At 39.0% G+C, this 72,089-nt stretch overlaps 1 protein-coding gene across 3 annotated transcripts; it reads right to left on the reverse strand.

Moving 5' to 3' along the window:
* Window positions 1–1,577: 1,577 nt before the first annotated feature.
* On the reverse strand, window positions 1,578–23,228 carry LOC113588809 (protein phosphatase 1 regulatory subunit 12B). 3 transcript variants are annotated; one of them, XM_027028174.1, is made up of 8 exons: window positions 22,934–23,228; window positions 12,170–12,186; window positions 11,923–12,049; window positions 10,069–10,173; window positions 9,116–9,166; window positions 8,763–8,813; window positions 5,335–5,415; window positions 1,600–1,679 (listed from the first exon to the last, which is right to left on the reverse strand). In XM_027028174.1, exons 1-7 carry the CDS (start codon window positions 23,036–23,038, stop codon window positions 5,374–5,376), a joined length of 498 nt encoding a protein of 165 aa, XP_026883975.1. In that variant the 5' UTR covers window positions 23,039–23,228; the 3' UTR covers window positions 1,600–1,679; window positions 5,335–5,373. The 3 variants fall into 3 exon arrangements, with proteins under 3 accessions (XP_026883974.1, XP_026883975.1, XP_035378139.1); XM_027028173.2 differs by lacking the exon at window positions 5,335–5,415 and having other exon boundaries at window positions 1,578–1,679; XM_035522246.1 differs by lacking the exons at window positions 1,600–1,679; window positions 5,335–5,415 and adding an exon at window positions 2,556–3,417.
* Between the last annotated feature and the right edge of the window lie 48,861 nt (window positions 23,229–72,089).

The raw sequence follows: 72,089 nt of genomic DNA on the forward strand, positions 1-72,089 counted from the left end.
GGTGCCCTCATGCCTGTGGATCCTTCTGGCTCTATCCTTTTAGTTGTGCTGCCATAGCTAGATCTGCCAGAGTCTATCTTTCCACATTATAGTAACCTAATTTACACACCCTCGTACCTGGACATGCCTAATAATCTATTCTCTCTTTCTGCTGATATACACCTACCCCTGATGACATGATGTTACAGAGCCTCAGCACATTTCAGATACCATGGCTAATTCCACCACTCTCTGATGTCCCCTGCTGCAACCCACCACACTTCCACCCCAGGCAACTACTTCTCCATTGCCCTTGAAGGACGTTCTCTTGCGGAATGAGTTTCAAACATGTACACATCATTGGGACAAGACTAGGACTTCTAGAAAACTGGACTAGACATTAATTGCTTATTTTTTCATTTTATTATTATTAATTTATTTTTCTCATAAAATTGTTAATATTGTGGGGACCATTGTCGGCCAGAAGAGGATGGCCCCCCCCTTTGAATTTTGATTCCTCTCAACATTTCTTCCTCATGCTTGCACACTGGGGGCTTGGATTTGGACATTTGTAAAGCTGCTTTGTGACAACATCTGTTGTAAAAAGTGCTATATAAATACATTTGATTTGATTTTGATACCTTTTTACTGTTAGGCAGGCAATTGCTACTGTTGCCAAATGTGAATATTAAAACATATTTAACACCTTTTGCGTTTCTTTTCTTTGTTTCTTTCTTTTGTGTAAAAGAATGGTGATGTAATTCATGATTACACACAACCTTGAGTTTTCTATTGCTTATAACATGCTCCCTCTTGTTTTCTATTGCTTAAATCACAAATGATTCTAGAATTGAGCACGCATAAACTAAGCTTCAACTCTGCCTTCTCATTTAACTAATGTGCATATAAAACGGGACACTTCTCTCCAATCTTGATTACTAGGGGGGTCGCACAGGCCACAGGTTTGCTCAGGCTCATGAGCCTGTCATCATCGTAAACTAAGAAACCAACCCGGTTCCCTCTGCTGTGCTTGGTTTGCCACGTCTTTTAGAAGAGCTAAACATGCAGTGATTCTTTCAGGTATATAAAAAATGCAAAGGACATATAGTTTGAGGGGAAAAAACATGGATATATGCCCATTTATAATAGCCTAGATATATAGTCTTAAAATGAGCAAATTTTGGATTTGTTATACTTTTGTTACAACAGACATGCTCCTAGGTCAGGTTGTAAACGTTGATCGGAATTTCAAGTAACATTTTACAATAAACGTGAAATGTCAAATACCACTATTCAAGTTCAAATCCGTGCATACGAATCTTTTATAAATGAGGCCCTATATTGCTGTGAGCATATATTTTATTGACAGCTGAGAAAACCTTTGCTGAATATTACTACCAATTTATAGGACACACTTATAAACTGGAAGTTCATCTAAAGTTAGTCCCTTTAGCAATGTTATACCTGATTAGAAATCGTTTATCTGCTGTGCTAATGGTCATTATAATCCAAAGAGAGATACAGTGAATATCAGGAGGCAGTGGAGTTTTTAGGACCATTTCTCAGATCTGAGTATGAACTTAACTGAGTGTGTTTTTGCTATGCTCCTGAGCTCACTTGGAGAGTTTGCTGATGACTCGGATTAAAGCCCCATTCTCATCCTTTAGTCGCTGGTTATCCGACTTCAACTCTGTCAAAACCTGAGATATAGACAGACAGAAACATTGACAGCACAAGGAAAAATTTGATATTTTAAAAAATTGATTTTGTTTAGAAAATATTTTCAGTATGCTTTAAATATATCAAAACCAATAAAACCAAAACCTAAATCAAAGTGAGAATATGTTTGGTGTCATATTAAATTGTTTCAGGTATTCAAAATCAACACAAAATTTAACATAAATATTTTGGGATAAGAGTAATTCATTGTTGGTGTTTGGGTTTCTTATACAGCCTAGAACTGTGCATTTATTTTAACATTAGGAGTGAAGATACTTGCCATTTTTGACACAGGAGCGAGATGCGAGGGTGGCAATTCAAAGCATCAATGTTTATTTGTAAAATAAAGAGATCTCCTAAAAGGCATACAAAATGACAAAAAGGTGTTTGGGGCCATAAGCCAGCAGCCTTGCTTGTGAGCTGAGCAAGCTAGAGTACAACTATGGTGCCTGTGAGGTTTAAATGGGAAAAAGCAAAGTGAAAACAGGTGAGCAGAGTGTGTGATGGGGAGCGGGGGAGTGGCCAAGGGTCGATGATTGACATGGATTAAGGTGTGCGTGCGCATTCCTGGCTGGATAGTGGCTGAGCTGTGACAACATTATAAAGTTTACAGCAGGTTATTCATGCAAAAAATACAAAAAACATGAAGGCATAAAATAAATGATAAATTAATAAAAGATTGCTGTAGATTTACTAATAGTCACAATATTAATAGTTACAAACACTTGATGGGGGGCAGTGGTAGCTCAATGGAAGCTTGATTTGTAATCAGAAGGTTGCCAGTTCAAGTCCCACCACTGCCAGGTTGCCACTATTAGGCCCCTGAGCAAGGCTCTTTAACCCTCAGTTGCTCAAGTTGTACTCAGTCAGAATTGTAAGTTGGGATAAAATAGGTTAGCTTAATGCTGGAAATTAAATGAAACATGTGATCATGCAGATGACTGTTGAGGCGCAGAAGATATCACCTGGGTGACATTTGTTTAACAGAGCAGTGATTAAAACATATATTGTAAACAGTAAAGTTTAAACAAGAGAAACCATTCACTCATGACTTTAAATGAGCACATTTAGAATGAACAAACATGTTAAATAATGGCTGTTTGTGCCTTTTAAAATTAACTAGACAGGCCCACCATTCTCTCTCTTTCCTTTTCTCACGCACAGACAAAGCGTTTATATTTTTCTATCACTACCCAGCATCAGGCATCCACCACATAATATATAGGAGTGAACAAATTAACTATTTCAGTAAGTTTACAGACAGCATGAACTGGAAGTCAGAAAGTATTTTGCTTCCCTAATTATATTTTTCTGAGTGAAACACAATATTCCAATAGTAGTGGTATCTGAGTGGTATCATTGGGATTTGTTTGGATCATGCAAACAAGATTTATTTCGTTAAACTTGTTTTTCCTGCCTGTTTACCCTTGGTGATGTAGTCAAAATTCAAAAGATGTTTTAGGAGCAGGAGAAAATATTTTAAATAGTAATCATAATAGCCAATGTCAGAGTCTCATAACCATTGAAGCAATAAAGCTATAAATAACTTCAAAGGAATTGGCTCTAGGAAGAATTGACTGAGAGCTTGCCATTTTCCAGGCCCATGGGAGGGAGGAGGGTGGGGGAGAAAGAAAGAGAATGTGTCAAGGAATGCAGGACAGAGTTGAGAAACAAAGAAATAAAAACACCTGCCTCGGAAATGTGTAGGAAGATAGAGGCCTGAAGGATAAAAGGAAAGAGAGGAAGAGATGAGGATAAGAGATGTCTCAGGGAGAGTAGCTGTCTGGGTGAGACAAGTGAAGGCATGGAGCATAGTCCTGTTTTCTGCTAGGAGGTGCTCAATGACCCTGTGGAGAGCACATAGCCTAACCAGGGTAGGGAGCTTCTAAGGAGAGAAAGGCCAAGAAAAGACGGTTTGTGGAGGTGAACAAAGATATATATATATATATATATATATATATATATATATATATATATATATATAGAGAGAGAGAGAGAGAGAGAGAGAGAGAGAGAAAGAGAGAGAGAGAGAGAGAGAGAGAGAGAGAAAGAGAGAGAGAGAGCAAGCACATGAGAGTATGGATAACAATGTGCATAAAAGATGAAAAAAGAAAAAGACTTAGCAAATAAATGTCTAAGTGTTGTAAAAGTCAAAGGTGGAAGATAATAAGCATAAGAGAGAGTAGAAGGAATGGGGAGAAGGACAAAACAGAATGCAGGGCAAATGCAGCAAAATTTACAAATCATGCAACAGTGCTCCTTTAAAACCAGGATGAAAGAAAATGGATAAGTGGAAAAAGGACAATGTCTCATTAATTTGTGGTTATGCTTATGCTTGGTCTCAATTTTAGACCTTGAAACAGGAATACCTACAAATACTTGTATAAGTCATGCACAAACTGTACAGTAGGCATGGTTTTTCATTGCTCAAGTTGTCTAAAACCAAATAAAGCTATTCTTCAGCACCAGCCTATATGTAGTAATGAGATCTTTGAGAGATCTGTGGCATGGGTACAATACTGTGGGCTAACAACATTTCAACGAAAAACTACTCTAATTACTCTAACACTCTGTTCTTTTGCCTGGTGTGATTCACTGCTTAGGCTTCCTCATTGCTTGAAGCAATTATTCATTGTGATTAATGGTTCAAATTTAAGCTACGCAAACATGTGTCATGCTGCAGTGAATTAGAGTAGCACATTGAGCACCAAATATATTGGTCACAATGTAAATTAGGGAGAATTGGCAAAAGTAATGGCCATGGAGTAATTTTCGTTACAGTTCAAAACAGTTTTATCTGTTTTACCATATTTTTTCAGACTTTTCAGGTTAACCTATGAACATGTTTATTTTTCATTCTTCAGACTTTCATCCTTCTAACTCAGGAGTCACATTTAATTTTAAATTAACACCTTATTAATTTCTAATTTTACTTTTTTATAAAATGCACAGATTGGGTGTATTTTGGTCCTGTATCAATTTCACATTCTTAACCCCTTTCTCCATATTCCACCTCTGAAATTTTAAAAGACCAAAGAGGCAGCATTTTGTTTGTTTATGCACAAAATATCTGGAATACACTACCAAAACATCCATCAAGATACTTTTAACACTGTCTTTAAAAACAACTTAAACTATTTTTCTTTGCTTTAGTGTTTAACTAGTAGTTTTTGTATTATTTCCCTTATTATTTTTAGTTGTATTTGTATTATATGTATTTATTTGCTTTCACATTTTAGCTATTATTTATATAATTGTATTTGTTTTAATATTTTTGTTTTATTTCTTGATTACACTTCTTTCTGTTTTATTTTGTATTTATTTTGTATGTTAAGCTGTAAGTTTGAGCCATCATGCCAACTAGCATCCATCAAATAACATGTCAATTGCATAAGGCTAACTGGTGACTATTAAATTACTGCTATTTAAATACTACTGAAATGTCTAGCACGAGCGCAAGCAAAAAAAAACAAAACAACAACAACAACAACAACAAAAAATACACCCACATCATTTGAATACTACTGTGTCTAAAAAGGAAAAAAATGTGATCTGGATGACAGGTGTATATTCATGCCTTTTTGTGGAAGATGAATGTTTGTGAGCAGGCAACCACTAGTGGTTCTGACCACTCACCATTTTTCCCCTTTCCCCCTACTCCAACTGAGGATCAACTCAGGGCTGGTAGCCACAACGAAATCTCACTGTGGCTGGCTTCTATGGGCAGTGGGGACAATATGTACCAGTCAAATAAGTTCCTTCTACTTCCTTGAATGAGATTAATCTACTTAGCAACCTACTACAAATCAATATTTTAGAGAGTTTAGGATATTAAAATGTTGCTTTTGGTGCCAATTTATGAAAAGAAAGTTGAACTTTTTATGGGGGAAAAGGGGCTGGTTAACACATACTGTGCTACATTTAAAAAGGGGGCTGGTTTTTCTTTACTGAGGAAAGTGTGTTCTGAATCTGTATACCATGACTCTAAGATATCTGACATGGTGTTCAAATGTCTTCAGTCATTATGCTGTGAATTAAGATGAATTCAAAGTGGGATCTTTTTCTATTTTAGCAGACCTTTTTATGCCCTGGTTTTTCTCTTGGACTATCCACTGGTTGGTTAAAGTTTACTTACTTTTGGCTTAGATTCTATTATTGTCTGAACCTAGTTCCTTCTTTGGTGTTAACTGTAATTAGTGCTGCAGGTGTAGTTTCGCCTTGGCCATAGGTGTGAATTGGGGTGCAGACAGAGCACTTACTGAACTGTTAAATTAGGACAATTCCTGATCAACACCCGTAGAAGGCATTCGCTGGGCTTTTCTTCTACAGTACATTGATACTGGGCCTCTCGAACTCATCCAAGTATCTTTTTTTTTTTTTTTTACACTTTCTCAAACTTTCATTACATACATTCACAAACCTAAACATCTTTCCAATCTGAAATGTGTCTAGCAATTTCTGTCTACATATCCCACAGATCACCTAGAGACTATCATCATCGTATACACCGCAATCTCAGCAGCCTCATTTACTCCCAACATTCGGCACAATCACAGACCTTGGTGGCAGGAGGGCTCTGGAATGAGTGATCTGCTATTCAGAAGGCTGACTTCATCTCAGTCCTAGCATCCCTCAATCACTACAATTCCTGGCTCTAACAGAGACCTGGATCACCCCTTAGAATTCTACAACTCTGGCTGCTCTGTCCTCAGCCTTTTCATTCACACATTCTCTGAGGCATCTCAGCAGGGGTGGTGGCACAGGTGTACTCTTGTCTCAAAAGTGGTGTTTCACCCCACTTTCCTTCCCTGTTCTTTCAATTTCTTATTTTGAATTTCATGCTATTAGAGTGTCTTTCCACAACAAACTTCACATCATTGTCATCTACCACCTTCCAGGTTTCCTAGATAACTTCATCGACAGGCTTGATGCCCCCGAGTCAATTCCCCATCGAAGGAAACCCACCCATTCTCCTTGGTGACTTCAACCTTGCATCAGACAAGCTGCATTCCTCCTGCATTCTTCCACTGTTTACATCATTTGACCTTGTCCTTAACCAGTCTCCTCTGACTCACAGAGTGGGCAATGTTCTGGACCTGATTTTCACCTGGACCATCACAACATCAGACATCACCCCCCTCCACCTCTCAGTCCATCATTTTTTGTCCTTCTCTCTCTCTCTCTCTCTCTCTCCCCCTCTCTTCTCTTTCCATCTATACCTCCCCAACAATCTATACCTCCCCATCTATACCTCCTCCTCCCTTGACAATCTGTACCTCCTCTTCCCCAATTTCTAGTATTTTAACTTTGGATACAGTTACTAATGCTTTCCTTTCTACACCTTCCTCATCAATTAGTCTTCTGATGCCTCTCTCCTTTAGACCTGCAAGATCTTCTCCACCTGCCCCCTGGCTAACAGAAGCACTAAGGACTGCAGAGAGGCACTGTAGGAAAACTCACCTAGATTCAGACCTCAGCTCATACCAGTCTCTCCTTTCCAAGTTCTCACTGGAAGTAACATCTGCAAAGTCATACTACTACAGATAAAAAATTGAATCATCAGCATCCACATAGATCCTCACAAGCTCTTCAGGATTTCTTTCTCATCTCTTACTCCTGAGTATTTCATCACCTTCTTTGAGGAGAAGGTTGCAGCAATCTGCCAGTCCTTTTCCTCTGTTCCCACTCTTCCAACCAGTGTTCATTCCCCTACATCCAGCTCTCTGGCTTCGTCTTCTCCTATCTCATCAGACAAAATTCAACTCCTGATTTCCAGCAATCTGACTACATGTTTACTGGATCCCATTCCTTCCACTCTGTTCAAGACACTCTCAAGAGATCTGCTTCCTTTCATCTGTCATCATCAACAACTGCTTATCTTCTGGACATGTACCAACTGCAATCAAAATCACCAATAAGGTACCAATCCTAAAGAAGGCCACACTTGACAGCTCCAACATAACCAAATACAGACCAGTATCACTTCTCTCTTCTCAACTGTTCTAGTATGAGAAGTTTATAACCAATTAACTAATTTCCTCACCCAGAACCAGCTACATGATCCCAATCAGTCTGGCTACAAACCAGCCCATTCAACAGACACAGCCCTCATAGCAGTGAGGGAGAAACTTCAAGCTGCCAAAACTGCCATGCTGTCATTTGTCTTGATTATTCTTGACCTTTCAGAAGCCGTTGGCACAGTAAACCACAACATGTTTTTCTTTGTTCTCTCCAGTCTTGGTGTTACTGCTTCTGCATGGAAATGGTTTTAGTCCTATCTGGAGGGACGGTCCTATCAGGTAACATTGAGAGAATCCAAATCCAATCCATGTAGACTCTTCACCATCTATTTGTGGAATATTTAAATGATCACTGATCCTGCACCTATGTTGAGTAACTGAAATTCTAGTACTCATTGTAGGATATTATTTATTTAACCTATTGTTGTCTTTTATAGAGCTTATGTGTTTTACATTTCTAGGCATCAGCATTTATCCCTGTATTTCAACAGCATTCTAGTTCAATAGTATCTTGAACTCTTAACCTCCTGTACTGCCTTACTGTACTAATAGTTTCTATGAGTAAATGACAAAGCACTTTTGTAAGTCAATCTGGATAAGAGCCAAAAGCCGTAAATGTAAATGAAAATCTAAATGTTTTTCGGTGTGAAATCTTTGTCAATTACATCTGAACTATTCAATTAATTTTTTAACAAAAAACTGTGCTGTGTTCCAGACTTGGAACCTGGACCTGGAATTCAGTACAGGGCCTGGTGTAAAAGGTACTAAGTCACTGTTAACTGTGGGAGTTGAGGGTTGCTTTGGAGCTTTGATGTATTCTATAAAAGCTTTGGTGAAATGGAACCACTTTAATGACTTGTATAGTTCAGCTAAAAGCACCCAGCCAGCATACAAATACTGTAAACAGCAACTGCTAACTAAAACGCAAACATTTAAAAATGCAAACATTCTGTCTCATTATAGTTTAGCATCTAGAACACATACATTAGAAACACACAAAACATGAAAATTGTAGGAGTTGTAGGAGTATGGTCATTGTCTTACTTTAAGCTCTTCTTCCATGTCAGAGACCCTCTTCTCCAGTGCCTGCTTCTCCTACACAAGAAAAAGAAAATTGTATGTATGTAATCATTAAAGTATGTATGTATGTAGTTATCAAATTTCAATGTTACAATGTTTTCATCATTTACTTTTTTAGTTGTACTGTCATTTATGCATCCATAAAGAGATGACAGTGGTAATCATAAGCATCATATTAATGAAAGCATTTTCACAAGCATAAACAATGAAATCAAACATGTTGACAATAAATCTGAGAAGGCTAACAAAAAGATATTGTCAGGTGAGACATTTTAACTTGATTAGCTACATACAGAGTTAATATAGACAGTAAATACCCTTTTCTCTGATTCAAGTACACTGGGCCTTTCAGATATTCTGTCCTGTTTCTGAAACACAGAATGTAAAGGTGACACTACAAAACAGTAGAAATATTCAAACATTATAGTAATAAACCTCTTTTAACAAAATAGGTCACACTAATGAATCTCTGTCATGGAATCTGTACAGACATAGGGCTAAAACAAATAGCAGAAATTATAGTGGAAAAGAATCCATGAGATAGTGATTTATGTTTTATGAAGTGATGTAGAATTTATGAAAGTCAACGTAATTTGTTAAATAATAGTGATACAATACATTTCAAACTAAAATGACTAGACTTTTCACAAAATTACCATTAGTACAGAAGCAGAAACAGCAAAATGTTTCAAAATCCTTCTTTAAATAGTTAATACAAAATCAATGACTCCAGTGTCAACTATATTAACTTGAGTAAAAAAAAATTAGAGCTTTTGATTTTTACTGTAATGCTTTTCATTTGTACTGTAATGGAGCCTTAACTAACTAAATAAAAAACACCACCATATACCTGTACTAATTTGTTATTTCAAAAATCAACATACAAACACACTTATAACATTATAACACCTGTAAACTATAAACCAATTACAAAACCATCAACCCCAAACCTGTTGGTTAACCACGTTTTTGATTTCCTACGTTATAAAATGCACAAAAACACCCTTACACACGCACGCACACACACACACACACACACACACACACACACACACACACACACACACACACACACACACATACACACACACACACACACACACACACACACACACACACACACACACACACACACACACACCCTGTTGTCTTGAAAGAAACATGGGTCTCTGTCTAAATTAGTGACTAGAGGCCATATTTATTTGAGGATAGTGGACAAAATCTTTATAGCTAGACCAAATTTCTCCTGTCTGGATGAAGGTGCTCTAACCTGTGTCACACTGTCCAGCTGCAAGCGAATTTTCGTTAGCTCTTGCTTGCTGTCTTCCAGACGAGCTTTGAGTTTCTCATTCTCTGCTAGCGCATCCTCATACAACTGGTAAAATGAAGCAAACAAGCAAGTCAGTCCATATATATATATATATGTATTTATTTATTTATTTATTTTTTAAATGGAGGCACTTATATTTTGCAAGTTGTTTGAGGCCAACATCATGCTGTCTACTAATTTTACACTTATTGAACCCAGATTAGGACTAGAAACCCGGAATAAGATTTCATTGCTAATTTGTTCTCATTACTTTTTTTTTTCAGTGGTAGTTGGGCAGTGGTAGCTCAGTGGTTAAGCTACTTGACTTGTAATTGGAAGGTTGCTGGCTCAAGTGGATATACATGTCAGGTAAATGTTCTTTATTATTTAAATTCTTGCTATTGTATTGTGTGGTGTAGACCAGTGGAGGGTTGACACCCCGCCCCTTATGTTTTGGCTTCTCTCAGTGTTTCTTTTTAATGCTCTTAGGGAGTATTTCCTTCACACTTTGGCTTCCTTGTCGCTTTTGGCTGGGTCACTGGGGCTTGGATTCAGAAATCTGCAACGTTGCTTTGTGACAGCAGCTGTTGTAAAAAGCTCTAGATAAATTTGATTTGACTGTTGTTCGCTTAACTATGCCTGAGGAACGTTGACTCTCCTGAGCAATGTCAGGGTTTCCTTCTACAGTGTTCACTATACTTTTGATGAGTGCCTTCAGCATTTCCCACTGATGATACCAAGATGGCTTTTGTCCTCTCCCTGTTTACTAGCCTAGTGCATTCCTGCACCACCACTATGTGGAGCACGTATGCTACTCATGCAGACATATCCACCTTTGAAACCCAGTTCAGGGAGGTTTTTGATCATACCCTCTCCTGTTAGGACCCACATGAGGTTCTGTTAGGTTCTGGCACAATTATGCACACCACACTCCCCATACTAATGCAAAATGGTCTCCTTCACAGAGACTATTTCTCTTTTGTTCTTGATTTCCCTGACAATCCTCTAGTTTTATGCAACCCTTGGCATAAACATTTACACATGACCCTGCTCTGTTTGGTCAAGAGGAGAACTGAATACAGTGGGGTTCATATGCTACAGTTTCTGCTTATGCCTGCCTTGTCGCACCACAGAAACCTTACAGACATAATTTGTTTTGTTACAGTAAATACAGTTCCATGTTTCACAGAATTGTGAATTATAATAGTTTAACAATAACACTCTAAATGGTTTGGGTAACTTTATCCCACTACAAATATTTGGTTATTTGAATGACAAGCCATTGCTTATACTGATACTGACACTTCATACTGATGAAGTGTTTCTGACTATTGCTGCTGAACATGTTAATTTCTTCATGCCTACAGTTTATCCACATCCAGATGGACACTTTTGCAAAAAGATAATGCACTGTGTCAAAAAGAAAATATCATCCTTGTATGGTTCCAGAAACTTTTTTTTTCATTTCTTCAGTCCTGAACAGTACTTGGATCTCAACGTTATCTAATATCTTTGAGATGAGGTGGAAAAGATTGTTTGAAGAAGTTATGCAATAATAGTTAGTTCTGCACAATGCATAAGGCGTTTTGTAGAGTCCATACTCAGGCAAATTCATGCTGCTTTGAATGCCAAAGGAGGTGCAACATGCCTAAATGTGGCAGCTCAGTATAGTTTCCCCTAATGCATTATGCTCCCATTATAGTAATAATGTCATATATAAAATTTGGAATTCTAAAATCATAAATGCATTATGAACCTTTCCTTTAGGATTATTTAGAATTCATCAAATACTGCATCAGTCAAATGCTCAACTACCTTCTTGTAGTTCCTACTGGTAGAGTTATCGTCCGTCTTATTTAGAGAAGCTAAGCGGTTCTCTCTACGCGTGTAGGAGCTGGTTCGGTTCAGTCTATCTGGACACTCCACACCACTGGAATCTGACCTGCCACAAATAAAGGCACACATTTTGTAAAGTTATATTTGTCTTGGATATTTTCTATGGCCTTCTTGTGGATAAGAGCAAAAGAAGAGGGAACATTGTAAAACAAAGTTCAGTACTCACCTAGATATTCTGTCATGCTGTAAAAGAAAGCAAGTTAAATGTTATTTTATGATAGTACAATACTTTATCATCTTAATTTTTATATATATATATATATATATATATATATATATATATATATATATATATATATATATATATATATATATATATTGAGACACCTGCATAGGAAAACATGTAACATGTAACAGCTGTTTCTCTGTTGTGCTCCTTTATCCAGATACTCAGTCTTTAACAAGACAACCAGCATGCAAGGAACCAGATACTATCTTAAGCATTACACTAGAACAAGGCATGGATAATGAAAACAACTAGACATCCTGAAAATGGTATCACAATCCGTGTCACATTTTGCCCCTCCTAGCATCCATATTGTCATGGTCACCCTATCTCATGTATTTCTTTTGCTTCCATGTTTCATACATCTCCGCCCATAATTTGTAGCACCTGTATCTTGTTAATTCTTATTAGTATGTATATTTAAACCCTGTCTTGTTCCCTGTTTGTTTGCTGGTCATTATCCTAGCCTCTGTTCGTATTCCAAGTGCACACAATAAAATAACCAGTCTCAGCCACTTCCAAGATGGGTGATCACCACAGTAGACAGTGAAAGCACACCATCACTCTGGAAAAAACCTTGCCACCAGGCACTCAGCACCTAAAACACAACAAACAAATAAACAAAAACACAAATAGAAAATAAGAAACCCTTTTTCCATGAGTCCTGTCTCATTTAATGCTAAAAGGATTACCCCAGTCCTCCAATGATTAAAAAACATGGGCTCCAATCAGGAGCATAAAAACCCACCTGTCCTGGAGTTCAGGTGAGCTATGCCAAGAAAGTTTCCGAGAATGTTATTGGCAGTTGACTCCCATTTAACACTGTTCTTTATGAAGATAGTTGTACTACTGCAGTTGCTAGTGTCTCTCAGAATCTTTATAATGATGTTTCAGTGTGATAAATTGTAAATGTGATATGTGATGACAATAATGCCCTTGGGAATCCAGCCCAACTTTATGAGTGGAAGAAAGAGAAAGAAAGATAGTGAAAGGATGGTTGTCTGAAGACGCAGACAAAATATGTAAGACTAAGACTGGTTGGTAAGAAGGGAGAAATAGGCAGAAATTTGGGTGGAAAAGATGGAATGTTATTTGGATTGTATGTCCACCTGGAGATTCCTGGAGATTAGAATACATTCCTAGAGATTAGTGTATGATCTATGCCACTGAGTGAGAGATTAAGAGCAGTAAGAGAAGATACATCCTGTTTAGACACATCCACACTGAACTGTATTATGTAGTACAGGAAAAATGTCATACTGTCCTGTCTGAGTGACCTTACATTACCAAAAAAGGACACAGAATGACCACAATGATTTACGATTCTCAAAGTCTTGTTTAAAAAAAGATCTGAAATTGTGGTCAGAAAAGGAAGTTCAGCAGGTCCATGTCTCAAGCTCTTCATCGTAATAAAGACATTAGTGCCATGGACATAAACACTGCAACAAACTGAGTGAGTGCGTGACAGAGTGCATAAGTTAATGAGTGAATAAATTAGTCATGCTTGGCCATTTCTTGCACATATGTAGGACTAACGGAGTAAGTCAGTTGTTTTACATCTTTTTAAACTGCTGATTTTATTTCTTAGCTCAGTATTACAGAGTATAAGGGAACATACACTAGGAAGCAGGAGAGCAGAGCACACTTGTTGACTCTAAAGAGGTGCAGTCTTGAGAATGTTTACACAGCACTGGTGCAGAGTCCTATCCTTATGTGGTCATACACCATGCTGCTGCTGCTGCTTGCTACTCTGAAAATCCTGCTGTACTTTGAATACAGCACAGCTGAACTATGTACCACAGTGCATAGTCTCATAGACTACTGAGAAAAATGCTTAGGTTCCTAGACGTCTACTATCTTGCAAACTAATCTGCTATGTTCAATGTCAAAATATTACTTTGAAATTGATACTAATAGTCACAATTAACAATGAAGTCCTTTTGATATCTTGTTTATGTACTACTTAATTCCGTCACTGAACTGTGTTAAGACCTACCGCTAAGGATCAAGTCTGGAATCCATCCTCCTCATTGTTGGAACAGAGAAAGAAGTTATAGTGTCCGGTGTTAGTGTCTAGTGTTAGAGACTACACACACAGAATACAGTCTTGTATTCCATCTATGCTGTTTTTGGATTGTGTATCTATATACACATGCCCATGGGTTGTTATTCAACAGCTATGTTGCACATTGTGTTTTTAGTGGTTTTTTATTGTGTGCCATAATAATTGTGATTTTAAGACACCATGTCAAGTTAAAAAATGTTTTGCTATGCAGCACAGCTCATCAGAACAGACTTGGGGTAGTATTTCTGGAATCAGATCAGACTGGGAGTGAAGCATATGCTCAAGTGTTGTGTTTACACCCATTATCTAGCTATTATAAAGTATAATGACTCATTTTCCTGTAGCTCACCTGGTAGATCAGGTTCTAACATTATCAAGGTGATGGATTCAATACTTATTAAGCAGACACAGTCGCACTGATAATTAATCTTCAACATTCTCAAGTTCTCTTGTGTCACTCCTCTACTGTATTTGCTGGCTTCCTACTGCTTGAATCAGATATTAAACCATGACCAGCTTACCTACAAAGCTGAAAAAGGAGCTGCTCCTTCCTGCTTGACAGCAAGGGTCAAAATCCTATCTGTCCCTCAGGCTTCAAGTGCAGCCCAGCTTGACCTTTAAGACAAGCATCAATATTTTTCTCTATCCTGGTTTCCAGTTGGTTGAATAAATTCCCATTGACTGTATGAACAGCAGAGGCCCTTGCTGTCTACAAATGCTGAAGACTTGTAGAAATACTTTATATTTGACCTACAATTGTCTTGTTTTTGCAATTTTTGTAGTAATTTCACTCTAATTGTGTTGTTTTTTTTATAGCATTGAATTAAAGTTTATTGTATCTCTGATTTTTTTATCTCCCTAAAAACCTTACGTAAATATATTTTCTGGCAATCTCTCACATTAAGGGGATTTTTGGACTAGTTCAGAAAACATTTCTAAGTTTCTGAGTAGACAAATAAACATCTACAAACGTCCCTTTGGATAAGAGCATTGGCTTAATGGCATTAAAGTAAATGTAAAATATATAAATAGTTTCTGCTAAATGTTGAAAATGAAACTAAAATGCACATGCAATACATCTTCACCCCTCTGTGCAGCAGAGATACAGTGAGAAAATATTCCCTTACTGTCCTGGCAATACAAAGACACTTGAAGTGTTCTACATATGAACCAACAAACCACTGAGGTTTGTTACACTATTAAACCATTTCATCAACCATTGAATCCACTTCAACATGAATGCAATTTTCAGACAATTACCCATAATCCATTGGAACATTATTTTCCTTTTAACAATAAGGTTGGCAAAAGAAAATGTGCATCAACCATTCCTGAAACAGTATGGAAGCTTTAACATACAATAACAACTTATGTTTCATGATGCTTTGAAGGATCATTGGTCCTCTGTGACTGACATGGACCCAGCTGACATGAATCCAAATGTTCCATCTGTGCTGCTAAGACCACAACACGACTGTGAATGTCCCTCTCCTTAGGTACTGCAGACATGTTATCAAAGGCAGCACTGAGATTTTGAGATCCATCTTGTGTGACATGATAGCTTCTGCTATGGCTCTTAGCTGATCACTGTGTTACAATTAGTGATATTATATGACACTGGCCCTGTTTGCGGAATTATAGCACAAGGAATCCAATTGAGTTCCCTCCCTGTAGTGTTCTGCAAGTACACCATATATCCACAGCAAATACTTTGTCCATAATGTGTTGATCATGGTATCTTTTCTGAAGATTTTGTCTCCTCCAAGCAGTCTCAGTTAGGCTGGATTTGATTGAATCAAGTTGTGTGCAAACATGCCTTTGAACAACCATCCTGCATAAGAGGGAGACTGTAATGCTGTAGTGAAATGTGGGGTTGTTTGATACTACAGTAAAAACAAGGAAAGATTGTCCACAATATCCACACCAGTGTCTGCAAACTTTTTCAAGGCTTCTTTCAAAGTACACACCCCATGCTTTGCATTTGTAGAAGGATGATTTGGAGCATTGGGCTACTATAGGAAGAAAACTTGTGATGTTATTTTAGATATATGAATACCTCCTTCCACTTAGATAATCCCCAACCAGCATGAACTGGCTGGTTATATGCAAAATCAAAACCACTTCCTGCACACTCCTGGGAACTCCGGGGGATGCAGAGGTGTTTGTTGCTGCATCTTTTTCTCAACTTGGCACACATAATATTCTTCGCACACCTCTTCAACTTCACATCTAGCTTTGGTCACCAAACATATTTTGAAGCCAAAGCCATCAGTCTCACTATGTCTGGTTGCCCTGTATGCATTTCATTAAGCACTGGCTGTCTTAATTTAGTTGTACAATTACTCGTGTACCTCATAATACACAGTTAATTTCAGTTGATAGTCCACCCTTCCATAATGTACCTATGCACTTTAGAAAGTTCACAGTTCATTTGTGTAGCTTTTATTGTGTAGCTTTCTGTTTGGAACTGAGTGAAGCCTCCTTCCAGTATGTGGCCTACAGTGCAGGGACTGTTTCTGTCACTACTGAAGTCCCAATATCAATTGTTTCAGATAAGGCAAAACAGGAAAATCCATCTGCAAAAAATACTGCCAATGCCTCTGTGAATCTGTGAATGCTTCCATTTAGCTTGATTTAACATACATGACACATATACTGCAGGGCATTCATCATCTCTTGGCATGTTGTGTTGTATCACAGTCCAGTTCCATAATCTGATGCTTCACATGCAAATGTGATAGCCTAGGCTCATAGTGTGTCAACACTTTGTTCCCAGTCAAATGCTCTTTCCATTGAAAGCATGCTGCTGCTCTTTATCCCTTTGTCAATTCATCCAATCCATAATACACTGCCTGGCCAAAAAAAAAAAAAAAGGTCACCAACTGGATTTAACTAAGCAATTAAGATCCTCCCATTGGATATTTACTGCATGGGTGATTATGCTTCAGCTGGCAACAAGTTATTTAACCCGAACTGATGCAGTGAGTAGCTTCTCATTTGTTAAAGAATCATGTTGAAAGACACAGCCTGTGGTCGTGGAAAAGATGTTAATCCGTTTCAGAATGGTCAAATTATTGGCATGCATCAAGCAGAGAAAACATCTAAAAAGATTCCTGAAACTACTAAAATCGGGTTAAGAACTGTCCAACACATTATTAAAAAGTGGAAAAACAGTGGGGAAACATCATCTTCGAGGAAGGAATGTGGTCAGAAAAAAAATTGAATAATCTTGATCAGCAATTACTTAAACGTGTGATGAAATCAAATCGTGGAAAAACAACAGTAGAACTCAGAGATATGTTTAATAGTAAAAGTAAGAGCATTTCCACATGCACAATGCAAAGGGAACTCAAGGCATTGGGACTAAACAGCAGTGTAGCCTTAAGAAAACCACTTGTCAGTGAGGCTAACTGGCAAAAACGGCTTCAATTCGCTAGGGAGCATAAAGATTGGACTCTGGAGCAATGGAAGAAGGTCGTGTGGTCTGATGAGTCCAGATTTACCCTGTTCCAGAGTGATAGGTGCATCAGGCATATTCCAAGATGACAATACCAGGATTCATCAGGCTCAAATTGTGAAAGAGTGGTTCAGGGAGCATGAGACATCATTTTCACACATGGATTGGCCACCACAGAGTTCATACCTGAACCCCAATGAGAATCTTTGGGATGTGCTGGAGAAGACTTTGCGCAGTGGTTCAAATCTCCCATCATCAACACAAGATCTTGGGGAAAAATTAATGCAACTCTGGACAGAAATAAATGTTGTGACACTTTCAGAAGCTTGTGGAAATGATGCCACAGTAAATGTGTGCTGTAATCAAAGCTAAAGGTGGTCCAACGAAATATGTGTGTGTGACCTTTTTGTGTGATCTTTTTTTTTGGCCAGGCAGTGTAGTTCATAAGTCCAATGATGGCCTGTATGAAGGCCTGTATCTCTTTCACACTGGTCAGTGGTGGTGCCTCTTGCCGAATTCACACTTCTCTTTCTTTACACATTGTGCATTCTCCAAGTTCTACACTAACTTGGCCTGACACCAGTAGGTCATTCAGATAGAAAACAATACTAAGATCCTTCAGTATATTTTCTATAATCCTCTGGAATATTGACAGTGCAGAAATGCTATCAAAAGTAAGTCTATTGTAGACAAATGGGCCTCAGTGTGCGTTTATGATAGCATACTTATTTGTCTCAGTATCTAACAGTACTTGTTGATATGCTAAATCTAATTCAGTTTTAGAAAATACGTTTTCTCAATGAAGAATTGCTAAAAGCTCTTCAGTCATGAGTAGAGGATGTGTTTCTACATCTCTCTCCCAATTTACAGTAATCTTATAATCCCCACAAACAGTATATGCCAAGACTTGTACAACTTGACTTCTTGGACTGTTGGAGTCCCCCATTTTCTATGTGTTACTGGTGAGATGATGCTTTTTATGGCCTCTGCAGTTCCTTGTCTACTTGGTTTTTCATTGCAAAGAGCAGGGGGCCATTCTCAAAAAATCTAGGATGTGTATCTGGCTTTATTAGGATGTTGGCTTTTTTAAAGTACCTAATTCATGGTTTCATATATCTACTTCCTCAGTCACTACACTGTAACCTTTGAATATCTCTAGTGCTTGATCAAACACTTTTGCAAACATTAACCTGTTCTCTGACAGTAACTTGCTTGCTCTTGTATTCCACATGTATTCCTTGTACTCCATTGATGAAATGGTGCATTGTCAAGGCTGACACCCAACTGGTAATGAACACCATACCATTTCAGTGTGGCTGCAAACTGTGTCACTGTTTCCCTTTGCCTCTGCATTCAGTGATTAAAGCAAAACCATTCCAAAATGATCAGCAGTTTAGGCTCATACTGTCTCTTCAAAATGTTTGTCACTATTTGTCTGAATACCTTGTCTGCTTGCTTAGCTGGCAGTACATGGTTTCTCAATAACCTATATGATATGGCAGCAATATCACTTAGCACCGTGTTTTCAAAGAAAAGTTCCACATGTTCCACATATGCAGTCACATATGCACTCCATGACTTAATGTTGGCTTTGAATTTGGCTATTTTGCCGAAAAATTCCATTCCACCTTCATCACCACTTTTATGTCTTACATAAACTTGACCAGACATGCAATCACTACTGAATGTGACCACTTCATGAAGTGCATCTTACTCATACAACTCACACACATGCCCTCTATACATGCATGTACTATATTACAGAAACAGTGCAATGTTAAACACAACATATTATTCAGTACATTACATCTTCCATGCGTCAAGGCACAGGTATTTTAGGTAAAGAAAGAAAAGATCTTGAGACCAATGTTTTCCATTCTTTTTCCAAAAACAAGATCCAACTGACTCTGTGACTCTGCGAGATTGCTTATTATCCAGGATGCATGTTATTCTTGCTTTCTACTGTAGTAAAGCAAGTTTAAACGTAATTAACTTAAAGCATCTGAATTATTCAAACTATAAAATGTTCTAACCATTTTTGCAGTATTTTCTTATGAACTAGCAGACCTATTAATCAGCAGGTCAGTTTACTCAAAAAATGACTTTAGGTTAGCAAGGCAATCTGTATGAGGATATAAGTAACTGGTTTGGCAGTGCAACCATGTTTACATTCTGTTTGATTACTGTTCCTTCAGGGAGTTTTGAGGGAAAGACTGAAAGAAGAAGAAATAAAATCACAGAAGCCAAACTTTAGGCACATTAAACAATAAAAGGCATAGCATATGTAGTGCAGATGGTGCATTTCCCATATAAGAATACCACTGCATCAGACTCATCCAAATGGTCCCCACAGCAGATACTCTCTATTGTGTGAGCAACACAGCCAACTATATAAACAGGTCTATAACTCTGCAGGTATGTGGAGTATCTCTGGACTTCTCCTGTAAAGTTTGGATTCAAATGGGGGGGAGCTTGAAATGGAAAACAGCCACAAAGAAACATTCACTAATGTATCTGTATACACGTACCAAATGCCCTCAGTTTCAGGACGCTAGCACAATGGAATCTGTTTATAATGAGCTTGGACTTCTACAAACAGATATGCTTTGAGTAACATGCTGGCCTAAATTAGAAAAAACAGTGGACCCTTCCTTACAAAAGTAAGCAGCATGCTTCAGTGACAAGGAGGTCTGCATGCATATATTTGTGATAGTTTAGCTGAACTGCCACATGTTGGGTTCACTATTATTGAAGATGTAACATTTAAATAATCAGGCATCTACTCCAGAATTAATGTACACTCTATTTTTCATGAATTCTCCCATTCCGCCTCCCTACATTCCCCACTAAAAGCTCACTCATTGCCCTGCCAGCTTGCAAAGTGGAAATAGTGAGTCTGTTTACCCAAACATAGTATTACAATACAAAGTTCCATAAAAGCCATTTTTACTTTCCAGTAACGTCTATCTCTCTGACGCCATCTTTAACTGACCCTCCCCAGGCCTTACCCAAGTCTCATGCTTCTAATCATGCAAATTCAATAAAGTATAAGAAAATAATATTATTTCTTATGCTCTCTATTTAGAATTACTTTCTCTCTGATTAACATAAGATGTATTACCCAGCCTTAATAATTTGTGGCCCATTTGCTGTTATAAAACAGCTGCTTCAAAAAAAAAAAGAAAAAAGTGTGGTGGTGTCCTAAAAATATAACTCATTCTTATCCCCTTTCCCTCCTTTTTCTCAGAAGGAAAACCAGCCATCATCTTCGGCATGGAAACTTGAAGTTCAAGTGTATGATTTGGGTTTGATGAAAAATCTAAACAACAACAACAACAACAACAACAACAACAACAACAACAACAATAATAATAATAATAATAATAAGTTTAATTTATATAGCACCTTTCATAGACTCAAGGTCACTTTATAATTACAAAGATAGAGAGAAAAACTAAGTAAATGTTTAAACATTAATTCCCTGATTGACATATATTGCTTATGTCCAGCTGCTGTGGATTTGAAAATAATATTTTGTGAACATGCTATCATTATATCTCACATACTAAAAAAAAAAATAGTTGCCTCATCTAACCAGTGTTATGTGAACTGGTCATAGATTGATCATGATTCAAATCTCAATAGTTCTACTATAATCATCTTAAGCCTTGGCAGTCCAGATCCCTTTTTAGAATAAGTCGGTCGCACACATCATGCATTGCGTCACTAGAATCAGCACAGCTGGAGAACAGCACCTGCTGATTTACAAGCTTCTTTTTACTCGAGTAATTATGTCATCTTACATCCACACTGCCTTTAATGGTCACTTGCTCCCACTGAGCTAGCGTTTGTTCTGAGGTCTAGAAAGAGGACACATAAATAATTTCAGTCATAATTGACTTAACATATAATCAAACATCTATTAAAGGGTGAAGCCCTTCAATGCAAAGCAGCAATCTAGTATTACATAATACTATATATAAATTACTGATAGATGATCTACTCTCACTCCCCTCAAACAATGATCAATATGTTTTTGTAAAATCACATCTAGTCTGCTTGGTTATACTTTAAAGCTCGAATTAAGTTGTTGTTTAGGGATTCTATAAACAACTGAAATACACTTTTTAATTAATCCATCAAAACATTACTCCAAAGTAAGACTTTGGCTAATTATACTTTCATCCAGATAAAGGAATTGCTTTAATATGATAAGGGAAAACATGATTTATCAAAAGTAACTATAAGCTACATTTAAGTGCAGAAAAGCAAAAAAAAAAACAAAAAAAAACTTCTGTAGCTAGCCTGCTGTTTAATGTTTTGCATGTAATTTCTGTAATGTGAAAAGATGGAAGCTTTAAAAAAATATTTGATACTTCAACCTTATTGTGCTGCTTTAACAGTGAGGTATGAGCTTTATTCCTTTCAGAAATCACAACTGCAATACCCTTTACAATTACACATTTTTGCTAACCATAGGATTTTAAAAAGGATATGCAACACTTACAGTATGAAGCTAAGAGATTTTCACATCTCATTGGGATTCCAAATAAGGCCCAACAATGTCAACACACTATTGTAAACATGTTCTGAGGGATGAAGCATTCTATTTACACGACCAAAAACCCCACAAAAAGACAAAAATAGATTCCAACTGTTTTAAATATTTATCATCCCAAGCATCTTTATACCCCTTATTATTTTTTTAGACAATAACGGTAATTTTTTAAAACAAACTGTACTGTATTTCTGCCATTCAATATGCATATTATGTTTGGTGGGATTATTCTACTCAAATATTATATTTTCATAATCTTCCCACAGGTAAATAACTCTGTATCTAAGTCTCATGGCACTAATTAATACAACTACATAAAATAAACAAACCTTAAATCCTTGTACTCTGTCATGGCAACAGACACTGATCAATGATGCTTAAGTCACATAATTTCATGATACGACAAAACATGATCTAAAACAGGATCTAATTCTTGAACTAGTCTGTGTTTCATTGCAGGTTTTACTCACTGTACTTTATAGGACGCCTACGTTTTAAAATACAGTATTTCTTCCTGCCAGTCACAACAACTTCCTTACTCTTCTCAAATACCATAACATGATGACCTCCAATTTTCTGTTGAAGCTTAAAAAAAAAAACCTAAAACACACAGCTGGTTCTTACTCTGAAGCTTTTGGTGCTGGGGGACGGGGAGGAGGGTGGCGAGTCCAACACAGACTTCCTGGTGCGAGAGGACAGGTCCTTGTTACGCGAGTAGAGGGACGACATATCTCCGAAAAACAACGACGATTGGTGAGCGTAGCAACACTCAGAGAACAGCTGCTGAACTGGCCATGACAAATAACAGAGGATGCAGTCAATAGGAGTGTATATATGTCAGAGAGAAAAACAGAGAGAGAATTCAAGAAGAGTGCAGTGGAGTTGTTGTCTCTGTGTTCCCTGTGCTGGAACTGTCCACTGTTCCAAGCTTCCCTCTTTCTCAGAGCGCAGTGATCATTAGAGAAAAACGGGGGGTGGGGGGTGGGGGCACAGAGCCGCTGTTCTCCTCCATGCAATATCTCCACTCCCCCAATCTCTGTTTCTGTGTGTGTGTCTCTCTCTCTCTCTCTCTCTCTCTCTCTCTCTCTCTCTCTCACACACACACGCACACACACGCACACACAGGGAAAATGGTGTGTGACCATTAATAAACTCTGTTCTTTTTCCCTTTCTCTCACTTGTATATGTGTACATAAATACAAAAAGGACAAGCATATATCTATAAGCATCACAGAAGATTAAGCTCCTCCTTTTATTCTCAGAACCTGAAATAACAAAGTGGCGCAAAAGAAAAACCTAAAACTACAAAAGGTCTGTCAAGCCCTATGCACTCTCACACACAGAATAATTTCAGAAATTATCTGTTTAAAAGAATTTTGTATGTTTGCAGTGTAGTTGCTCCAGCTGTTTTACAAAAATTGGTATGGCTTTTTTTCCTTCTCATTTAATTGTTTTCAAATATCAAATCTGAGCTGAAGTTGAGCTCTAAATAAAGAAACTATGCTTGGGCAATTCTATGTGTATGTTTTCTGGTGTCATATAAGGAGTGTTGACTGACTTTATAATCTGCACTACACGCATGCTTCAGCAGCAACAACAAACTTCACTAGCAGTTAAACATGCACATACCATTATGAATACTTTCAGTAAAAAAAATATTTTTCTTATTTTCTTATTTTCATTATTATTTTTTACATCGTTTGCAAAGTTGTAAACACAAGAACATTTTTTTTGTTTGTTTGTTTGTTTATTTTTAGCTAACAACTCAATAGTTGAATTCATCATATAGAATACTGCTGCTACTGACCTGCAGGCCAGGCCTGTGGAGGCCTTGGGAGGCCCATTTAACAAAGAAGATATCTGTTGATTCAGGAAGCAGGCTGCCTCTAGAGCTTAGATTCAGCAGAGCTTATCTGGTCCTCCTCTTTATGATTTTCCACATGGGACTTTAACAAAAGGAATGTGTGTTTTTCCCCATTATATATATATATATATATATATATATATATATATATATATATATATATATATATATATATATATATATATATATATTAAGATTTGTTTACTTGTTTTATAAGCATTATTGATTGGTCTTTATCATTCAAGGATGAGTGGGGGGGACGGGTGGAAAGAAGAGAAAGAGAGAGGAGAAGGGAGATAGAGTCTGGAGCGAGCTATTACATGAACGTTGCAGAAGTATGGTATATGGAGTTGTGAAGTTGGAGATGGTCAGAGATTGTCAGAAAGAGTCTTGTCCACCCACTGCTAAGGACACCGGAGAGCCAAAGAAAACTCCGGCGCAGAGTATTAGCTTCAACGAGTGTCTCAGGCTGAGTGCTAGCATATGAGCTAATCAACGCTCATATAGGTTTCTGCACAGGCTAGTTAGCTAGCTAGTGTTGTTTAAGATAGATACCGTAATAGTTATCTGGATCGTGTGAATGGCGTCGAAAGGAAAAGGTGCAACGAGAAGCAATTATCTGGACCGAGGTCTAAGATACCAGAGACACTCACCTTTCCTCCGTACACACTGAAAGGGTTCCTCCGCGCACCCTTGAACTGGATCCCTCACTCCTCTGCACACAGGACTGATTTTGGGAGATGCATGCTGAGGGTTTTTAGGCTAGGGCTGTGTTTTTTGTTTCCTTTTTTTCCTTGAGTACACAGAAAGGCCTTTACACTAAATAATATTGTGTTTGTTTAATCAGTAGTTTCATTGCTGAAAAAAATACTAATCCCTATTTCTTTTGAATTCATTGTGTGGGACAGTTTTCTGGATGTCTGTTTAATGTTTTCAGGGAAGAGTTTACTAAAGCTTGGAGTGTGAGGGGAAACGAGATAATTAAATAGTAGGCCTAACCACTAGTGGACTATAGTAGAATATAGTATACTATATAGTATAGTAGAAGTATAAGAGTAGACAGGAGAGCCTAAAAGTCATAGTCATCATAAATAGTTTGCACAGATGAAAATGAACTCACCTTACCTACAAGGAAGTAGTTAAGAGTTAAAGGGTGCTACATTTGGTTATAGTAAATTACTGATGATTTCACAATCATAGAAATTATATCAAATATCTGTTGCAGCATGCTATGCAGTGCTAAAGGGAAAGTGATATCAAAACAGTAAAGTCTTAATCCCATAGCTAGAGCAAAATATTTGATCTTAAAATTAAGCTCAATAGTTTTGTGTGTGTGTGTGTGTGTGTACAGTAATTCAACATCATCAAAGTCAGAATAGGAAAGAAGGAAAATATTTCTCACAGAATGCTAGCTATGAGAAAATCTTTCTCTGCTGCCTAGGGTCAAGAGAAGGCCATTTCCACTGTAAATGCACAGACAAGCATATGCACGCACACACACATGCTTTTCCCCCATCCTCTTTAGCCCCAAATCAGAAGCACACAATTATAAGTAACATGAAAAGCTCTACACAAGAAATATGGTTACACTAGTCACCATTTTGAGACATACACATTTAGAGTACTCATTGGGCCATTAATATTTGAATATTTTAATATCTATGGTCAGTGAAACATGAACATTGGGGATAGCCAAATGGAAAAAGGAAGCTGAACTCTGACATCAAGGCACACATACATGTGCCAAGACAAGAGTCTATGCAACTTTCGCTCTGCACCGCTAATCTAAACAAAGATAAAGTCAAAGATTCACACAATAATTACAGTAACAGTAAAAAATATATTCTTTCATTTGATTAATTCAAGTCACTAAAAGGGACTAAAACTCTGAGAATACCAATAGCACATTTGTCAGTGGACAGACCTGTCCCTGCTCTCTTCTGCTTTACCTCTGCTATCACAACCCAGTATCACTCCTATTTGTGACAGAGTAATGTAAATGGTATAAACATTTAAATACTTTGTTACATAGTGACATATCTTCATAATATAACAAAGTCATGTGACTACAGATTAATGCAGCTATATCACAAATAGCAGGGAGACTGGGTTAATATAAAATATGTAGGAGGGGTTAAAGCCTATATACAGTTGTGTTTAAAATAATAGCAGTGTGTTTAAAAACATGAGTAAAGCTTAGAATCCTTATAATATATTTTTATTTCCATGCATTAGGAACACTGCACATTATATTCTAAATCAAAACATGAAGAAAAATATAATTTTTTTAATTACTTTACAGAAAATGAAGAAAAAATGAGTATTGGGCTGTTAAAAAAAATAGCAGTGTCTGCATTTTTCTTCACAAACTCAAATGTTTACTGTATAAACTGAAAAAGCTTTAGGATTTAGCATTGCTGTGAATCACTAATATTTAGTTGTATAACCAGTGTTTCTGAGAACTGCTTCACATCTGTGTTGCATGGAATCGACCAACTTCTGGCACCTGTGAACAGGTATTCCAGCCCAGGATGATTTGACAACTTTCCACAATTCCTCTGCATTTTTTGGTTTTGCCTCAGAAACAGCATTTTTGATGTCCCCCCACAAGTTTTCTATCGGATTAAGGTCCAGGGATTGGGCTGGCCACTCCATAACTTTAATTTCGTTGGTCTGGAACCAAGATGCTGCTCACTTATTGTTGTGTTTGGGGTCGTTGTCTTGTTGAAACACCCATTTCAAGAGCATTTCCTCTTCAGCATAAGGCAACATGGCCTCTTCAAGTATTTTGATATATGCAAACTGATCCATGATCCCTGGTATGTGATAAATAGGCCTGACACGATAGTAAGAGAAACATCCCCATATCATGAGGCCTGCGCCACCATGCTTCACTGTCTTCAGAGTGTACTGTGGCTTGAATTCAGTGTTTGGGGGCCGTCTGACAAACTGTGATTGATCTGGTTAGTCATGTTGGACTGCTATTATTTACAATTAATTACAATTGGCCATGTGAACAGTCTGACATTTCTTATATGGCATACACAGAATAAAGCCTAAGTTCAAGTGGGTTTTGAATACTGGTGATGTTTTTATATATTTCTTTTAAAATTCTCTCTGTTGTTTAATACTTTGTCACTCTAACAGGACCAAAACAATAACAGGACCTATAAAAATATAGAAAAGGGGCAGTACTCTCATTGCTCTAGTGTCCATAGAAATTAACATAGACTGGTATAGAAAAATTCTGCACTGAAGTTTACTCCTATTATAAGTTGTCTTGATCTGGAATCTCTAACTGTGGGGATGCAGTTGTGGAACAGAGAGAATATGTTCTTTGCACCCTCATTCTGTATGAGCTCATATAGCTCCCACACAGTCTAAACCTACAATGCAGGTATTTCTGCTTCTGTGCTTGGGGATTCCTATCATAAACCTTTCCCTCTCCTCTGCTAGAAACATAATGAATCTTGAATCTGTTCCCTACATGTATATAATTTTGTGAATATAATCCACGCACTTTTGCCATTAAAGGGCTATCTACTGAAATCAAGTAATTAGCATGAATAACAGAACATCTCACAAACAAAGACTAATATAATGATCAGTAACTATGAAGCATTTAATCTCTAAAGGTTTAATAAATTCTCACTGACATTCTCACTGAGAAACACATTCTCCTATCTAGTTCTAAAGAGAGATGTTCTGTTTATTTGTGAAGAGCATAGGTTGATCACATACTTGGTCAAAGTCAATTTGGAAGAGTTTTAAAGCCAGTCAGTTATTATAGCAGTAGGTAAGACAGTGAAAAAGAGGAGGGCAAAGGAGCCAGGCAGTTTTTCCCTACATGGTATGGAATGTGAAGATACAGTTGCACATGTGATCTGAAGCAAAGGGCTTTGAGGAATACAACTGGAACTTTGCCTGGGTGCCTTTGTGTGTGTGTGTTTTAGAATGCATCCAGAACATTTTCTACAGTCAGGCCGTCAGTGTGACTGATTCAGTAAAGGGTTTTCTCTCTTGTTGGAATTTCCTTATTAAGTCATTATTCTCAAGTGGAGACAAAAGCTTTGGTTGATGCTTTTCTTTCAAATAAGTAAACATTATCTCCACCTAGTGGTGTCAGAAGAAGTTAAACAACAGGGTGAATGTATCCACCCTGAATTAAGATCCAGTGCTGTTAATCTAAATATCATATTATATTTAGGGTAGTGTTCCATAGTGCTGATACCAAAGGAAGGAAAGTGTTACATAATTATACTTTATCTTTACTCCAATTCTTCAAAAATACTGAAATGAAGTACAATCAATCCATTGTGCCAAACCATTATAGCTGTTTTACAGTTTCTATGATGCCTTCTTCTGCATTTCCTACTTTAGCCACAATTGAAAAAAAAGGCTAGAAAAAAAAAGCTTCACCAAAAGCTTATTCTCTCTTTTGTACAGAAAATGTCTAAAGAAACTTGAAATGTGAAAGGTAAAATTTTCACAAGCTGTTTCCTTGAATAAGAATGTTTGAGTATTTGTTATCCTAATGTATCCACTTTTTTTTCCCATGTCGGATCATACTGAAACTGAACAAATATTTCAGTGAAGGTTCCTATATTTTTTTCTCTAATTTTGATATGCATAATTGCAAAGATATACCAAGCAAAATCACACTATACGAGATGTCAATAAAATCTTGGCCAAATGTTGTGCCTGTGTGATATGATGTAAACTCACATATGGTCCATGCCAGGTTATATGTAAAAAAGTACTGTACAATGCATGAAAATTGCAACATTCTGCTAGGGGGCTCCTTTTTTGCAGCATTCACAATATAAGATCTTGGTTGAAACTGATATTGTCATAAGACATTTTTGGTCATAAAGGAACTAAATCTGCCTCCCGTTGAGAACATTGCATTAAGTGTTCTAAGACCATAGATTTTAATTCACAACCACAGAATTATTTCATAATTGCAGTTTCTGCTTGCCTGTAAAATAATTAATACATATGCTAAAAATAACCAACAAGTTCTTTAATTCACTGTAGCTTTTCAGTGATTTTTCCTCCTGTAACCAAGCTTGATAATGGATATAATACTGCAAAGCCTTTAAAAACAATTTTAAAAATATCAGTATGAGCATCAATTACTCATAGTATTTATAATTGTTTAGTATACTTTTACTGTAATGACTTTCTGTGAGGTGTTTTAGAGGCATTACATACTTCAGAGCACTTCAATTGTGAACAATGCTAACTTGATAAATTCCCTTTATAATGGTGCTTAAAAACAATTTGAATCACTTGTTTGCTGAATAACTAACTTACTTTTCAATGAACACACAGAGTCCACAGTTTGGTGATTTTCCAGCACTAACATACATGCTAACTTAGAAAAAAACTAAGTGGAACTGGTATGTTTGAATAGAAAAACTTCAAACTGTGCTGGACTCTGGTCCCCAAGCCCTGTGCTATAAAGGCACTATGATATGGTGTTACAATGATGAATGGTCTTTCTATGACAGTACTCCAACACTCTTATCAACAAAAATGTTTCTGCTTACCCCAAGACTGTCATCACTTGTCCACTGATTATTCTGTATTATCACTTGAGATGATGCGAAATTAGAGTATTTATTTTCATCTTTCCATGTGATACCTGATCACCACACAGCAGTAGTATGCTCTTTAAACCCCTTTTCACCTGAACTTTCAAGCCAGAATTTAATTACTTACTTTATAGCAGAACATTACCTGATGATGATGTAAAATCCATTAAACATGGAGTAAACTCACAGGCTGATGGAGAAATGACAGAAAATGTTAATCTATCATCCCCATCTTCAACTTTTATTGTCCAATTACCTTCCTAGAGAAAAGATGATCATATTTTTTCAAGTCAGTTTCAAGGTCTCCTAAGATAACGAATTAATTGTTCCTCTTCAGCTCTGTTTCAGCACTGATACTCTGTTGGCTTTCTGTTCATGAAACAATCAAGTTCAAAGTGGCCGCTATACTCCTACTGCCACCATAACCTGATTATTAAGTGGAATTAACACTGAGAGAGTTTATTTTTTTAATTTAAGTTTTATATAAAAATATTAGTCTGGGAATGATTCTTATCCAGCACTTCAGATCATTTAAGTACAAATCAGTTGAAAATTCACAGACTCCACAGACATTACATTACAAAACAACTATTGCATGTCTGATAATATGACAGATAGCAACAGTTGCCAAGGTAGAATTGTCAAAGTCAGATTTATATAGTGCTTTTCACAACAGCCATTGCCACAAAGCAGCTTTACACATGTCCAAGTCCAAGGCTAAGCCCCCAGTGAGTAAGCCAAGGGCAACATTGCCAAGCAAAAACTACCTAGAACATGAGGAAGAAACCTTGAGAGGAACCAAGACTCAAAGGGGGCCCATCTTCCTCTGGCCGACAATGGACACTACAATAGTAAAAATATAAAGAATAAAGATTGTGACTTTTTAATGTTGTGGCTAAGCAAAGGGTCAACTACATGTTACATTATAATGAATTTAAGTAATAATGATAATAAAAATAAATAAACTCACAAAATATTATATTAGGTTTCCAAGTAAAGTAGGACTGAGAGATCTCCATAATTTTAGGGGCCCTTAGGCTTGCCAAAGATTTTACTAGCAATGCATTAGTTTTACCTTTGCTGAATCATAAAGCCATAAAGAGAAATTGCTGCCTGTGTATCATTGTTGTGCATGTTATTTTCATCCTGTACTGGCCCTACTTTGCCAAAGTTCAAACTTGGAATGATAACTCAGAACTATACCAAGTACTGGGGTACCCTTGGCCAAATCCTTAAATTTAGCTATGATTAGGTCAAGGGTCAGTTTAGAACAATTTCTGTGAAGTATCCATGCTTATTAAAAGTTTAGTATATTTCATTATCTCATAGTATAATAAGATGTTGAAATTCAGGCTTTTTTGTTGGTATTTGATTCCACAGCTGATAATATCTGCCATTTGCCTTTTTTAAAGAAATGTACATGTTCGGTTAAACTGCAAATTGCCTCAAAATAAAAGCTGGTGGAGCTTAAATGTTCCAAATGGCAAGTTTGTATGTAAAGGTGAATTTATTTATATAGCACTTTTTACTACATACATCACAAAGTAGCCTAACAAATGTTTGTTTCCAGATCACTAATAAGCAAGCCAGTACTGATATTGGCAAGGAAAAACTCCCTGGGCTGAAAGAAGAAAGAAACCTGGGAGGACCAAGACTCAAGAGAGAACCCATCCCCCTTGGGCAGTCCAACCTATAGAGAGTCCATGCTTTATTACATTATATAAAATGCAAGGAGCCAGTTCAGTATAGGTTTCAGCTTCTCTTGTTTCTGGATGCATTGGAGTAGATGGAGTTGGTGGATGAATGTGTTAGCATTCGTTTATCTATTTGCAGAATTAGGACATTTTGTGACATCAACTCAGATTAGTTGTCACCGATACCAGGTCTAATCTAATATTGGTATCATCTCAGCATTAACATGCATAAGCATGCATACAAAACAGAAAAATGTAGTTAGGCATGTACAAGAACTGAACAGTCAATAAAAAATAGACATGTGCCAGTGATCAGCATGCAACTCAGAAAGCCCTATTGGTAATAGCATAACTAAAAGGGAGGGCCAAAAGATAACCATAATCATCTCCCAGGACTCTCCCAGACATTGCATTTCACATTTACACATTTCTCATTTAAATCCTGATCATGCATCTCTTTACATTTTGTGTCATCATTTGCATCTGCATCTGTTTTTTTTATTTACCCTTATCTATGTGTTTTCACATTGTGGTTCAGCCTTTGTATTTTAGTTTATGTACACTGTTAATTTCAGGACATTTTGGACTGTACTGGGGCAGACAAAGTCAGACACACAGATAAAAGGTTTGGGATTTATTTTGATCCAAAGTCGTAGTCAGAGAATAAGCCAGGCACAGAGCCAGAAAAACAAGTTCAGGGATAAAACATAATCATAAAGAGAATACAGTCCAAGTCAAAAACCAAAAAGCAATCCAAAAAACAGGCAGACTAATCCAAAGGAGCAAACACAATACAAGATCTGGTACACAAATGGTCAAAACATGAAAACTGCTCGGTATGCACTGTGAAACTGGAGGTAATACTTTGCAATGGGAAGAAGGAGCAGGCAGATTTAAATACACTGGGGATATAAGAACAGGTGACATTAATAATCCAGTGACGATGATGTGATGAGCTGTCTGTGATTGCCTGGGTTGTTAACTGGGTGACAAACAGCATGTTTGGAACTGTATTGAGCTTGAGACATTGTTCGCATGACATGGACCGAGGTCCTTCATCAGCTGTGCAAGTGCTTCTAAATGAGTAGTAGGAGAAATCAGTTTATATAAGGCAAAGTAATGTTTAAATCATAACATTCATTCAATGGCATGCTAAAGTTCCAAGTGTATAGATCAGTTCTTTTTTTGAGTTTCCTAATTTCACTGTTGCCATAGCAACAACTGGAAATGCATATATGTGATTATTGCAATATCCATTAGTATTACAGTGACTTGTCATTCGAAACAACAAATCCTTAACTCTGAGGGTCCAAAGGTGTTCAACCAACCGATCACCAAGCCTCTCTTAATTTCTCCAATATAAAGCTGACTGCATATCTTGCAATTAATACAGAAGATAACTCCTGTAGACCCACACAGAGTGAGAGATAAATGGTGTGTGAATGAGAGAAAGAATGAACAGTATAGACTTACCTTGTTCTTTATTAACTGGTAGTTTAACACTTCCAACTTTGAGGATCAATATGGGATTTGCCCTGATTTTTGTCATGTGAATTCATGTACTTATGTCTCATTTTTTTAAATCCTCACATGGCACTACAGTGCTGTACATTTTTCATTTTAATATTTTGGTGCATCACAAAGAGCTGTTGTTTTATGTGGTCTTCATTCAAGATTTCAAAAGTGCTGTAGTTCTTGAAAACACCCAATCTCACATGCAGTGATTTTCCACTTTTTTCTTTGTTTACCCATGAAGATGTCAACTTCAAGATTCTAGCCGTGAAGCAAAATGCAAAGTGTACAGGGGCCATTTTGTTTTCAAAGTGCACACATCAACCACAAACTAACCACAAATGCACGTGAATCAGACTACCTCAGGGGATAGGCTGGGTTCGGTTCATTTTTGGGTTCATTTAGAGTAGTCTGAATTCATTTGGCATGTTTCCTTATTTGAAATGCTAAAACAGCCCAAGTATGGAAATGCCCCAATGGTTCAATAACTGCAAATATTAATGATTTGGGAATATAATCCCGGCCAAGAGAAATCTTATTTGTAAGAAGCACAGGTTCTTTGCTAACATTCTTTAAGTAAATGAATAGAGACTGGATCAAATACACATCAGGAGGATTTTGAACAATTTATTGTAGCCCAAGACAAATTGGGGAAATTGATTCTATTTTTAATTTAAATAAATAGGCAGCTGTCAAAATGCTTTTACAGATTAACAGAATTAAAAAATAGAATTTGTTTTCTTAATATTTTCAATCTTGTCATTAAATTGTTAATAAAGGCATTACTGCTTCATGCCACTGGGTTAAAAGATACAATCTGTCACTGAGAGGCTGAAGTTCCTTGGGCTGGCCCTCATACAACTCCTTCTGAACCTCTTACCTAGTTCTGGTGCTAATATGGAGGATCTGGACATAAACATGTAGAGCTACTGAAGAACTGCAAAAAAGCTATCAGCCTCTGGCACAGGTTTAAACAGTGTGCACTGCAATACACATAAAAATGTATATTGTTGATATTGGTTCTTAAGATAAGTGGTAGGCTGCTAATACTATGCTAAGTTAATGATGATCACAGTTATAACACTAACGGATGTTAAATAAAATAATTGCTCTGCTCCTGTATTATTTTACACAACCTAGTTGTCACTACATTGTATTAAAATCCTAGTAAATTTCCAGGTTTACTAAGTATCCTGTGTTTTGACTGACATGCCATGTTTATGACCACTTGTACATTGTAAAAAAAATTATTGGAAGCTATAACAAAATAATAATGCTATCAGTCCAATTCCTCCTTGTATTTGTTTTTTTTGGGTTTTTTTTGCAAATGAATTACTCTCAAAATACAAGAATACTCTTAGATGCTACATTTTCCCCTTTCTATTTACAATCAAGCAGATTGTTTACTCATTGTAATTCCACCATCTGGCAGGAAGAGACACTACTTTGTTTCTAATTAATCACCCTCAACTATCCAGACTATCTGTGGGCCCATATCTCACCTATGTACAACACCTTCAGTTAGAACTGTATAAAGAGTTAGGCCAACTGAGAGTAATCAGTGACTACTACAGTATGTATGTATGCAAAGTTTCCATGTTAACTGTCATAGTGAGAATCTGTGATCAAACAGTTGGTGAGCCAGCCTGGAACAAGAATATGTTACCTTGAACCAAGTAGTAAAGTAAAATGAAAGGGTGAGTAAATTTGAGTTATATCCATAATTCATCATTAGGCTAGATAGTCACTTCACTTAAGTTTATGTAATACAACCTTGGAGCTTTTTGATTAATATTGCAGTTTGTAATCAGGATTTACATGGTAAAGACTGACATATTTCTGGTCAAACAAATTAACACACAGGTTGCCAGTTTCACTTGGAATGTGGTGATGGTTGATTTCTTCTTAGGATTTGCTCCACAGCAAAACTAGCAGTTTGCAGTTTGCTGCAAACTAGCAGTTTGCTGTGTGGACTGTGGTAATGTTTGGTAATTTGTAAAGGTTTGCCATTTTGCTGTGATTGGTGGGCTGTTAAATGAATAACAGTATAGTAAAGGTCTATTTTGGTCAAGCAGGTTATCTAAATAAGAGTGTACTTCCAAAGTTGTAATGTGGTAAAGACATGGATTAGAGTTTTTCAGGTCTTGTAATGCAGGTAAAGACAAAGGATGCTTTTGTCAAAGGATGCTTTCCAAATGATTATTTCAGAGACTTCTGTAGAGCAGGCAATTGAGTTCCTGCAGGTAAGGTAGTACCTGTGGGAGTAGGTGTTTATAGTATTGCAAAGCTATACTACTGCAACTTGCTACTTACTTGCTCTTCCTCTAAGAGCCATCAGAAATCTACAACTTTTCCGGAATGCAACAGCATGACTAGTTTTCAGTTTTCCAAAGTTCACACAACTCCACTTCTGTGTACCCTTCACCAGCTTCCAGTAGCTGCCCGCATCAGATTTAAAACCTTGATGCTTGCTTACAATGCCAAAAATGGACTGGCTCCTCCATACATGATGTCAATGGTCAAAGCCTAATCCATACCTCAAGTACTTTGAACCTTAAGTATGGCTCGGCGTGAAACAAGGAAGACACGTATCGAGACTCTTCTCTGTCCTGGCTCTCAGATGGTGGCACAAACTTCTGCTGGCTGTCCAGACAGCAGAGTCCCTTAAAGCCTTTATATGCAAATTGAAGACTCAACTATTTGTGGAATATTAACATGACCACTGATCCTGAACCTATGTTCATTAACTGAAATTCTAATACTTATTGTTGCCAGTTATAAAGCTTATGTGATTTGCACTTTTAGACATCAGCATTGATCATTGTATTTCAACAGCATTCTACTTCAATGGTATTTTGAACTCTAACCTACTGTACTGGCTAGGGTACATTCCGTGAGTAAATGATAAAGCACTTTTGTAAGTTGCTGTGGATGAAGAGAGTCTGCCAAATGCCGTAAATGTAAATATTTGGGCACAGCCACTGTACTCAGAGGCTGTCATGGATAAAAAGCCAAGATTGCTGTTAGTAACTTAATGTTATATTGTGTTTAGCAGTAGAAGTACCCAGCTGTTGGGGGAAAGCGTAGGCTAGTGATAAGTGAAAGAGAGTGGTAGCAACAGGTAAGGCCAACTGGAAAAGTCCTTTGGCAGGGCATTGCAGCACCAAATAATGGCATTAAGAAATGTCCAGTGGCAGGGTCATTTTTCAATGAGGCAAAGCCTAAGCACTCAGTGGTGCAGAGGGAACTGTCAGTTCATCCAAATAATGTATTACCACTTATTATCTTTCTATAAATAATCAAAATTTTAACTGTTGTAGCACTACCTGCAACATAAGTGGTATCTATTGCGTTAAGAAATACGCTATAAAAACACTACATATATGCAACTACACTATACAAAACATTACATACATACAATTATGGGTGATCTGCATTATCATTTCAACCTATATAGTATAAATTATATTGTTAAACTTTGCATTATAATGATGAGCTTTTGATTTCCTGTTAAAATAGAATAATTGTAGTATAACCAATTACTGTTTAGTGATTTTGACAGGAAAACAACAAAATTAAAGAATGAAGGTGGTACATGTAGTCTTACATCTAGACTAGTTATAATCCTGCATCCTACTCCTTGCCCTGCAGCACTCAGGTGGTCACAGTGAATACCTCCATTTCTCCTAATGGCAAGGTGTACAATTTTCTACAGTAAACCAATACAAATAAATGACACCAAGGATATTCAAAATATACATGAATAACGACAACTGTCTTTTCTCTGTACTATTATATTCTGTCTACAAATGATGTCTCTCATGAAAACGTTAGGTTGCAGTTTAAATTTCTATAAAGAAATTACCAAAAACCTGTAGCAACCTTTTGTCATGTCCTTCATACATAACTAAGTAATTGTAAAGATGCAAATGAAGATTACAAGGAAACACAGAGATTATAGTTATGAAGCTACTTGGGCTTTGCTAAGATATTGCTAATAAAAAAATGTAACAAGGTATATGATGTAATAAGCTTGTAAACACCAGGGCATCTGTATAAGCCATTAACATAGGTGTGAGAAAGACAATCAATTTGACATGTTTGGATGGAGCATGCATCACAGCCAAAGTACGTTTTGTTTGAGAAGTAGTTCTGGATTAGTAGAATGTATTACTATAAAAGACAGAGGGGACTATTATGGGTATACACATGTTGGCATATCAGCAAATCATGTTCTCACTGCAGATTATGGAATATTAATCCATATGCTAAGAAATGATCACTTCTGGTTGCAGATCCTAGTACTGCTCTATCTACCACATCTATACAAGACAGCATACATGCTGTATTCTCTGTCTTAGCTGATGGTTTCTTGTGTGTTCTGGATGCACAAGATAGCTAGTCCTTTGTTTGTTTCTAATATAGTGCATAAGCAGTACTTTAACACGAACAATTACACTGGCTCTTGCTCCACTTTAAAAGTTGCCCATGCCTACCAGTAAACATGTTTTTTTTTTTCTCTAGCACAGGAACCATAATACAAAATGTGAGAATGGTGCAGATCTTTCACAAGGCTGTACCAAAATCATTAGCAATCATTACCAAGGACATACCAAAAATCTGGATCTGTATCCTCCAGTAGATAATAGATGGACAGATAGATGACACTCAGATGGACAGATGAATGCGAAAAGAATGCTGCCAATCACTTGCTGAGACAGACCCAGCAACAAAATATGACAGAAAACAACTCCAAAATGTAGCTTCTAAAGTTGGAAAATTGTTTTGCATGGACTCTGGTGATAAATTGGGAAGATATTTTGGAAAGGCCCAGTGGAGACAATCATTCAAAAGTTTGTTCATGGGTGTTGGTCATGATGAATACAGGTGTATCCAATATTGGACTAGACATGGTGGCACCTGAAGCTGAACATTAAAATTTCTGATTATACTTTGAAATTATTTTTACTCGCAAAAACAGTGTAGCTAGCAATAAGAAGCCTGCCCAGCCTCTTTCACTAATTGGTATCTACAGGCCACCAGAACCTTATTCAGGATTTATTACTGGTTTTGCAGATTTCCTCTCTAATCTAGTCACTCTAGTAAAAATAATTATTATTGTTGGTGATTTCAACATTCACTTTAATTTGCACCCAAGACCCTCTGAGATCAGCCTTTAGTTCTATTCTAAGAGAATAACCCTATCCTTATCTAGCCAGTCACTACCAGTTTGTTAATATAAATGGAGACTTTTCAGCATACAAGGTTAGTTATGGTGTCCAACAAGGATCTGTTCTTTTTCTGTATATATTCTACCTCTAGGTGACATTATACATAATCTCTGTGCTAGTTTCCACTGCTATGCTGATGATATTCACCTATATGTCTCAGCCAAATGTTGTGGTGACCACTGTTAAACTGCTCAGAAACATAACCCAAGTTGATGAGACTTCTCAAAGAATTAATACCAACATGTGGTTTAAATATAAAGACTATGGAGGACCAACAGGATGCAGGTGATAGCAATAACTAAGTAGAGTGTGCAACCAAAAGAAACCAAAATAAGGAAGCACAAGGAAACAAAACCAGGAAGTAAATAAACATAGAAGAGTTGTCCTGGAAACTGCGATGCCAGGGAGGAGGAACCTGACACTTTAACTTTAAAATCTTTGTTTAATTTATCATAATCTCTATTTTATTTTCTTATTATGTTATATTAAATTGTAATATTTGACTTTCAGTTTTAATAAATTTTGAAATGTTTTTACTTTATTTCTGGACAAGCACTCTTGGCTTAAATTTTATATTACACATCACTATACATTTATCCTTGTACACATCAAATGCTCTGAGCTCTCAGTAGTAAAATAAGGTTATGCACAGGAGTCAGTACTTTTTCCAATATTATTCTCATTATATATGTTTGACACAATTATTTACAAGCTTGGTATTCGCTTCCATTGTTATGTAAATAATACTCAATTACATAAATCTGCTAATTCTGATGATACACTTATACTGAACAAAATTGCAGACTGCATAAAGCAAATGAAAAACTGGATGGCATGTAAATGAAAACCTGGATGGTGACTTGTCTTTTCAGCAACATCCAAAACTGTTGTAAAAAACTTTCTACCATTTTTACTTTTTACTCTGATCTCATTTGACACTCAGAATGTAATGTTACTAAAATTGCCCTTTCCATTTATGCAATATTGTGCAGACACATACTTTTTAGGACTAGAAATTTTGGCCATATTTGGTCCCGTTCATTTAGGTCTCTATTGGCTTCCGGTTAAATTTCAGATTGACTGAATTTTTCCTGTGGACATATAAAGCATTAAATGGTCTGGCCCCACAGTATCTGTGTGAAGTCACTGTATACTATAACTGTACTTGCCTTCCACATTCACAAAACGTAGAGTTTCTGTCTCCTATAAAGTGTCAGTTATGGAACAGCCTTCCAGCCTTAGTCCAAGACTCAGACACACTCCCAGTTTTTAAAACTAGGCTAAAGACTTACTTACTTAAACTTTTGGTTAGCTTCCAATATATAAAAGGTGCAGAACCTGGGGGGGCCCTGGTCTCAGAGTTGCCTAGTAATCCTAGATGTGGATGCTGTCATCCAGCCTCTTCAAGCTTTCACTCAGGTTTGTGACAGTGATATGGGTAGAATGTAATATGGTCACCCTCTGGTACTCCCTTTTAGTTAAGATGCTACAAATAAACCTTCCAGAACTAAAAGCTAATCATTGGCACATCTATGGTGTTCATGTTTTGTTCTTCTTTAAAAATCTAACCTACATCTTTCTGTTTTACTTTCATGCTACTGTGGAGCTGATGTGAACCTTAGCCTAGACCTGCTTATTGTTGACAAGGCATCTAAGGAAATGTCCACCTGTAGATGAACCAGTGCTGCCACAAACAGCTTGCTCCACCCTAGACCCATTGGAGTAACATAGGTTCCCACATCCACACCGAAATAGCTACATGGACTAAACATAAAATATTATAAATGTATACCTCATAATAATGATTTATTTAATCCCTCTCAGCTGAACAAACACACTCAGACTGTTGGGGTGTGGTCTTCTACTGAAGGCCTGTGTGCCCAGAGAGCTTTCCCATGGGAGAAGATGGAACTTTGCTGCAGCCATCCTCTGCTTCAGCAGACTGAGCAACATCTACATACATGTAGTCATCTGAAGCTGGATGAGGTAGGCTTAATTAGAGTATTTGTTACCCATATATTATGCACTGGACTGGTATAACTAGACTATGTTTGAGCACAGGCTTGGCCTTTTGCAGCAGCAAGGTATAACACCATTGTGGGAGGGTGCTGCTCTTTTCTTTTAGCGTACCCATTAGGCTTTAAAGTGAAGTCAAAGTCAAATGTATTTATATAGCACTTTTTACAACATACATTGTCACAAAGCAGCTTTACAAATGAATGGGTCCAGATGCCTAGTGAGCAAGCTGGAAGTGACAGTGGCAACAAAAAACTCTGGATTAAATTAAGGAAGAAAACTAGGGAGGACCAAGACTCAAGAGGGAACCCATCCTTTGTTGGCCAGCCCAACTAGTAACCAGTCCATGCTTTAAATACTCTCATTGCCTCCTTCAGTTCTGAGAGTGTCACTCTCTGGAATCAATACAGACAGTTGAAAGATTGTTCTAAATGTGTTTAACCATAGAAAGGACATTAGAGTTGGGAAGCTTAACTGAAATCTTGTAATTTGTCATTTGCCTATATTCAGGAAAGATGAATTAATTCCATTTACCTATCATTCTATAACATTGTCATTACATACTAGGATTCTTTAAAAGCTCGTTTTTGTGAATCATTGTATGATAGTGAGACCATGCAAGAATGCATGTAAAATTTCCAAATTAGAATAGGGCCACTGTCTGGACTAATACAGTATAAAAGTACTTTAGTGTTTTACTCCTATACCTGTATTGATCTCCAAGTCTGCCTGGCCTGCCATGACTTTGCTTTCCTTTGGGATTCTGCATCCTGGTTTCAGAAAGGACCTAGAGCTTACACAAGTATATTAGTAGCAGTATACTGAATCAAGTGTCCTTACAAAGTGACCTTACATTTTTGATTGGTGTCATGCAGAATCACAAGATCTAAATACATCAGCTGCAGACAACACATGGCACAATGGAGGAAAATATGGCAAAAATAAAAAAAAACAAAAGTGAAAGAGATGGGTGTGCCATGAGCCTGAAGTGTTCTTGTTTATTAAACTGGTAGTGCCTAAGGAAAAACTGATGCAATAGCAGACTGTGAAGAATCCAATTTTAATATGAGGCTTATCTATTTTTTTGTTAACCAAAAATCCTTTATAGGAAAACAGTATAACACCTTTAACATATATAATGTGAACCACATTCAGATGGCCAAATGCCCAAAGTGTATTTTCAGTACAAATGGAGCGATCAGATCATGCTGCATATGCTGTTCAGTACTTCCCCAAATATAAGATTTCCCCCCATGAAAGCAGTTATAGCACTATATGAGTAACAACCTCTAAATGACACCCTGCCCTGTGTTGCTACATAGAAGCCACAGAAGCAGGAAAAGCTTACTTAGAAAGTAAGCATTCTGGCTAATCACTCTATGAGATCACTTAGCTATCCCCATACTGCCTTCCAAACACAGTAACCTATGTGTCCACCTTCTGATAATGACAATGAAAAGGGGTTAAAGGAGAGAGTGAATCATTTTCAACTTCTCATGTGACAAGTCAATGTGGTAAATCTATTTAACAAGCAAAATTTAAAAAACATGTAATTTTCCAGTTGGTTTAGAAAAACAATTCATTTGCAATAATCATTCATCAAAAGACATTTCTAACTACAAATGATGTTTTTTAACAAAATTGTTAAAGGGTGGACAAGACTTTAGAGGAAACATTACATCAGGACCAGTGTTTTTTTAAGTTGTATGCAAACATATAGCAAAGGAATACATGCAAGTTTAGGGAAGACAGCAGATCAGGCTTCTGTTTGATTACATTACTTGGGCAGACACATTTGCATGGTCAACTTTAAGAGCAGGAGGCTACACTTAAACACAGAATATCAGATTACAAGACTTTTAGACAGAGAGGGGTGGGGGAGTTGAGAGGCAATGAGAGAAACAGAAGATGGAGGAAGTATGAAGGGAGGAGCGAGATGTGGAAGTGGTGTAAGAGCAAGATCGAAGGAATAAAGGGATAAAGGATACTCCTATGAAACATTTTAGACGAGGTTTCATCTTCCCTAAACTTTAAATGAGACTTTTTTTCTGAAATATTAAGGCACTAAGATATTTACTTATAAATATACTAATCTCACTCATTTATTAATACAGTATTGTAAAAATATACAAGAACCTTTCCCATCCTTACAAGCTATTTGGAATCATACTTGCATACTCTACTGTAAGGCCAATAGCTGCAACTAACATATATTGAACCAACATACATTCTCAAAAAGTGGTCATCTATGCACAGCTTCATATGTACACCTGTAAAAGTAAAAATGCATCTTATATTGAGTCCTACTGCAAATAATTTATATATGGGGTTCATTACATTAAGCAGTGAATCAGCATATTCCTTTGGAATAGGACTACAAAACATTGTTAAGCATAGTAATCATGCATTAGGATGTTAAAGCTGGCATAAACCATTTATTTTAAGAACATGCTCAGCTAAAGCTAGTTTTATATATTTAATTGTTATCACTAAAGTAGCTTCTGAGAAGAAAAAAAAAAGGCTCGTATCATTTGTACAAACCTGTCCACATACAACCAGAATATTAATTTTACTGGGATCCAATGTAAAGTAGCTAGGATAGGAGTGATGTGATCAAATAGTCTAGTTCTAGTAAGAATTTTGGCTGCTTCATTTTGAACTAGCTGGAGCTTGTTTAGGCACTTAGTAGTACAGACTGATAGTAGGGCATTACAGTAGTCCAATCTTGAAGTAATAAATGCATGGACTAGTGTTTCTGCATCATGTGATGAGAGCATTTTCCTAATCTTAGAAATGTTCCTAAGATGGAGAAAGGTGGTCCTAGAAATATTATTTACATAAGCTTTGAATGAGAGACTGGAATCCATAATAACTCCAATATCTTTTTCTGTTAGGAAAGATGTGATTGTGCTACCACTGAGGTTCACTGAGTTATTAGAGAGTGAGGACCTAGCTCTCTTTGGGCCTAACAGAAGCACTTCTGTTTTGTCACTATTAAGTGAGAGAAAGTTAAAAGCTTATTGGTTTTGACAGTGGTGTTTGTTCAGATATTGTCTCTTAAACCGTGGTGCCATTATTTATGAGATGGAGAGAATATTTTCCATTTTCTTTCTGTTGACACAAGATAACCCCATTGTATGTTTCCTTGTTGAGTTCATTTTCTATTATATTAACAGCTTTCCTCTTGTTTCTATGGTAGGCTTTTAATGTAGGACGTTCAGTCTACTTTGGGCATTTTCGAGGGACAGCCAGGCAACCTTTTTTCCTTATGATCAGGCAACCCTAGATAAGGGAAAGTATTATACTGGAGGGAAGCTGATTGCCTGGTCTGTGTTGCATGGGGGACTATGCCATTTTATTCTTTGTTGAACATTTTGCATTTTGCAGAGATTTACTGTGAGAAAGTCGAACTGTGTATTACTGTATATTTCTTATATTGCACTTTAGATTGTAATGTTCATCAAAATGTTACAATCAAAAGTATAAGACATTTAAAGTATTACATAGTTCTGTTTGTTTCTGTTGTTTGTCTTGTTTTGACTTTTTAGATTGAAGAATGCCAAACTGAGGAGTCCAGTGGTGTGCTTGTTTTAACTTGCACATATTTTCACTTGAAATACATAATAGAAAGTGTTTTCTTATTAACCATTACATTTTTGTTGAAAACACTATGTCTTGCACTGAAACAGTGTTTAAGGCATTTAGAATACTTGGAAACACTTTTTGATAGTGTACAGAACTGACAGAGAAGAGTTGCAATTACTTGCAATGTGTACATTGCAAAGATGATACGACAGCTTCTATCTGCACACATTGTTTTCACTTGAAATACATAATAGAAAGTGATTTCTTATTAGCCATTACATTTTTGATGAAAACACTATGTCTTGCACTGAAAGTGTTTAGGCGATTAGAATGCTTGGAAATGCTTCATGTGAAGGGGGAGAAATGTGAGTTCCATACCACTACTACTTTCCTGGGATATGTAGTCAGTCATGGGGGAATCACAATGGACGATTAAAAGATAGTAGCCATCCTCCATTGGCCAGTTCCTACTACCATCAAGAGGCTCTTCTGGATGTGGACACAGACTGATCTCTCTATGACTTGGATTACCCCTTACTTTGCTCTTGATTTTGACCCCAAGTTATTCCGCTCAGCCCACCATTCCTGTTGAACTATGAAATGTAGGTTCCAAAGAGTATGGAGGCTTATTATCAAATCAGTTTCATACTGGCGCATCAGTCTAGCAGTGTCTTTACAGTTTACAAAAAAAACAAAAAACAAACTCTTGGGACAAACTGCAAAGAACTGAATGATATACATATCTGAATGAAATGGGAGGAATACCTCAGTTATGGCTGATCATTCAAACACGGGCTCAGTGTGCAGCACGTGCCAGACTGGCACTGTGAACTAGAACAGCACATGAGGTTAACATATTTCAATTATAGCTAACAATTTAACCTAGCTAACTAATTAGTATGTAGTATCTAGCTAGCTACATTTCAACAGACACATACCTATAATACACAGGTAAAAATATTCACCCTAATAATGCTGTATTCATGAGTAAAATTAAAATTAAATACTGCTTTCACCTCATGGTTGAACTGGATTGTTGAACAAGATAGCTGAATCTAGGCCAACTATGCTGAGAAAATGCTGCCTCACCTCAAACTATATAAACTATATAAGGAAACAAAAGGCTGGCTGTCTGACGGTTCAAGTTCAGGGTCATTGGGCAGCACATGCCAGCCTGGCACTGTGACCTAGCGCAGCGGTAAACATAAACAGACAACACTTTTCAACTGGCTCTGGCTAATGAGTTATCTAGCTAGCTAGCTACATTTCGGCTGCCACACACCTATAAAACAGCCATCTTCTCCTGTGATCCTACTGTGATCCTCCCACCAACATTGTGTCCTGGAATAAATTTGCTTTTTGTGATTCAAAAATTAATCGAAACAGAATTTGATATTGAAAAACATTCTAGCTAACTACCTAACAATTCCCATGGAATTGAAACAGTCAAACAGTCTAACCATACAAAATATCAATGTAAACAAAATATTTAAAAAGATAAACAGCTATCCTTATCTCTTTGGCTGTATTGCTTTAGATTGTCTATAACATCATGTGATCACATAGCTACTTAGGTAGCCAGTTAGCAAAATAAATTACATAAATTTTGCTCTAAATTATTTTGCCATACTTCTTCCAATATTGTTAGATCAAATAACACACTAATTCTAATTAATAATAGCTGCTAATTCAGCACACCATACCATCACTGGAATGGCCATGAGTGGTCCGCAGTCTACAATAAATGTAGTAACCTGCATAAGTAGCTGCCATCAGGCAGGCTGCACAAGCCTGTCCAAAATGTAGATGTTGTCCTAAAGCATGGGAATAATTTCCAGATGTCCATCAGAAAAAAATAACTTTGCTTTTTTCAGAGCTCAGAGACGTGCAATTTATCTGCTGTGCAGAAGAAACTCGACTGATGCTTGTAGCTATAGATTTCTGGTTCATTTGATTCATATGATTCATATGATTCATTCCATAGAATCATACCAGCGTTCGGCATCATAATGCAAACATTTTTGTGCTCTGTTGTCATGATAAATTAAATTACCCAGGAGTTATTTGAACACAAATTTTGTGCTAGCAATTATTCTGGGTAACTTGTCCAGGAAGAAACATTCATACTTGCCTTGTAATTGGAAGGTTGCTGGTTCAAGCCCCACCACTGTCAAGTTGCCTCTGTTGGGCCCCTGAGCAAGGCCCTTAACCCTCAATTACTCAAGTTGTATTCGGTCAAAATTGTAAGTTGCTTTGGATAAAAGTGTCAGCTAAATGCCAAAAATGTAAATATGATGACTCTAAAGTAAGTGATAAAATGTTTTGATGTTAAATTCCCCTATGCCTGAAGGGTTTTGTTGCACTAGGTGTCACAGTGGTAGGAGATAACTCTCCTGCAGTTGTTGCTGTGGTATGTACAACTTGTTTTACATGCAAAAGTTTAAAAACAACATTCAAAATCAAACTCAGCATTCAAATCAAACTTCTATATTTACCTGGGAGCCTGCATGCGAATGTGGGTGTTTTCCATCATAGGTTGACTGCAATTCCAGAATGCATCCCAGACAAACAACCCTCCTCAAAGTTGGTGACCTTCAAATCACAGCAAAGCAATACTTAAAATGTTATTTATTGCTTTTTTATTTCAGTCTCATTATAAATACCAAAGTCATTATATGTCACTGGGGTTTATAAATCTAGAACTTTGTGATGAACTTGTGGTGAATAACATTGTCCTTCATGTTGTTCCTCATGAAGATGGCTGACTGTGAAGGCCTACATCAGTTTGATCAGGTCTGTGGCTACCCATTAAAATAATGCTTTTGCATTCAAACTGACTGATACACTGTGTACTCTATTGCATCTTTTTCTTACCTTATAGCCTGGCAAGCTGGCAGAAGCCTTGAAATCCAAGGACCGGGCTACACCAAGTAAATACTATAAATATGAACACCCTGTCAATAAAAAAACAATAAAAAACTTTTTAAAATTAAAAATTAAAAATCTAAATGTATTTATATAGTGGTTTTTACAACAGATATTGTCAGAAAGCAGCTTTACAAATGTTTGAATCCAAGCCCCCAGTGAGCAAGCCAAGGCTGACAGTGGTAAGCAAAAACTCCATAGAACATGAGGAAGAAACCTTGAGAGGAACCAAGACTCACATCGGGGGGGGGGGCATATCCTGCTATGGCCAACAACAATCACCACAATAATAATGATTTTAAGAGAAAAACATTTTTTTTAAAAAGGAAAAATAAGCAATTAACATCTAGTCCAACTGTCTAGAGGTCCTAATCTTGTACCAATGGTTCAAAGTTCAAAGTTTATTTGTCACATACATAGTCATACACAGAATACCTGGCATTGAAATGCACATGGTGTGCATGTGTCCTAGACACATCCTGCAATAGAAAGTCCAATGTTTACAAAATGTTTATAACTTATCAGGCTCAATATTTTAGCTTTATTTATTAGCCATCAAAAGTTGATGTATAGTACATCAATTAATGTATAATATTTTTAGTATTTAGTATAAGAATCAATGTATAATACTTTTTAATAATAATCATATATGAATATCCTATCATTTGTATAGTATGCTTATGAACAATGAAAAGGCTTTGATATATGGGATAATTGTTTAAATAGCACCAGCAGTGTGTGTTCATAGGTATTTGATAGATGTGAGCAGAGGGTATCACTTCTTATGATTTTCACTTATTGTGGTAGAATATTATGAATTTGTATGTTACAGGAGCTAATCCTTCTTGTGGCTTACTGAAGTATGTTTAGTTATTCTATTGTAGCTGTATTGTGATGGCAGCAGCTCTGAGAATATAAGAGATGGGGTTGCAGGGAAGTGCATTTAATTATCCAAAGTTAATACGGTAGCTGATGCATGAAACACATATATATGTTATCCAAGGTAGTCCTCGTCTTGAAGGCAGCGCAGCGATGATCACCTGCTTATGCTGGGAATTAGTCTGCTAATGTGTAGTACTGTCTTCAGGTACCTGTGGGTGTTAAATAGACACTTCATTAGTGAGGTCAGGTGTGCCCAATTAATACTGCCCTCAGAATACATCCACCAGTGCTGGTTGGTTCCACTTTGAGGCTGCCGCAAGGGTTCGGAACTCCATAGCAAAGTCTGCCGCTGATTTTGTCCCCTGTTTCACACACAACAAGGTTTGCCAGCAAAGTCTCCCTTTTTGCAGATGATAGAAGACTGCTTTCAACTCCTGAATAAAAGCACGATAATCGTTCAGGAATGGGGATGCTGTTCCCCAAGTGCGAACCTTCCCGGTAAGTCTAGAGACAATGAAAGCTACCTTGGCTTGTTTGGGCAAGTGGGATTGGTACCCAAAGAACAGTTCACACTGGATTATGAATACTTTGCAGCCCTCCGGGTCTCCTCCGTATACCTCAGGGGTAGGTATGAGACTCCTTACCCCTTCTGGACTTGACGTTGCAGCCGGAGACGGGCGTCGGTTCTTGGGGTTTAAAGTGAGGCAATCCACACAAGCCCTGAGATTCTGAACCGGAGAGTGTCTCTCACCAAATTCCTGCCTCTGTTGATCCAATCCATCTTTACTGCTAGCAGGTGCACCCAGTCAGGGCTACTCGCCTCGCTTTCAGGTGGCTGCACATTCTGTGATGGCGGCGGCTTGGAAAAACTAAGAGACAGGGTTGCGGGGAAGTGCATTTTATTATCCATAGTTAATATGATAGCTAATGCACGAAACACACATATATGTTATCCAAGGTAGTCCTTGTCCTGAAGGCAGTGCAGTGACAATCACCTGCTTATGCTGGGGATTAGTCCGCTAATGTGCAGCGCTGTCTTCAGGTACCTGTAGGTGTTAAATAGACACTTCAGTGAGGTCACATTAGTGAGGTCAGGTGTGCCCAATTAATTGGATTGGGAGTGAGGATGGAAAGTGGAGTGATTCCCACTACAAGTGGACCGGCCTCCCGTGACATGTATTCTGTTGTCGCTTACCAATGACTGCAACGGTATAGCATAGACAAAGTGATCTCATAAAGAATATATATATATATATATATATATATATATATATATATATATATATATATATATATAATATAAAGGCATTTGTGAGAATTCACATTTCAACAAAGGAAAAAGGAAAAAAAAAACAGCCCTAGGCACACACACTCACCGAGTGCGTCTCCCAAAATTAGATATACATAAACATTCAAATAATTTATGTCTATGAAGTGTGGGCCCACCTCTATGTGCTCTTGTTGGGAAACGAAAACAGAAAAAGGTCAATATAAATGGAATATCTTGAATAAACTCTGGGGTATAGTTTATTATTTTGTCCTACGTTGTGGGCTGAAGCGTTGCTTGGGTGCGTAGAGGCCGGAAAAAAAATTAAATGGCCACTTCACTCCTCATGGAGCAACACAAACAATTTACTATAACTCACTCAGTTTGGCTTGCAGAGGAGTGGGGAATCCAGTTCAAGAGTGCACAGGATGTTTCAGTGTGTACAGAGGAAAGGTGAATGTCTCTGGAATCTCCAACCTTGGTCCAAAATGTGTCTTGTTTTGTTGTTTTCCACATGACCTAGCTAGCTATTACACTACCTATTTCAGACAATGCCACCTAGCTAACTAGCATGTGCAATAACCTCTTTGAGCATTGATTAGCTCATATGCTTGCCCTCAGCCTGAGATACTTGCTGAACGTGATAGTCTATGCTGGAATTTTCTTTGATTCTCTAGTATCCTCAGCAGTGTGTGGACAAGACTCCCTCTCTCTCTGACCATCCGAATCCACTCTATAGTTCATACATCTACAACGTTTTCCACATTAGAGCCCTACCTACTCTTCTTTACTGTCTCTTCTCTCTTTTTTTTCTCACTCTTTTTTCCTTCCTTCCCCCAATCCCTCTGATTGGCTCATCCCAACCCTCAATGACAAAACAACAGACCAACCAATAACACCCATAAATCAAGTATACAAATGGAAAACCAAACAATTTCACAATTTCTCATTCAAACAATGAGAAGAAAGGAAAGAAATATATACATAAACTTACACATACATAGGACAGGAGGAATTCACAAAGGAACTCAAATGAGTAAAAAGAGAGGAGCAAAAACACAATGTCCACTATAAAGGGCACAAATGAATAGGCAGGATCTCAGAAGGATAGGGCTCTAATTTAGTGGCTGTGCTGGGATGTTAATGCCACGTTACTCTGCATTTTACTAAATTTGTAGGGCTCGCTAATTTATTGCCATTACATATTGGTGGACAGAAATAAATGCAACTGCGACAAGGTGGGTGGAGTGGTGCAACAGGGGTTGTGACATTTAAAATCCACAAGTGCATTTTTCAACACTGAATTCCACTGTCTCACCAATTCTTGTATCTCTGGTATGATTTACTGCCACTCTAGTTGAGTAGGCTTCTCCCCTTTCTGCCAGAGTTGCAGAATTGGACATATTACTTGGTCTGATCTTTAGAGGGCCTGAAGCTGAACCTGAGAAAACTCAGGAAATATCTGCAAAGACGACACAATTACCTCTCTTCACCTGTAGCTTGTTCCAGTGATAGATGTCTAACTTCTGTTGGACTAGCAGTATCTCTTCAGCTGATTCCCTGCATTCTCCCCACTGCCTAGACAAAGCATTAGCATTCCCATTCTGTTTCCCTGAATGATAAACAAAATCAATATCAAACATTCCCAACTGTGCTGCCCACCTCTGTTCCCAACTTTGCTCTTTTAAGGTGGCTCAGGGGATTATTATCAGTGAAGACAGTAAATTTCTGCCCAACAAGTAGTCCCTTAATTTATCAGATACAACCCATTTTAATGTCAGGAATTTCAATTTCATTCATATAGTTGTTCATATTTCTTTTGGTCACCCCCAATCCACAGAGAGCATATGCTACCAGCCAGTGCTTCCCTATTCTATCCTCCTATGACAACACTGCCCCCATCCCACTGTGGCTTGCATCTATTTCCAAATAAAAATGTTTATTAAAATCAGCAAATGCCAACACCAGGGCAGTTGTCAACTTTCTCTTCAGCTGTTCAAATGTGGCATCACATTTATCATTCCAAAGGTCTGTTAAGATCAAGTGATTACCTCGAAATTGCTTCTTTCTCCTCTTTACAGTACCTTGGGACACTACTTGATGGAGGGGGGCTGAATGTTTACAAAACCTTTCACAAAACCTTGCAAAGCCCAGAAATGATCTCAGTTCCATCACAGTACTAAGCTTTTTCCATGCTGCCACTGCTTCCACCTTCCCTGGATCAGTTGCCACCCCCTGCATGGGTATGACATGCCCCAGGTTTTTCACCTGCTGTTGGAAAAACACACTTTGGGCCAGGTTAATTTTAAATTCAAATAATTCAAACTGTTTCAGGACCTCCTCCAGCCTCTGCAAGTGTTCCTCAACCGTTTCTGAAAAAAATGACCACATCATCCAAATATAATAACAAGAAGCAAAATCTCTGATCACCCAATATCCTCTCCATCAATTGTTAGAAAGTTCCAGGGCTATTGAAAATGCCAAATGGCATATGATTCCACTCATATAGGCCAAATGAAGTACAAAAAGCCATCTTTACTTTATCCTTCTCTGCCACCACCACTTGATTATAGCTACTTGCTAAATCAATTGTTGTGAACCCAAAGCATCTAAAGATTCCATGTGCCAAGGGTTCTACCATCAACTGATACTCTCTTCCTTTTACACTGCACATGGGGCAGCAATCATCTGTACTGAACCTGTAGACACTTTCACTGCCTGGGTACCAACCCTTACCATTCCCCTAATACCCTTTTCCTCAGCACACATTTGTTCAAAGATTTATTTCCACCTGGCCTCTGCTGGCTGCAATTGAAACTGGGCCCATGAAACTTGCTGTTGACTTAGTGCCTGATAGCAATGCCGAATAATATTCTTTCCTATCAAGACTAGTACAATCTGCTTTCTTGCCTGGAAGTGTGGGTCAGTCACATCCTTCGTCACCAGAATTCCCATCTCTTTTAACATATTTCCCAAAATCATGACATCAACCTCTAAATAGACCAAATATGGTAGATTTAAACCATTAGCTGCCTAAGTTGGAGATCCAGTCGCACAGGGATGTATGCAGTCCTAGATCTTCAAACTTAGTAGTGAGTAGGGAGGGGATGATGGTATTAAATGCTGAACTGTAGTCTACAAACAGCATTTTAACATAATTACCCCTCCCTTTGTCCAGGTAGGACAAACTCCTTTCTAAGGTTTGGATCTTGAACTGCCACAGCAAGTTGGTCTCTCAAAACACTGTGCTTATCAGGCACCTCCCCAGGTCTACAGCAAATCATATTCTCCAATAAACTCATTAAATCTTATGAAAATTCTTGCAATGACTCCTCCTCCTTCTGCTCTCATTCATAAAAACATTTTTTAACACAGTAACCGATCTTTCTAATACTTCCCCAAATACAAAACTACTTTAATCTTAGCTGGATCTTTTCACTCTCTGCTCAACAAAAAATTAATTTTCTCTTTAGCATTACCGTCTAAGTGTTCTTTTTAAAAAAGCGGCTTCTTCCAAGCCATCACCAACTCAATCTCGTGTAAAGAATCTCAGACAGAGAGGGAAGAGTTCCCTGAAAATATCTTACACCTCTTCTCCTTGGTATACACTACTCTTCTTTCTCCCCCTCACTGTTCACACTCAATACCTCTCCATATACAGTCTTTCATTCTCAACCCTCAGAGTCTCTTTTTCTGCCAGTTCCAATGACAACTTTATACTTTATGCTTCTCCAATTCCCACAGCGATGACTCCCCACTGGCTGGCTGCTCACCCCCCCAGGTGTTCTGGATTACTCCCCACGTTGCTGACTGCTTGCCCCATGGGCCGTAGTGGACTCTGATGCATTTCAAACAGAGAAGGTGAGTCAGCGAAACAGCTGTAACATCCAAAACATACTTCATCAAGCATTAAAAAGTGCCATTGTGTCAATTAATTTTAGTCAATCTCTCATTAAATTGCTCAAACATAGCTTAGTGATGTCATAATATGTGGTAGGTTAATGATAAGCAATAAGTATTTTAGTGATTTCCTAATATTACTATTACAAGAGATCTGCAAATATTCTTAATTTGAATTGTACAGCTTTAAGTCTGTACTGAATCTCTGTGATCAAAAGGAACCAACCCTTCAACATGGCACCAGAAATGCAGCTTTTGGGATGATGGCAAAAAGGGTAGGTTGGGCAAATGTTTTTTGTTTTTCTTTTTAACATATGAATACTTAAAAACAGAATACTTGTTTAATAATGCCTTACAATCATGCCTATGCATCAGCAATTCTGAATATTTTGTTTATCTAACTTGGTACTGAGATTAATTTCATGGAGGCACCAGCAGTTGCTGACTACCTCATTGCATCTGCAGGTAAGACAAGCAAGGGATTCTTCACAATGCGTGTTCATTGTGAAATATTAAGAAGACTAGCCTTGAGGTGTGTTGTATTTGACTTTATCTATTGTGGAATTTTCATGTGCACCCTATAACCCTCATGAGACAGTGATGTGTGTGGACTCCTACGGGCCGGCACCCTTCCCTTATGGAAGCACTGTGGCACCCTCAAATGTCGTCAACCATATTAGTGGTGCTGTAGAGGCACCAACCATAAAGATCTTCCAGCATCCCACAGGTGTGCTCCTTACCAAATTACCATGTATGCTATAGAGGGAAAAAAAGAAAAAGCTAATTACATTTATGTTTGTACGGTCTGGTGGAGGTGCAGAGCCAGAGTATCTTGCCTATGGATGGTTTGGCAGTCAACACATCTGCAGAAGGTTCATTCTGCAGATGTGCTGACTGCCAAACCATTCATAGGTAAGATACTCTGTCCAGATTTTTAGTATTCTTTGTAGCTTGGGAAATCATAATCAAAACATCATTTTCCCTGGTGTACAGTGATGGAAGCAACCAGTCTTCAGTATTATGCCATGTGTCCACAGCAGGTACAAACCCTCTACATACATGCCCTTATTTATGAGGAATGCTGGTCTCCATGCCACTGAACCCCCTCAGCTGCTTGACAACCAGGAGCTTCTTATACCAACCAGGAGCTCTACTGGCAGCAGCTCTAGTGGCAGCACCTCTGCTGGCAGCAGCTCTACTTGTACATGCAGAGCTACTACTCTCATCTGTTCTACCAATGCAATGGCATATGGCCTGCCACCAGAACCACATGGAGAATGTGGCCAAGCAGAAGAAGATGAGTCCACCATGGCAGCTGGGGAGGAGAAAGAGGAAGGCCTTCTCTGGAGATGAGGGATCCTTCTCTTACTCCATCTCAGGGTTGAGGTACAAGCTGATGAGGGCCACATTAAACTCTTCAGTGCGGAGCCAGTTGTGAGTGATGTGGTGAATACCCAGGAAGGAGAAGTGTTCTTCTCTGAGTACATCCTAAACCTGCTGGAGGTGATTCCTGGCGTTCTGGATCTGACTGCACATATGGGCTTCTTTGTCTGAGGTGCTTTGTACCCTATGTCTAATTATTTTATAGATTATTAGACTGTAATTCTATATACATTTTTTTCTTTCTGTTGTGTAAATGCCAAATTATTAATATTTTTTTTAAACGGAAGTTGTATTTTCAATGAAATTGTTTTTTCAGATCTTATTTAATTACGTAGGAATGATTAATAGTTTATTAATTAAATATACTTTGTTACTTTATTTAAAACATGCATGCAACCCATTGACCTTGTTCACAATGTCTACATGTATATTGCAGACCTCTAGTTTTACTGTAACGGCCCGAGTGCCAATGGGTGTGTAGCAGGACACAGACTCCCGACAGTGAAAGACATTTATTAACACTGAACGTATACGATGACAGTGGCACTCACACACAACATTAATGATGGAAATGACTACACATTAACTGGCTCAAACAGCATGAATGTCAACACAGGGTACAGCAATTTTAACAGTGGCTACACAAACAGCAACAGACATCAATAAACAATGACCAACAATGATGCACACACTAGCAGGGGTTTATATACAGACAGACACAGTACACTAAACCCTGTGCAGGTGTGCGCTATCATGAAGGGCGTGGTTACAAATGACACATGTGTGAATCCCCCTGCATGTAGCGGGCCATACCACGTGACTCATGGCGGGAGGAGCATTCCGTGACAGAATCCCATGCACACACACACAGACACTGCAGGGCAATGCGCGGTGCCCACCTAACACAAGGCAGGCCAAGAACCGCCAGCCAGGGAAACCTCTCTGAATGAGGGAGAAAGGCAGAGTCCTTGCCTCTCTCTGGTCAGTCCGGTACGCACTACATGACGTGATGCACTTGCAAACAAACATAAGGCGTGAACACACACAAACAAATGTGCTGTTAAACACACATATAAGGTGCTGTGAGGCAGCACCTGCTAACTCCGCAGGCACTGTAGACGTGTCCTTGGCCCCAATGGAATGGACATGCAGGGGTGCATTTTCCATGCATAAAGGACATTTTGATTAATATTTTATAAAGTAGCATATGTTATTTATTTGATTTTAATTTAGTACCATTTTTAAAAAACCTACCATGTTACATAAGTCTTAACATTCTGTTGCCATGGAGAATGTAAATAAAAATGACTTAACAGGTTTCCAGGAAACATGATGTCACATAGTTTGCTAACAACATCTAATGACATTAAATGGCACTGTCACTCTTCTTATAGACCTGATATTATTTACAGGGCACATTCATGCTTCCTCTGGGCCCCTGGTTTGCGATTTGCATTCAGGCCATGACCTGGAGAGGCAGAGGCAGTCTGCCTGACCCCCTGCTAAAGGGGAGGTTCTGAGGCAGATGGATCCAGTCTACCTCCAGCCTGCTGGTAGGTTCTTAACCTATAATTGTTTTCATATTCTGCAGAATGTATATGGCAGTTTCTCTTCTTAAAAAAAGAAAAAGAATACACTATGCATTGAACAACTAGGAGTATTAACAAGAGTATTAAGAAGGACAAGGAGATATGCACACATTACTCTAGTGTTCCGATCATGGAGCAGCACAGAGCAGGCGCGCACCGAGATGAAGCATGGATATTCCCCTAGCCACGACTACTTATAAGGGCTCCCAATCGCCAACATCCCATGCTGCTTTCTTTCAGGTGCAAGCCAGGAGTACTGGGCGGGTCCACCCAAAGCTCAAGGGTTTCAGCTCCATGATGGGCTCTCCCTGGGTGGCTGGCGACATGTGGACTGTAGTCCACCACAACATGTGCGGACGTGCCCCTCCACATGTCCTGCAGGGCCAGGGACACACCTACAGAGCCTGCCCTTCTAGCAGGTGCTTTGTTAGTACGCCTTTTGTGTTCATCTGCAGGTGCATCTCCTTGTTATTGTGTGCACCCACTGTGCATGTGGGTGCATTATGTTGTCTGTCTTGGCTGGGTCCCGCTGAGGCTGCTGTCATCGACGATCGCCGCAGTGCTTCCTGTCCAGTTGAGGCATGCCGTGGCACTTCCCATCTGGTTGAGACTGTTGCTGTCACTGGTAGCCGTAGTTCTTCCGGCTCTGTCGAGGCTCCTGTGGATGGTCGTTACACCTTCGGCCCTGTCAGACCCACTACAGCGCGCCACCGTACTGCCCTGGGAGAGGTACGTACTGAGAAACCTCTCTTGATGATGGCACCTAGCTTGCTTTGTGTTGGGTGGGCACCAGGCTTTGCCGTGTTTTCTTGGGTGAATAAATACACATGGTGACCTGGGGTTTGCTGTCCCAAATGTGGATGTGTCGGGAGCCGTGCCCTTGGGGGTGTGGGGTGTGTTTGTGGGGGGAGGGTTATTGCATGTTTTACTAGTCTGTTGTGTGAGTGCCATTAACATCTATTGTTCATGTCTGGTGTTAATAAATGTCTGTCTGCATGAAGAGAGGTCTGTTCATCCTGCTCCTTACCCTACACATGTTTCTCTACTTTGGCAAGAATTGTATGTTAGCCCCATGTAGCTTACTTTGTTGTTCAGATATCTAGGCAAGTGAAGACATGCTCTCTGATTCCAAATGTGCATCAGCAAACTAAAAAACACCTTAAATTATCTTTTTCTCAGCATGTTAGTCCCTGGTTACTCCATATTACATTACATGCATTACACACAGGGTTGAAGAACTCACCTTAGCTGATCTTAGTAACATCACCTATCTCTGACTGTTGCAGCAGCATGGAGTATGAAGCTTCTTCATGATGGAAGATCTAGGCCAGATGGAATACTGTACATATACACATGTACAGAACAATGTAATGCTTCTCTTCACATATCCCAGCTTCTTTGTGAGCTGTGGTCAACCATTGTACAGCACCCTTGGAGCTAATAGGGTTAGAAGCCATGCTCAAGGGCCCCTCAGTGGCCTCAGAAGATGAGAATAAACAGGAAGTGCATTAAAAGCTAAGTTTAAATAACTAAACTTATCTAATGATCAAGGACAAAAAGTAGCATAATACACATCAACATTGTTTACATGAAAATGAGCTTCACCATCATCACAGTTAGTTAATTATATTTATGTAGGCTTATATAATTGCATGCCTCTAAAACTACTTGTCCTATACAGCAAAGGAAGATATTATACTCACATAACAGTAACATTATGAAACAATTATAGTAAATAACAATAATATTAATTTACAACTTTCAATAATATTTCCCTGTTTATTCTTTCTCTCTTTACTGTATGTGAAGATCACCTGCAAATCTAAGGGATGTCATTGTGGAAACCACTCTCAATAAGCTTAAAAATGAAATGCAAACAAGTATCTGGAAGCCTGCCTCAGGAAAAGCATTTTCAAAGTCAATGAAGGGGATGATGGAGGCCTGTCCCTTGGATAATGCAAATATGAATATATTCGTAGGAAAATCTAGGTAGGGAAAATCTATGTCTTTTGACAAAACCTCCAAAGGATACTCATCCAGACACTGCAGCCATCACAAGTAATGGTTGTGCTTGATGTGATGGGGGAAACAGTGTTGAACAAACATATCTGCAACAAATCAGGGGTGTGCTAGCAGCCACTGCTGAGAGGATCAAACACCTAACCTTATGCTCTAACTTGGAGGAAAATATCATTCAGAATACCTCAAGATCAAGATGTTCCAGTGACCCATGAGGAGCTCCAGACTAAGGCTGCCAGATCTGTAAGCAAAGTGCTTTTTAGCAATGCTAAAGCCTGTAAATTGAGTAGCTTCACAGAGCTGCCCACAAACTCCATCCAGTTATTTTCTACAAGTAATGAGATTGTGGAAACTTATACAGAATAATACAGGATACATTATCAACATCAGGACAGTCCTTTCACGCTGATGAACAAGAAACATCTGACAATTTCCAAACAAGTAGCATGACTACAGAGTCAGGACTTTTTTCTGCTACAAACCACGTTCCACACTGTTCATGAGAAGGTCAAGACATTTTTAATGTGTCCAAAAAACTAATAAATTACAGTGACATGGATCCTCAGAGCTATATAACTACCACTAATCAAAGTGACAATGGAAATATCCCCAAAAGTACAAGCAGAACCACAGGCGGAAAAAACAGTGCACATCCATCTGCAGATGATAGTGTTAAATGCTGAACTGTAGTCGACAAACAGCATTTTAACATAATTACCCCTCCCTTTTTTGTCCAAGTGGGTCAGCGTGGTGTGGAGCAGATGTGCATTTGTGTCATCAGTGGAGCGGTTGTGGCCATATGCAAACTGCTATGGGTCGATGGAGGCTGGCAGTAAAGAGGTGATGAAGTCTCTGACCAGCTTTTCAAAGCACTTCATCATGACCGATGTGAGGGCAACAGGGCAGTAGTCATTGCCTAATTATCAACCCAGCTCGCTAAAAGTTCCTAGTCCTGTCACTGGTGAACCAGACATGTCTGTTACTGATGCCAGACTCTGCACATTGAGTGGAAGTTCTACAGAGCTGCTCAGTGTCATTGGTACTGCATAACTGCCAACAGACTCAATTCCCTGTCAGTCAGATTCCATAAGTACAGAGATTGTAAATACTGTTATAAACAACATGGATATGTTGTCAGCATTGGAGGAAGTAGACATGTCTGAGAGCCCATCAACCTCATCAGGTGCTCATGTTTCAGCAGCTTCTGGCATTGTGGGATCATTTATAAAACAATTATGGAATCTTTCTTTATCAGTCAGGTCAGATGGCACTGGCTGGACCAGCCAGTGGACCAGGTCATACTGGCAAATTGGCTGGACCAGCTCCTCCTCATAAAAGCTTCCTCTCAGTTGCTCAAACAATCTACAGGTTCATTGGAAGGTGTTTGGTTTTGTCTCCAAGCACCAAGAACTGATTTTAGCAGATAGCAAGGATTTCTTAAACCCTCATCCTTCAAAAATCAGTCCAACTTGATGTTCAGAGTTTGTTGTTTAAGACAGCTTCCCAAATGCCTCAAGAAGTGACTGAATGCAGTTCAAGTAAAATGAGAGGTCACTTAAAGCTGAAGAAAATGTTGGACTTATTCCGCCACTATTCTCACCTGAATTGATGTATTCTGCCTTGAAACAGCTGGAACATATAATATCTGAAGACACAGTATGTTAACAGCTCTAACAGCTGAAATCTTCATAAAAGGCAGAATTAGTTCAAGAGGTGTTGTCAAGTCCCTCTCTGATTCTCATCTGGAAAAGTCAGGGACAAGGTACTCTTGTTCTATGCACTTTCCTTCTACGCTTGTTCACTTTTTTGCAGAGGACTCCATTAAGTACCTGCTCTTATTTCTGCTGAATCCCAGGACAAAACATTCACATGTAGCGAGGTCAAGTCAAGGTACTTCATGCACATTCTCTAAACAAGACATACCAGGCTCATGTGACAATGGTGGTGATGATGATGATGATGATGATGATGATGATGATGATGATGATGATGGAGGTGTGGAAGAGCAACTCTGACAGGCAGACCTCTGCAGCCTCTGGTCAGATTAAGGACCCTGTGGTTTCCCATGTGAAACCTGAACACAGTGGCTGTGTGACAGATGTTACTATTTCACTCCCCTGTGTAATCAACTATACCTTCCAGCAGGGCAAGGAGTGCTGCAGCGAATCTGGGTAATCACACACTCAGGAGAACCTGCCCAGCTTTGGCAGTCCCTGCACACTGAGTGACAGCTGCCTCTTAGATCCAACACATTCTGCTTCATTCTGAAGAAAATGTCTTCCAAGATCATATTTGGCCAGAAGGTATGAAGGTCTATTTTTCTAAAAAGGTTTCATGACAATGTTCTTCTAATCATTTTTGGGGGTATACAGACTTGGTGTAGTGATGAAAGTTTGATAGTGAATTAAAATGAATTATATAATTTATAGCATTATAGTGCAGTATGTTCCTTAGGCCCGACTTTTTCATACAGCATCTTGGAGTTTTTTTATTTTTATTTTTTATTTCTCCATTTCTCTTAATATTAATTTCCCAGTAAGCCAAATAAAGTATGGCCAGAAAAGCAAACAGTCAGTGACCGGAAAGCTGATAATCCCAAATTCTGTAATGGGGTTATCTATAGAAAAACTGTCATTATACAAATATATATTACATGCACTATATAATTTAGACCATACATTATGAAACTAGAGTAATTATGACAATTATATCTGATATGTTCCATGTATGGAATCAGGTAGAGCTGCATCTTCTGTTAAAAAGCATCTGAAAATGCTTTGCAGGATGTTTTTAGTCCTCACTAAGGCTTTTTGCAAGTCCTCAAAAGTAAAGCCAGAGCAGTCAAGTAGATTTGACTACACAGAACATTTCTTTTTTGGCTATGACTCTCCCCACATCAACACTGCTACACAAATCCACAACGCCACCCACAAACACACTTTGATGTTCAGTAATATGTCTGAAAATATGTAAATAAAGCTGAAAATAGTTTCAGACAAGTGAGCTCATCATATAAATTCAGATTTGTTTTTCATGTCTCACAGTGGATGATGTAGCAAGTTATGTACATTTTTGCTGAATATCTATATATATATATATATATATATATATATATATATATATAGAGAGAGAGAGAGAGAGAGAGAGAGAGAGAGAGAGAGAGAGAGAGAGATAATATATATTGATTCCTCAAATCACACCTTTAAAGATAGCTAGCAAATATGTGGCTGTCAGAACATTTTAACAGGAAAACCAATGCTGAAAATTGATATTTCACTGAAGAGAGAGATGCAAGGTCATAATGCCAAAGCCATTGCTTACCCAGCTTGCTAGTTGCCATTGTAAGAGTTCAGTGTGAGATGCCAGATTTATTTTATAATTTAAGGCCAATTATGTAATGTTCTGTTTCTAAAGCTTAGAAATTGTAACACCATAGGAAAAGTTGGGGTCTACTGAACACAGCTCAGATATCTCCTTTAATGTTTCTGTACCATTCCCACTGTGATACTCCACTATGTGGCTATACATTTCAGTATGCCTTGATGATTATGTTCTCAGTGTGATGCAGTGTCATGTAGTTGTAGGTAGTTTCTGAATTCTTCCTGCACAAAGGGGTCTCCCATTCAGTGCTTCAACCCAAAGGGCTGGAACAAGAAAACACTGGAATTCAACAGAAAGGGGATCTTGGCTAGTTTTCTATGCCATTGCTCATTTAAAAGAAGTTCTAACCATGTACTGTATCTATGGTGTACAGGTTTACATGTAAAAGCAATTTAAATTATTTTAGGTGACAGCATTTTTCAAAAAGACTACTTGTGCAATACATATTTGTGCTGTCTTGTGCACATTTTGTATTGAGAGGAGACAGACTTTCATAATCAACTCACGCACCTGGAAATTAGGGTTTACTTAAAATGTCAGCTTCAGGTACAGTTAGGTTTTTATTCTGAAAATGTAAATGGAAAAAAATGGAAGCTTGTAAAATTGTAAAGCAGTGACATTACAAATAAGTGCATGTCCACAAATGAATCATTAACATGAAGAGCAAAGCAATAAAAGAACAATTTGTTCTTGGGTCAAGTAGCATATGAAGGAGTCAAATTAAAGAAAGCAACTGTTAGAAATATCCATTTATTAAGTGCTGCAACAGCATCTCAGCTCAGTGATTTTGCAACGCCTGCTGTTATACAAGTCATAGCGCATGCACCTCCTTATGGTATGTTCCCCAACCACAAGAGACTGATTTTAAATAAACAGGTGATCTGTAGACCTTCATACCCAAGAGATCCAATGATATAGTTGTGATAAACCTATCAGGACCTCTTACAGATGATTTACATATAACATTCCTTTAATATTCAAAATGTGCTTTAACCAAGTGGATAGCTTTTGTGCTGTCTCAGTCTATGCTAACTTGACCTATAGCTTCTCTCTCTCTCTCTCTCTCTCTCTCTCTCTCTCACACACACACACACACACACACACACACACACACACACACACACACACACACACACAGAAAAAAACATCTATAAAAATCCAAATAAATGATTGTTATATGCAACTGAAGCATGTTTCTTATTCATTGGTTTAGTAGTGAAAAATAAACAAATTCATTTCTTTAGGTCATGGAGAAAAAAAAGCAGCTCTTTGACAGAAAATGCCATTGCCAGTCATCCTTATGATAGGCCTCAACCTGATCTAAAGTGAGTGACTAAGAAAAATCCTGCATATCCAAAGAGATCCACAATCACTTTCCCTGTATGGTGCAGCATCAACTGTGAGGAGATTGAAAAATATTGAGAGGGACCATTCAAAGCAATAGTAAAATGATGAGGTCAGAGCCAGCACAATGAGATTTGCAAAACCAGGGAGCATCAAAAACAGAGTAACTGAACTGTCAGTCAAAAATCAGTAAATCTTAAGTGTGGGCAGACAAATCCAAAAGGGCCAAGGCAAAAAAAAAAAGTAGAGAAACAGAACAGGGTTGGCATAAAAACCAGGTAACAGGAAAAAACGCTGAGTACACATTAAGTGGTAATACTTCACAAAGATCAACAGGCAGGTTTAAATGAGAATAGGTCACAGATGAAGTTAATAGTCCAGTGATGAGCATCTGGAACTTGTGCTGAGGAAACCGGAAGTTGTAGTCCCTGTCATTACCAGTTTTATTGGCTTCTAAATAAAACACCTTATACATATAACTTCAACCTACAAATTAGAACCAGAACAGGAACCACTATGGTGAAGCCATGACTAAAAACCAAAGTGAAACCAGAAAACATAAATCCCCTTAAATAAAAATCAACTGCGGATAGGGGCAGCAAGTTCCATTGATGAGGCACTGTCAGTGTGGAGCGCCAGAGTGATGGTGGAGTGCACTGCCTTTTTACTCAACCTCTCCTTTTTTTCCAAACTTCTACACATTATTTTCACTGACCTTTTTTCCAAGGTGCTTTTCTCTAAGTGTTAAGGGATCAAAAACTTTGCATGTTCTGCAGTATCAGTTTGCATGGAGGGCTCAAACCCAGGTCAGCTAGGTGATGACTCCAACAGCCTCCTGGGTGAGAATGTACAGTAACAATGGTGGACCCGTGTGCAGAACAGTTAGATCTTGGATCAGGTAAAACAAAAGGAAAAAACTAAAAACACCACACCGAGAGTGGAAAAAGGGAGAACAATGGATGCCATGGGAAGAAATGGCAACCCCCATGCACTGGAGAGGAGATGTGTAAAAACACAAACATCCTCGCAGACAAGAAGCAGGGTGTAGCACGAGGGCTCACAGACCTCAATACGTGAAGTTACCGGCTAGTTACTTTGGCAAAGGCCCAGCACTGAATGACTGGGTCACTGGTCTTATATAAGGTCTAGCACAGCTGTTGGGTGTTAAGCCTGATTAGTAGTGTGCCTAACTCGAGGCCTCCCTCTGGTGGCCAGAGAAGGCCTCAGCCTGGCACCAATCCTTACAGGACCCCTCCTGGAAGGGGCAGCTCCTGACGTCACAAGGCCAGCCACACGATCCCGCTGAAAAGCCAAATGAAGTCACGGTCCAGTATGTGACGAGAGGGGACCCAGGACCGCTCCTTGGGCCTGACAGAAGGCCCCCCCAAGAATCGACTGTTGAATTGAGGGCCGCAGTCTGACACAATGTCGCTAGACAGCCCATGAAGATGGACCACCTGGGTAAGCAATAACTTAGCTGTCTCCTTCACTGATGGAAGTTTAGGCAGTGCAAAGAAGTGGTCAGCCTTGGAGAACCTGTCCACGACCACCAAAATCATCGTGTTGCCCCTCGATGGGGGCGACAGGTGACCAAGGGCGTGAAGGCACAGCCAGTGTGTACAACAGACCAGCGGGCCTAGTCCTGGGGTCCTTGCACTGAGCGCAGGTGCAGCAGGAGTTCACAAACGCTCGGACGTTGGGTTCCATACGGGGCCAACAAAACCGCCGACAGAGAAACTCAAGCGATCGTGTGACTCCTGGGTGTGCTGAAAAGGGGGATGCATTTCCGCACTCGAGGACCTGAACTCTAACAGCCGTAGGGACATACAGCCGTCCTGGGCCTTCACCCGGGACTGGTTCAGTACTATCTTCTCAACCCCCCATAGGATTGGCACTACGATGCGGGCCCCGGGGATAACAGTCAAGGGTGGAGTAGAAGGCGGTGAGGATTACCAATAGCGGGAGAGGGCATCCGGTTTAATGTTCTTAGTGCCTGGCTTGTATGATATGGTAAAATAAAACCAAACAAAGAACAGTCCCCATCTGGCCTGGATTAAGTTGCTTGGCCTGCTGTATGTAAGCCAAGTTTTTGTGGTCTGTCCAGAACAGGAAGGGTTGTTTTGCCCCCTCCAGCCAGTGCCTCCATTCCTTGAGTGCAAGCTTGCCTGCCAGTAATTTGTGGTTGCCCACATCGTAGTTCCGCTCTGCTGGGGACAGACGTCAAGAGAAGTAGGCACAGGGATGCAGTTTGTTCTCTCCTGACTGTTGGGACAGAACTGCGCCAACACCTACCTCAAAGACAAATGGAAGCTTGGCATCAGGGAGCTGCAGAATAGGGGCCTTGATCAGACTGTGTTTCAGTTCAAAGGCCAGCTGGGGCTCGGTGGACCAGCAGAACCGACCCAACGCCTTCCTGCTCAACGCAATCAGTGGGGCTGCAACTGTGCTAAAGTTCTTAACGAACCTGCGATAAAAATTCATGAAGCCCAGGAAGCGTTGGACCAGATGCACCGAGGTGGGTCAAGGCCAGTTCTCTACAGCCCGCACCTTGGTGGGGTCCATGCACAATTTATTGTGGGAGATGAGAAATCCCAAAAAGGAGATGGTATGGGCATGGAACAATGACTTCTCCAGCTTGACAAAGAGGTGGTTCTCAAGCAGAAGCTGGAGGACCCGCCTAACATGGGTGACATGTTCGTCTACCATTTGGCTGTATATTAGGATGTCGTCTAAGTAAACGAACACGTATCTGTCAAGGGCCTCCATTAGGACCTCATTAATGTACCACTGGAAGATGGCAGGTGCATTCATCAACCCAAATGGCATAAACAGGTATTTGTAGTGTCCAGAGGAGGTGATGAATGCCATCTTCCATTCGTCTCCCTCTTGGATTCTCACTAGGTTGTAGGCGCTGCGCAGGTCTAATATGGTAAAAATGGACGCATGCTGAGGTCATGAGGGGCAACAGATAACAGTCCTTGACATTCACCTTGTTAAGGCCTCAGTAGTCTATACAGGGGTGTAACCCACCAAAAAAAAACCCGCACCAGTTGGGGAAGCAGATGGCTGGATGAATTCTAGGGCTAAGGCTTCCTGGATATATTCCTCCATTACCTGATGTTCAGGCCCTGAAAGGAAGAACAAGCAGTCTTTATAGGGACTGGAGCCATCAATGGCAGCAATGGGTACATCCAGTGGGACCAGCGGCAGGGCTAACTTGTTGGCCAACCCAGTGTCGAGAAAGTTGCCCACTGCCCCAGAGTCCACAAATGCCTGGAGACGTGTTTCAGACATTCCCCAAGCCATTCCGCTGCTGAGGAACACCCCCTGAGCTCAGGGAGGACTGGTTCAGTACATCAGAGGTCCTCCCTCCCCTGACAGACATTGTCTTTTCCCAGGAGCTCAGGACAAGCTGGGCAAAGATGACCCGAGCTTCCACAGTACTAAAAATCCCAAACAAAACCAGAAAATGGGGAGGAACTTGAATAGCTAAGGGAAGCCTCTGGAGAGAGACAGACTCAAGAGGCAAAACTGGGTTGAGATGTGTAAAAACACAAACAGTCTTGCAGACAAGAAGTGAGCTGTAGCATGAGGGATCACAGACCTCAATACCGGAAGTTACCAGCTAGGAGTTTGTTTCAGAACTTTGGCAAAGACCCAACACTCAATGACTGGGTGACTGGGCTTATATAAGGTCTAGCCCAGCTGTTGGGCGTTAAGCCTGATTAGTGGTGTGCCTGACTTCCTCTGGTGGCCAGAGGGGGCCTCAGCCTGGCACCAACCCTTACACAATTTGTATATACCATCTTGGTGTTCATAGACATATTTTTAAGGGGAGCTATAATTACTATAGCAACCAGTAGAAATATGAAAATATGATTAATTTTAAGCATCACAGATATATTTGTTTCAAACACTGAAACCTACCTACACTGGCCTACTTATTGAAATGGCAAGATGGTGCCAGTGAGGTCGGCTGCCGTCACGACTGCTCCGTCCACACGTGGCACTTTTTTCGCTCTTTTCGCTTTTTTCGCTATCTTTTTTGCTCTTTTCGCTCTTCCCGCTACCTCTGATTTCTCCGCAGCCCTTCTCTCTACACCACGACGCGTATCTCATACAGCTGAGACACCCTTTTTTCTCTTAATATACATAGCACTCACCTCAAGCCATCTCTAACCCCGGACCCAAGATGGCTGACGGAGATCCTGAGGGAAAACAAAGGACGCAACATGAGGAAAAGGCCTCAAGGGAAGCGAGCCAGCATCAGGAACAAGCTGAAGGCTCAGGCACACTGAGCTCCCTTACCTAGCATCCTGCTAGCCAATGTCCAGTCTCTGGACAACAAGCTCGATGACCTCCGGGCCAGGATAACGCTCCAGAGGGACATTCGGGACTGCAATCTCCTCTGCTTCACCAAGTCGTGGCTGAACCCAGCGGTACCAAACCATGCCATCCAGCCGGCCGAGTTCTTCTCGGTTCACCATATGGACAGGACGGCAGATTCAGGGAAGTCGAGAGGCAGTGGAGTGTATGTGATGGTAAACAACAGCTGGTGCAACTGTCGCCCACTCCTGCTCACCCAACCTGGAGCTGCTCGCCCTCAAGCTTCATCCTTTCTACCTTCCCCGGGAGTTCACTTCGGTCATCATCAACACCGTGTACATCCCACCTCAGGCCAACATGGACACTGCACTGTGTGAACTTCATGAGGCTCTCACACAGTTTCAGGCACAGCAACGGGATGCTGCACTTATCATGGTTGGGGATTTCAACAGCGTTAACCAGCATGTAACCTTCCCAACCTGGGAAAATAGGACACTCGACCACTGCTACACCCCATACAAGGACATCTACAAGGCACTAGCTCATCCACTGTTTGGTAAGTCGGACCATGCCGCCATCTTCCTCCTACCAAAATATAAACAAAGGCTGAAAGGGGAAGCTCTGGTTCAGAGGGAGGTTGCGCGCTGGACAGACCAATTGGTGGCCGCTCTGCAGGATGCTCTGGATGACGCAGACTGGGACATGTTCCGGCGCAGCACTGATGATGTCAACGAGTTTACGGAGGCAGTAGTAGGGTTTATTGGGAAACTGACGGACGACACGATTCCAAGAATCACCATCAAGAAGTTTCTGGACCAGAAGCCCTGGGTGGACAAAACCATCTGCGAGGTTCTGAATTCTCGCACTGCTGCCTACAATGCAGGGATCATCAGTGGGAACATGGATGAGTACAAGTCTGTGGCATACGGAGTGCACAGTGCGGTGAGGGACGCGAAGTGGTGCTACAGGAGGAAACTAGAGACACAGTTCCAGCAGAGTGGCTCTAGATCCCTGTGGCAGGGTCTATAGAAGATCACAGACTACAGGCACCCACCCTCCTGACTGATGAGTGCGGATGAGTCTCTGGCGAATGAGCTGAATACATTCTTTGCTCGCTTTGAGGCTACATCTAGCAGCGGTAATGCTAGTCATGCTAATGCTAACAGCCCTTACGCTAACAACGCTAATGGTGCTATCGGCGCAGCCAACGGTGCATGCGCAGAGCCCACCATAGAACAGCGCCCTCTCATCATCATGGAGAGTAACGTGAGGAGAGTGTTTAAAAGGGTGAATACCAGGAAGGCGCTGGGACCAGACGGTATCTGCAGGAGGGTCCTCAAAACCTGCGCAGATCAGCTAGCCCCGGTATTTACCAACATCTTCAATCTCTCCCTGACGCTCATTATTGTCCCGTCCAGCTTCAAGCGATCCACCATCGTCCCCGTCCCGAAGAAACCTCAACCCTCCGACCTCAATGACCACCGCCCTGTTGCCCTCACATCAGTCATGATGAAGTGCTTTGAAAAGCTAGTCAGAGACTTCATCACATCTTCACTGCTAGCCTCCATGGACCCACTGCAGTTTGCATACCACCACAACCGCTCCACTGATGATGCAATTGCACATCTGCTCCATACCACACTGACCCACCTGAACAAAGGGAGGGGTAATTATGTTAAAATGCTGTTTGTTGACTACAGTTCAGCATTTAACACTATCATCCCCTCCCTATTCACTACTAAGTTGGAGGATCTAGGACTGCATACATCCCTGTGCGACTGGATCTCCAACTTACTAACAGACAGACCACAATCAGTATGGGTGGGCAACTGTGCCTCATCCACCCTTACCCTCAGCACTGGAACTCCTTAGGGTTGTATCCTTATCCCCCTGCTCGACTCACTGTACACCTACGACTGCACAGCCACTTCCGGCTCCACCATCATTGTCAAGTTTGCTGACGACACCGTTGTCATGGGCCTGATCTTGGACAACGATGAGAGGGTCTACCTGGAGGAGATTAAAACTGGTGCCAGGAAAATAATCTCCTCCTAAACGTCAGTAAAACAAAGGAGCTGATCATGGATTGCAGCAAGAAGCAGGAGTGGCACTACCAACCTGTGAGGATCAGTAGAACCACGGTGGAGAGGGTAGATAATTTCAGGTACCTTGGTGTTCACGTCTCGCAGGACCTGTCCTGGTCCCGCCATACCAACTCCCTGGCAAAGAAGGCTCGTCAGCGTCTTTACCACCTCAGACGCCTAAGAGACTTCAGACTGCCCTCCAAGGTACTGCAGAACTTCTACACCTGCACTATCGAGAGCATCCTCACGGGGAACATCACAGTCTGGTTTGGAAATAGCACCAAGGAGGACAGACAAGCACTCCAAAGGGTGGTGCGTTTAGCAGAGCGCATCACTCACACGGAACTTCCTGACCTGCAGACCATCTACTACAAGGGGTGCCAGACCAAGGCCAGGAGGATTGTGAAGGACCCCACCCATCCCAACAATAGGCTCTTCTCTCTGTTGAGGTCAGGGAAGCGCTTTCACTCCCTGAAGACCAAGACAGAGAGACTGAAGAGGAGCTTCTTCCCACAGGCCATTCGGGCCCTGAATCAGGGAAACTGATAAACTGTGGGGACCACCACCACCATGTAACATAACTGTATATATATATTCAATTACCACCATGTAACATAAAAACTGTAAATATGTCATTTTACAAAATGGATCTGTACATTCTGTACATACATATATACACAACCATATACATTGTACATTGTGTATATAAACATAATATACATATATTGTACATACATTGTTAATATATTTTTGTACATATATAGAATATATATTTCTCTAGGCACCCCTGTTTTCTTTTTCCTCAGTTTGGACAGAGCACTCGCAACCATTTCACTGTGAGTTATACTGTGTATGACTATGTATGTGACAAATAAACCAAACTTGAAACTTGAAACTTGAAATAGATTATTTGTAGACATATATTACATAAGAAACTCCCCTTACATGATGAATGCACTGCCTTCTTGTGTTCTGTATTCTATTCAAATCATAAATTCCTATTTCAAATGGATAAATATATCCACTGTATAAGCAACAATATCCTACTACTCTAGTCAGTGATTATGCAGATGTGTGCAGTAAGACATCTATAAGATGTCTGAGGTAAAAGCTAAAGTTTTATATATATGTTGGCATGACAATAAACGGGGTTCTTTGTTTTTGTGGTCACTTCCACTGTTTCTGTTCCACTGGAAACATTAAACACCAAGCAAATACAGGGCATCACCTCCTGATTGTCCGAGCCATGGTTTAGTATCAGATGTGTATTCCAGATACTTAAAGTCATTTTCTACTAATGAGTAAAAAAATAGAGCATGGAGGGAAAGGATATTGAGGAAGAGGTCAGGCTCTTCATCTCACTTTCTGAAGCAGATGAGTCAAGGATTTGAGCTGATAAATGAACAGCTATGTTCTGCAGGTCTTTGTCTTTTCCTGCCTTATCCTGAGAGAAAGAGGTCAAGTAGTCAAATGTCAGAATGGTTCATGTGGAAAATCCATAAATAAAGCATGAATGACATGAGCATTTCTTTGCCCAAAAGAAAACAAGAATGATGTGTGTGCATTTCAACATGCATGTGAGTATATGGGAATCAGTCTCACCATACAACAGAAAACTTTGAATCTTTTCAAATCCAAACCCACAAACATTATTTACATGAAGTCTAATTACATGAGCATTTCTTCAGTGTCGTGAGGAGTTGGTTGGTCATCTTTGATTGTGCCACATTGTATAAATAAAATATATCTTCTATCTTCAGTTGAAAGTGATAATCTCTATTTTAATCCTTAAATGATTTTTTCATGTATTCAGCTCCTACTTTTTATTTATTTATGCCCATGCAGACATAGGGAGAATGTTTAAACCACACACACCGGGAACTAGAGCAGTGGAGAAGTATTGCAATCCAGTAACAGTTGTACAATGTACCTGGGGTTAAATAAGGACAGAATAAATGAATGAATGAATGAATGAATAATTAATTAATGAATTAATTAGATCATTGAATAAATAACACATAATGAATATATCTTATTCTTTCTTCAATACAGCTCAAATTAATAAGAAACAAAACAATAAGACAGCTGCCTTTCTCTGTTAATTTCCCAATACCTCCATCTTAGAAACCAGACTGATAAGATGGAGGGCAGGTAAGCATGCTGTCATTTTGCCATGTCCATGCATTACTTTGGGCAGAAAAGATTTCATTTCTATATTTGGTAGATTTGGTATATTAAGTCCTTATGAGCATGTATGAAATCAAGGTCAGAAAGGGGTTGGCCCCAATACACATACATAACACCACTGGAGATGATTGAGTTGCCATAGTATATAAATACTCTTAAAAAGACAGAATATTAGTTTATTTTGAGAAAGGTTTCTATGTTGTCTTTGTCCTTATAAAACAATACAGTTAATTTTAATTTTATTATAAAGCATCTGATTCTGCCTGTGGGTTTATTAATTTGTGAAATATTTTATTTGTAGATGAGAAGTCAGCTATAAAAGTATGGAAATGTAGTAGAAAAAATGTTGATATTGAGCAAAAACTTTAAAATTGTAATATAATATGTGAAATATGGAAACAGAACCTCTGGCCTACTGTACCTTTCTTGATCTATAAATAAAAATATGTGATTGGTCAACATAAGCGGTCAGGTTGGTGGACTGTTTTTGGTGTGGAACTTGATCCCCAGTATGACCCTGGTTCTCAAAGTAAAATGGGTTTTCACCCCAGTGCCACATGTATACATTATTTTAATACACACGGAGTAACACATTTACACTGATACACTTAAGGACTTAACCTGAAATCAATTAATGAATTAACCTTGAAAATCTCAGAACCCAAAGTGTGATGAATGGTAACATTCTGAGTGGTGCTAATATAGAGGTTAGAGATCCATTCAGGAAAAAGAAGAAAAGCATAGAACACATAAGCATACAAAAGCATAGTAAGGAATTCAGTTCTTCAGTTCATCCCACATATATAAAAAGAGAAGCTTTGGAAAGAGCAGACAGAGGGAAAAGACCCCTTACGTTTCACTGTATGCCAATTATCAGGGGGTTTGTTAAAATGTAAGTACATATAGTATATTAAGATGAAAGAAAAGAGATGGACATTGAAATAACATTGAAATGGAGAAATTATACCATATTGTAAGATTAATAATGAATAAT

This window comes from Electrophorus electricus, chromosome 24 (assembly GCF_013358815.1).
Source record: "Electrophorus electricus isolate fEleEle1 chromosome 24, fEleEle1.pri, whole genome shotgun sequence".
NCBI classification, from domain to species: domain Eukaryota; kingdom Metazoa; phylum Chordata; class Actinopteri; order Gymnotiformes; family Gymnotidae; genus Electrophorus; species Electrophorus electricus.

Coding starts and splice junctions, on each gene's coding strand:
- LOC113588809 (XM_035522246.1), bottom strand. CDS start 23,038: ATGTCGTCCCTCTACTCGCGTAACAAGGACCTGTCCTCTCGCACCAGG. Junction 9,167..10,068: donor AGCTGGACAGTGTGACACAG/GTTAGAGCACCT, acceptor TCTGTGTTTCAG/AAACAGGACAGAATATCTGA. Junction 8,814..9,115: donor TACTTGAATCAGAGAAAAGG/GTATTTACTGTC, acceptor TTTCTTGTGTAG/GAGAAGCAGGCACTGGAGAA.